Consider the following 71,607-nt stretch of genomic DNA (forward strand, 5'->3'; position numbering starts at 1 on the left):
GTTGACATCATGTCAACACCATTCTAACACCAAGAGTGTGTCTCAAACCGCGCACTTACGTGAGTGCACTGGAAGGTAGTGCGTAGTGCGCACTAAGCACTACCTTCTGTAGTGCACACTATCGTGGGTAAGTCCTGATCCAAATTGAGCACTAACGTTTTGCACTTACCGGTAGTGACGTACTAGCTTAGCAGCGCCGCTCTGTTAATATACCTTTTTTTTTTCTTCCAAAATCCAAAATCACGTCAACATACGTGTTTGCATGTCATACTTTTATGCTAAAACAGCTTTTAAATAAGCAAAGATATCTTAACTGAATTAAAGTAGCCTACTTTACATTATACATTTGTTTTCATTAGTGTTTACACTGATACCGTTCACGTCTGCAACAGGAAACCGATTATACTAGAAATCATCATTTAAAATATGAAATGCAGTAATGAAGACGCTAAAACAGGGATGCAGAAAACATTTTATTTAAACTTTTAATTAAATCATTTCTCTCTTGCCGCCTCCTCTTCTCCACAGCAGCGTCCTAGCCCGCAGGTGGTAAATGCCTCAGTGCCACTGATGGCTCGGTAGTTTGATGCCACAGTGACCTACGGTGAACACAGAATGGAAGTTTATATAAAAGCAAACATGATTATGTACTTTATGGGTACTTTGTACATCACTTTAGATAAGCGTCTGCAATCAGCTACTGCTTCGTCAGCGGTACCATCGAAACGGGCGGGTTCTCTAAACCAGCGGTGTTTCCTAATCAGTTTTCAGATCAAGGACCATTTCGTTTACGCCAGAGACCCCGCAGTGCTTAATTTGGAGGTTCAGCAATCATGAATAAACATACGGAACCTATAGCATTAATCATTTTTAACACTTATAGCCCATCTAGATCAGCGAAATCGGGTATAAAACTGCTAACATTTACGTTGCTAACTCTACTGCAGCCTCCAACAAATGATCAGATCCATAACTGTCATCAGGGATAGAAGAGATACGAAGCATGCTGCAGTATATTTTAGAATTATAATCAAATATCTTCATACTTACAACAGTAGAAAACAGCCTCCGCCTGCTTCGGTACCGCTGAGTCGGTGGCTGCAAGCTCTGAAAAACTGGTTGAAAGTCCCTCCCCTTCCGCTTCGTCAGCAAGATGGCGTCCGTTTAGTGCGTGTAGTGTCCATCGTTTCGCACTAGATTTTTGGCCGAGTTTAGGGCAGCATCCGGGTACTTTCAGTGCACTTAGTTTTTACTGAAATTTCTGTGTCAGCGCACTAAGCACTTAAATGTAGTGTCCGAAGTATAGAAGTGCGCGGTTTGGGACACACCCCAAGTTAACACTATGCTAACATCATGCCAACACCATGCTAACACCATGCTAACACCATTCTAACAACATGTTAAAAACATGCTAAGACGATGTTAACACTATGCTAACACCATGTTAACGCCATGCTAACACCATTTTAACACCATGTTAACATCATGCTAACACCATGTTAACATCATGCTAAGAACATGTTAACACCTTGCTAACACCATGTTAACACCATGCTAACACAATGCTAACACCATGTTAACATTATGTTAACATCATGCTAACACCATTCTATCAACATGTTAACAACATGCTAACACCATGTTAACAATATACTAACCCCATGTTAACACCATGTTAACATCATGCTAATACCACGTTAACATCATGCTAACACCATGTTAACACCATGCTAACACCATGTTAACACTATGTTAACATCATGCTAACACCATTCTATCAACATGTTAACAACATGCTAACAACCATTTAACAATATGCTAACCCCATGTTAACACCATGTTAACATCATTCTAATATCACGTTAACATCATGCTAACAACATGTTAACACCATGCTAACACAATGCTAACACCATGTTAACACTATGTTAACATCATGCTAACACCATTCTATCAACATGTTAACAACATGCTAACACCATGTTAACAATATGCTAACCCCATGTTAACACCATGTTAACATCATTCTAATACCACGTTAACATCATGCTAACACCATGTTAACACCATGCTAACACAATGCTAACACCATGTTAACACTATGTTAACATCATGCTAACACCATTCTATCAACATGTTAACAACATGCTAACACCATATTAACAATATGCTAACCCCATGTTAACACTATGATAACACAATCCTCACACCATTCTTACGTTAACACCATGCTAACACCATGTTAACACCATGCAAAGACCATGTTAACACCATGCTAACACCATCCTAACAACATGTTAACACCATGCTAACACCATGTTAACATCATGCTAATATGTTAACACCATGTTAACACAATGCTAACACCATGTTAACATTGTTAACATCATGCTAACACCATTCTAACAACAAGTTAACAACATGCTAACACCATGCTAACACAATGCTAACACCATGTTAAGACTATGTTAACATCATGCTAACACCATTCTATCAACATGTTAACAACATGCTAACACCATATTACCAATATGCTAACACCTTTATGACACCAAGTTAACACCATGCTAAAAACATGCTCACACCATGCTAACAACATGCTAACAGCATGCTAACACAATGCTAACACCATGTTAACACTATGTTAACATAATGCTAACACCATGCTAACACCATGTTAACACCATGCTAAGACCATGTTAACACCATGTTAACATCATGCTAACACCATGTTAACACCATGCTAAGAACATGTTAACATCATGCTAACACCATTCTAACAACATGTTAACACCATGTTAACATCATGCTAGCATCATGTTAACATCATGCTAACATGTTAACACCATGTTAACCCCATGCTAGCACCATTCTAACACCATGCTAACATCATGCTAACACCATGTTAACATCATGCTAACAATGACTTATGAACATAGATGCCATTAAGGTTTAAAGGGTAAAAATGGGATAGGAATGTTTCTGTTGGATATTTTATAATAAAGCCACAGCATATGAGCATGAGCATATCAAATGTAGCAGCATAATGTCACAGACTGGCTCATCCTCTTAATGAAGGAAATGCTTCCTATCTGGATCAGTAACAGAGAACCTCCATCCTCTTTTGTCTCGGTGTTCCTCGCCTGTTAGAAATATTTTTAGAATGTTCCTTTAAACCAGAGAAACATGTGACCAAAAGAGTCCAGACCAGTTTTATCAGTTACAACAAACAACCAGTCACCTCCGTTGCCGGGTCACATTGGTCCATTTTTAGCAGGTTTAAATATTTGCTTTTCAGAATGATTTTATTTTACTAACATTAGAAGTTTCCACCACCCAGCTATTAAAACAGCTGTTAGACCAGCTGTTTAGAACCCCAGAAGATCTCTTTCCAGATGTTCTCAGTCCAGCTGAGACTTGGTTTAAAGTATGGATTGGATCAGGATTCCTCTGAAATAATCTGAAACTTCCCACTTCAAAAGCTTTCCAGCCTGAATACGAGTTTCTTTCGAGTCCATCAGGTTTTTATGTTCTGGTTTTTTATTGGTTGAACTAGCCCTGCTCCTCGGATGGATGCTTCTTATTGGTTGACCGTGTATGTGCTATAGAATCGTGGAGATCATGACAGCGAACACACCTGTGATCCAGTCGAAAAGCTGGCTGCAGGAACTGGCTGATCCCTGAGAGCAAACATCTGCAGCAGAGATCAGGAGATGGATCAGGAGCCCAGCGATCGGATGTTTCACCATCTAACAGGCGCTCCGGACTCGGATCTGACTGAAGGACTCTGATCAACCTCAGCATTTGTGGAACTGAAGAATTCTCACTGTTGATGCTCTTTTTCACACTTTTACCTCCTCATCTTTACTCTTTAGCAGCAGGATGTTCAGAGCTGGGTTCCAAGGGTTACTGGTTTACTGCCACCCGAACCTCTCATGCTGGGACAAGTCAAAGCGTGCTCTGTGGAAAAGACCAATTTAGACCTGAGGAGATAATGATGGAGAGAGACCACGAACAAAACTCAGAGAAACACTGTAGCTTCCTTATTAATCTGAGACAAGTTGGGGGTTTGTAGGTGTGGGTGGAGCTTGATGACAGGTATATGTATAACAACGTGAAATTAAGCATGACTCAGCATGTCTCAAGTTCCAGTTTAACTCTATTTGCCATGTGTCATGATAGTGACCCGAGCCTTGTTGCACCAGTCGTGCTTTTCATTTACGTTCCATTGCTAAAGTTGTGCCTAAGTTAATCCTGTTTATATTAGCAATAACATTGCTGTGGTTATACTAGCATAGCATTAGCTAACAGCTTAAAGCCAGTGATACCTGCAGAAATAATGTAAGTGTAGAAAATATCTGAGTCCAGAACGAGGTTCATCCCTTCATCAGCTGCGTGTTGACGGAGGATGGATGTGAAGCTACGTCAGGACGTCAGGACGGGTGTCAGAGGGCTGCATGAATAATGTTCTACCAGTAACTTCACTAACTTTTTCTGCCAAATATTGGCCTCCAAAAATCCATATCGGTCGGGGTCGAACTTTTAACTTACATGTTACACAGAGGCCTTATTTTGATGGAATTTGAGTTGTAAATAATTAGAAATATTTCTATTAATATCCGTGGAATTCGTTTCTAGTCAATGTAGGTCAGTTTTATGATTTAAATGAGAGTCTTGAAGAAGAAGAAAAATAGATTTTTATTGAAAATGCTTTACTTTGAATCCAAACACCTAGGATGCATTAATGGATCAGAACCTCTGTAGATTTTCTCCTCACTCCTTCCAGCTGAGTTGCAGCGTCTCAGCGATGAAGGAGAAGATGTCCGTCTCCTCCAGGATGATCTTGGCAGTGGGTTTGCCGGCTCCGTGGCCACTGCGGGTGTCCACTCGGACCATCAGAGGCTGGCGCTGCTGCGGGCTGCTGCCGACCCCGTACTGCAGGGCGGCGCAGTACTTCAGGGTGTGCAGAGGCACCACGCGGTCGTCATGATCTGCCGTCAGGAGCAAGACGGCCGGGTACGGAGGGCCCGAGTATGGAGGATCGGGCAGGTTATGGAGAGGAGAATACCTGCAGACCAGGATGGAAACTTAGAGGTGTCTTCAAAAAACCTGACATACATTGGTTGTGCTGTGTGTGTGTGTGTGTTTCTGGTACTCTGGTTTTTGCTGTGATACATGTGTTATTTTGGGTTTTTTTCAACAACATTTCGTCTATTATACAAACTCCTGATGATTGTCTGCTTAGTTTACCTGTAAAAGCTGTAGGAAATTCTCTGTTGTGTTTCTGTACAGGTGTAGCAGCTGGTTGTTTGCTGTTAGGTTGGATTGAAGCTTGTTGCTTTTATCTATTGGATCTTTCTCTCCTCTTCATTTTTTCTACTTTCCTTTTTTTTCTCTTCATTATTTTCCTTTTTTCTGTCCCCTACAGTCAGGTCCAGGAAGATTATGTAAATTATGTAATTCAAAATAAATAAATAAATAAGTATTTAAATAAATAAATCAGATTACAGGCCCCTATGATGAGTAAAAACAGTGGATCCAGGTTTCCCTTGCCAGGACGTGGGTCACCGGGGCCCCCCTCTGAAGCCAGGCTTGGAGGTGGGGCAGGGAGGTGAGCGCCTGGTGGCTGGGCCTTTGCCCATGGGTCTCGGTTGGGCTCAGCTCAAAAGGGTGACACAGTCTGATCCTCGGCTGCAGAAGCTAGCTCTAGGGATGTGGAATGTCACCTCTCTGGCGGGGAAGGAGCCTGAGATGGTGCGCAAGGTTGAGCAGTTCCGGCTAGATAAAGCTGGATTCACCTCGACACATGGATTGGGCTCTGGAACCACTGTCCTTGAGAGGGGCTGGACCCTCTTCCATTCTGGAGTTGCTCTCTGTGTGAGGCGCCAAGCAGGTGTGGCTCATTGCCACCCGACTCGGTGCCTGCGCGTTGGGGTTTACCCCGGTGGATGAAAGGGTAGCCTCCCTCCGCCTTCAGGTGGGGGGACCAGTCCTGACTGTTGATTGTGCTTATGTACCCACACTTCTTGGATGGGGTGTTGGAAAGCACTCCTACCAGGGACTCCCTTGTTCTGCTGGGGGACTTCAATGCCCACGTGGGCAATGACAGCGAGACCTGGAGGAGCGTGATTGGGAGGAATGGCCCCCCGATCTAAATCCGAGTTGTGTTTTGTTGTTGGACTTGGCTTGTCACAGATTGTCCATAATGAACACCTTGTTGTTGTTGGCACCAGGACACTCTAGGCCACAGTTCGATGATCGACTTTGTAGTTGTATTGTTGGACTTGTGGCCGCATATCTTGGACACTCAGGTGAAGAGAGGGGCGGAGCTGTCAACTGAGTTGGCTCAGATGGTGAGTTAGGATGCCGGTCAGGCCTGGCAGACCCAAGCGTGTTGTGAGGGTCTGCTGGGAACGTCTGGCGGAGTCCCCTGTCAGAAAGAGTTTAAACTCCCATCTCCGACAGAGCTTCAACCATGTCCCGGGTGAGGCGGGGGACACTGAGTCCGAGTGTGCTGTGTTCCGTGGCTCCATTGTTGAGGAGGCCAACTGGAGCTGTGGCTGTGAGGTTGTTGGTGCCTGTCGTGGCGGTAACCCCCGAACTCGTTGGTGGACACCAGCAGTGAGGGATGCCGTCAAGCTGAAGGAGTCCTATCAGACTTTTTTTTGGTCTGTGGGACTCCGGAGGCAACTGATGGATAACGGCAGGCTAAGAGCAATACAGCTTCGGCGGTCTCTAAGGCAAAAACTCGGGCATGGGAGGAGTTTGGAGAAGCCATGGAGAATGACTTCCGGATGGCTTCAAGAAGATTCTGGTCCACCATCCGGCAGCTCAGGAGGGGGAAGCAGTGCTCCATCAACCCTGTGTACAGTGGAGATGGAAGGCTGCTGACCTCAACTCGGGACGTTGTTGGTCAGTGGAAGGAATACTTTGAAGATCTCACGACACGTCTTTGGCAGAGGAAGCAGAGTCAGGGGACCCTAAGGCTCTGGATGCTGTAGGGCTGTCTTGGCTGACACGCCTCTGCAGCATCGCGTGGACATCAGGGACAGTTCCCCTGGACTGGCAGACTGGGGTGGTGGTCCCCCTTATCCAAAAGGGGGACCGGAGGGTGTCCTCCAACTACAGGGCGATCACACTCCTCAGCCTCCCCAGTAAGGTCTATTCAGGGGTGCTGGAGAGGAGGTTCCGTCGGATAGTCGAACCTTGGATTGAGGAGGAGCAGTGTGGTTTTCGTCCCGGTGGTGGAACAGTGGACCAGCTCTATACCGTCTTCAGGGTCTTTGAGGGGGCATGGGAGTTTGCCCAACCAATCTACATGTGCTTTGTGGACTTGGAGAAGGCGTTCGACTGTGTCCTCCGAGGACTCCTGTGGGCGGAGTATGAAGAGCCGGACCCCTTGTATGAGCTGTCCTGTCCCTGTGCTACTGGTGCTACAGCTTGGTCCACATTGCTGGCAATAAATCAGAATCGTTTCCAGTGAGGATTAGACTCCACCAAGGCTGCCCTTTATCACCGATTCTGTTCATAACTTTTATGGACAGAATTTCTAGGCACAGCCGAGGCGTTGAGGCAATAAGGTTCGGTGGCCTCAGGATTGAGTCTCTACTCTTTGCAGATGATGTGGTTCTATTGCCGTCATCGGGCCGTGATACTCAGCTCTTGCTGGAGTGATTCGCAGTCGAGTTTGAAGAGGTTGGGATGAGAACCAGCATCTCCAAATCTGAGACCATGGTCCTCAGCCAGAAAAGGCTGGAGAGTTTTCTCCAGGTCTGGAATGAGGTCCTGCCCCAAGTGGAGGAGTTCACGTATCTCGGGGTCTTGTTCAGCAGTGAGGGAAGGATGGAGCGGGAGATTGACAGGCAGATCGGTGCAGCGTCTGCAGTGATGTGGATGCTGCATTGGTCTGTTGTGGTGAAGAAGGAGCTGAGCCAAAAGGCAAAGCTCTCGATTTACTGGCCGATCTACGTTCCTACCCTCACCTATGGTCACGAGCTGTGTGTAGTGACCGAAAGAACAAGATCACAAATACAAGCGGCCGAATTGAGTTTTCTCGACAGGGTGGCCGGGCTCTCCCTTAGAGATAAAATGAGAAGCTCTGTGATCCGGGAGGGGCTCAAAGTAGAGTCGCTGCCCTTCCACATTGAGAGGAGCCAGAAGAGGTGGCTCGGGCCTCCTGGACGCCTCCCCGGTGAGGTGTTTCGTAACAAAAAAATACCTCACCAGCACATAACAACGTGTTACGATGGTGTTGAATCTGTTATTATGCCTGAGTAATTTCCAACCAAACACATTATTTTCTATCTGTAACTCACATAGAAATTATGCCATTGTTACTATCAGTTATATGTTATCAACATATCTGCATTCCCGGTCATCCATGAAGGCACCATTTGGTCACGACACCTAACACATGCATCATGTCACACCTTCAAGCCTGTTTGTCGTTCCTTGTAGTGCTCCATATAAGCTGTCAGTGTTCCTCCACCAACAGGCATGTGGGAGAGAGGCTACGGGAAGGCTGCAACGGGTGAGTCTCGTCCAAATGTTTTCCGTAACTGTGTCTAAAACTCCGTCATATGTTGCACAACCACTAAACCACTGCAGATGCTTTGGTTCTCATGAGTGATGGATCTGGTGGATTGGTGAGTCTTGTTCCGTTTGATTGTTACATGCTGTTAGCATTAGCATACTTGTAAACACACCCGCTAATTGTAATGCTAATGCAGCTTTCTTTAGGTTGTGTTTGCTCTTGGCTAGAGCCTTTAAAAGCCATGTTGGTCTAGCATGTGTTTTTAATTTCAAATGTACTTTTGGTTTCTGAGTATTTGTGTCAATGCACTTTAATTCCAGAGCTGCACCATTTGAACTGTCTTTGCATTGTTGTATGAATGAAAACGTATTTGATGTTTGATATTTTAATGTGTGTACTGTGTGTTCTGATGACTGATTGATGGTTTCCCTGCTTGTCTAATGCAGGCCAGGTGTGCCCTGTTGGGTACACACCCCCCTTGATAGCAAGCTAGACCCAAGAGCCCGAACTCTCCACCACACAGCAACCCTCTGCAGTTTGGTAGGAGGCTGTTGCAAGCTGGCCCACTTCCACCCTTGGCTGTGGTTGTTTACATAGTTTTTGATCTGCAATGGTCAGGTTTTTCTCTGTGGCCTCAGAGAAAGGTGCCAGTGTATTCTTTATGTTCCAAAATGAGCTGTGGTGTGACGTTGGTTCCCATGCCTTATATAACAAGTTAACGTCATGCTAAAACCATAACACTTAGCTAATGATAACAACATGGTAAAATTATGCTAACACCATGCTATTATCATACTAAAACCATGCTAACATCAAGCTAATAACATGCTACTGATTAACACCATGCTAACAACCACATTAACATCATGTTAATAACATGCTAACATGCTGTTGTGTCCATTACGATGCCTGAGTAAATTACTATAAAACAGAAGAATTATTTTCCTATCTGATAGATTAACATCGTGTTAACACCATGCTTACATCATACCAATACCATGTTGACACCATGCTAACACATTTTAACATCATGCTAATGATAACATGCCAACACCAAGCTAAAATCAAACTGACACTATGCTAATGATAACATCATGGTAACACAGTGCTAACAGGTACTAGCAGCATGATATCACCATGCTAATTATACCTTTATGCTAACACCACATAACACCATGCTAACATCATGCTAAAACCATGATAACACCACAACACCAGGTTTACACCATGAGAACACCATGCTACCAATGTTAACACCAATGCTAATGCTGACAGATGGTGTGGTTTTCCTACTTGATGAGCCAATGGAACTGCTCGGGGTCATCGGAGCAGCCGTAATCAGTGGTCCAGGCATGGCCAATGGTGAACTTCTGGAACTTCAGCATGTCCATCACACCAACCTCGGCCACGGCGCAGCCGAACAGGTCCGGACGCTGGTTCACACACGTCGCTGTGGGTGTGAACAGGTAACATTTGTCATCTACACACTGAGTCCAATCAGTTCTGATGATCACCCACATCAGTGATAATAAAGCAGCATAACAAACATACAAATCTATAAACCAGATAAAATATACAAATCTATGAACAACATGTACAAATCAACAGAGCAAGAGAGAATAAGAATAGAATATTCTACCGAATTAATTAAAATTGCAGTCCCATACTAAAAATTACATATTAAAAAACAATTATGTATTCAGACCATTGATGTCACGCTTGGATTACTGCAACTCCCTTCTGTTTGGTCTTCCCCAGAAATCAATTCATAAACTTCAGCTGGTACAGAATGCAGCAGCCAGAATCATCACTAGAACCCCATCCATCTATCATATCACCCCCATCTTACAGCAGCTCCACTGGCTCCCCATCACCCATCGCATTCACTATAAAATTTTGCTGTTAACCTTTAAGGCCATACACAACCTCGCCCCTCCATATTTTTCTGATCTCCTCTGTGTTGCCAAACCGGTTCGTTCCCTCAGATCCTCCTCTGCAATTCACCTCATCTTCACCCCCAGGGGAGTAGAGCTTTCAGCTGCTCTGCTCCTCATCTGTGGAACTCACTCCCCCCTGACCTCCGCAACTCTGATTCTATTCATTTGTTCAAATCCAAACTGAAAACACATCTGTTTAAACTGGCTTACTCACTATAATATGTACATTGTTGCAATCACTGTTTTATGTTTTTCTTGTATTTTATTTGGATTTATTCATTGTTGTGTTTTTATTGTACGGTGACCTTGAGTGTGAGAAAGGCGCCTTTATAAATAAAATGTATTATTATTATTATTATTATGTTTAATAATGTCATATTATGATTTATTTAATTCAAAAGCATGAATTCAGATAGCATTCCATTAAATATATAAAATATCCTTCTCTTTATGTAGCTTTGTATTGGGAAGTGGCTGTCCCAACCTCTAACACCTAAATTTCCAACTATGAAAATTTAATTTAAATTATTTTTTTGTTTTTGTCAAAAATGCATTTTTTATGCCTCTTCTTGTTTTATTTTAAAGGGAACTTGATATATTCAAATTGATTTCTTTGGTTTTTCAGTGCATTCAAGAATTATTTATAAAAAATATTGTCCCATGTTTTCACGTCACTACAGAAGCATTATGAGTTATGGCCCATAGGGGGCGCTGTTGTTCTTCTACACACGCCAAATTTCCACCAACAATAGAGAAATAACTTCCTCTCTTTGATGACCACATGGTGAGCACGCCAGTAATACCATTTTTAAGTAGTTGTGTTTCAAAGTCTGAAAACTGAAGCATTTTTTTTTAAGACCGTCACTATCGAACATTTCTGCTACTAAGAACTTTTTTTGTATTTATTAATAAATGTTACATTTTTGTTTAGGAGCATCTTTTCAAATCTGTGACTGCTAGCCGATTTTAGCCTGGCATTGCTGTTTAGTTAAGAATAAGCTGAAATTGTCGCTGCCAAAGCAGTCACTACCATAACAATATAGTGAAATTACGGCTGTGACCCGATTGTTTCGGTAATGACAAAATTAATTAGTTTTATCTAGTATTTTCCTAGGGAGAAATGAAAGATGAAAATCCCTACCAAAAAAGGAAAAGGGGAGCAGAGAGATTAAGAGCGTACAAGGAACAAATAATAAATGCCCCAATGAAATGCCAAGAATATTTAAAAAAGGAAAGAGAAAGAAAGCAGAAATGAAAAGAAGGAAAGCTGAAACCCATCAATGAATTATCAGATAGAGAGAAAAGAAGAGAAAAGAAGGGTCAGGGCACAAGGGAGGGAAAGACAACAGGATCACCGCAGATTTGTGGATATACGGGCGAGATTGAGAAAATTTGCCAGTCTTCTAGAGATGCGACGTTCATGAACGAATTGATTCTTTTGAACGGCTCTTTTAAATGACCGATGGGAACCGAGTCACAGCTGTGAGCCGTTATTTTAAAAATTTGTCACACTGCCTTCATCACATTTGTGACATCATAGAAGTCTGATGTCCAACATGCTCCATTCATGTGAAACATCTATGGGCACCAGGACCGACACCAGGGCAGACACCAGGACCTACACCAGGACCTACACCAGGACCGACACCAGGGCAGACACCAGGACCTACACCAGGACCGACACCAGAGCAAACACCAGGACCTACACCAGAGCAGACACCAGGACCTACACCAGGACCAACACCAGGACCTACACCAGAGCAAACACCAGGACCTACACCAGGACCGACACCAGGGTAGACACCAGGACCTACACCAGGCCCGACACCAGAGCAAACACCAGGACCTACACCAGAGCAGACACCAGGACCTACACCAGGACCAACACCAGGACCTACACCATGCCTACACCAGCACTAACACCAGGACCTACACCAGGACCAACACCAGGATCCTACACCAGGACCTACACCAGGGCAGACACCAGGTCCTACACCAGGACCTACACCAGGACCTACAACAGGACCTACACCACGGATCTACACCAGGACTTACAACAGGACCTATACCACGACCTACACCAGGACCTACACCATGACCTACACCAGCACTGACACCAGGACCTACACCAGGATCTACACCAGGACCTATACCAGGATCTACACCAGGACCTATACCAGGACCTACACCAGGACCTATACCAGGACCTACACCAGGATCTACACCAGGACCGACACCAGGACCTACACCAGGATCTACACCAGGACCGACACCAGGGCCAACACCAGGACCAACACCAGGACCTACACCATGACCTACACCAGGCAGACACCAGGACCTACACCAGCACTGACACAGGACCTACACAAGGACCAACACCAGGACCTACACCAGGCCCGACACCAGAGCAAACACCAGGACCTACACCAGGACCCACACCACAGCAAACACCAGGACCTACACCAGGGCAGACACCAGGACCAACACCAGGATCTACACCATGACCTACACCAGGACCGACACCAGGACCTACACCAGCACTGACACCAGGACCTACACCAGGACCTATACCAGGACCTATACCAGGACCTACACCAGGACCTACACCAGGACCGACACCAGGACCTACACCAAGATCTACACCAGGACCGACACCAGGACCAACACCAGGACCTACACCATGACCTACACCAGGCAGACACCAGGACCTACACCAGCACTGACACAGGACCTACACCAGGCCCGACACCAGAGCAAACACCAGGATCTACACCAGGACCTACACCAGGACCCACACCACAGCAAACACCAGGACCTACACCAGGGCAGACACCAGGACCAACACCAGGATCTACACCATGACCTACACCAGGGCAGACACCAGGACCGACACCAGGACCTACACCAGCACTGACACCAGGACCTACACCAGGACCAACACCAGGACCTACACCACGGACCTACACCAGGACCTACACCAGGACTTATACCACGACCTACACAGGACCTACACCATGACCTACACCAGCACTGACACCAGGACCTATACCAGGACCTATACCAGGACCTACACCAGGATCTACACCAGGACCGACACCAGGATCTACACCAGGACCTATACCAGGACCTACACCAGGATCTACACCAAGGTGAAGGCTCTGAAAGAGCAAGCTGAAGATCAAAAGATTAAAGAAGAGGGAGGAAAAGTATAGAAAAAGGTGTCAGAGGATGAAGTTAAATAAATGAATCAGATTATCAAGAGGAGCCTTTTACCCATAAACCTCCCCTTGGCAGAGCAAATTTGTTCAGCACGATACAGAAACCAGACCATCATTCTGCTGCTACGATGCTGGACAGGACAAGTTAAAAAAAAAAAGAGGATGAAGTTAAGGTTGACAACATTCATTCATTCATGCTCTACCACTTAGTCCATTAACAACAACAACAGGGAGACTTGTGTCTGCTTACTATTACTTTTAATGGTGAAAACAAGCATGGGATATTTTTAAATTAAATCTCTAACATGAATCATGTTATTGGCTAAAATATATGGCACAACAAAAAAGTTACAATAATAATAATAAATAATAACCTTTCAATCAAATATTTTGGTCACTACTGAAACACGGGTAATTTTATAAAAAATAAAATATATTTTAATACCAACCAACATTTCATGATTATGATTGTTTAGGTGTATGTCTAATTTCATCTATAAAAACTATATTGAACACAATATAATCAAATTTAGAAATTTTACAAAGAAAGATAATATGCAGATTTAATTAAATCCTGAAATAAAAATATTTTTTTTAAAATATTGACAGATTTATTTGGCTGTAAAAACCTTATAAATAAATTTTAGAAAACTTGTTTGTAAATGCAAAAGTAAAAATAAGACTTTTATTCTGAATAAAAATTTGAATTTTGGTAGCAAGAAAATTTGGGACAGTTGAGTTATTAAGACATAGTTTGAAAATACTAAATTAAACTTGAGTGTTCTTTTACTTAATATGTATCCCTTAGATATAGTGGATCAGATATATGGTAGAAGTTTTCATAAAATAGAATATAAATTTTAATGAAATTCCGACTGAATTCGACCCACTTCGTCCATATAAATCTAAATAAATAAAGATGTGCAAAATCAAATGTAAGAAAAACGACATGCAAATCAAACTAGAATTTAAAAAGCCTTCCCATAGCAAGCTGCAGAGAAGTTCCTTCACGTGCACGCGATCCCCCACCTCTCTTCTTTCTACAACCACAGCTGCCTGGTCTCTCCACTTCACAACCTGACCCCCACACACCCGCCTCCCCCTCCCCCTCCCATACCGTCCCCCGCCTGAACAGGGCTGAAGCCGGGTACCGCTACGCTATGGTGCGGGATGAGTGAATGACGCCAGCAAACCACACTCACGGTATTCCTGTTGAAATTTAATAAGCGCAGCGAGCTCATCCATGTTATTCCCCATAGATGTCACAGGCCTCAATAGTCCCGTCAGCTGGTCGCGGGTGTAAACAACGCTTCCTCCATAGCTTCTTGCTCACCAGGAGCAACGGCTGAAAGAACTTTCAGAAGCTCTGCACTGCCTCCGGTGGATGTTCTGGCTAACAACCACGCTAACGTAGAGGGAGCAGAGCCTGGAGAAGGAAGTCAGGCCAACTCTTACTGTGATTGGTTGAATCATCAGACTTTACCTCATCCTCTCTAAGGTCCAGCCTCTTTCCTTCCATGCTGTTATTTAATCTAGACTTGATTACAGTAATAGTCTGTCCTCTGGTGTCCATCAGTCCCTTCTGTCCCGGCTGCAGCTGGACCAAAATGGTGCCTGTGAGGGGTTTCCTCCCTCCTTCCTCTGGGGTCTCTTATAGTGCATTCCAGTTGTCCTCAGAACTCAGAAGTGATCTTATTTTTCCGAACGTCGAACTTGAGTGTTTCAGAGGACCCCGAGATTCCAGACTTAAAGATGGTTGAGCCAGTACCGCCTGTAGTCCATCGTTGTCTTTATTAAAGTTCTTTATATCTGGTGTCCCTTAAGTTTCTAGTGTAAACAGCAACGAGTGATCGATAATCATGATGTTACGGCAGGTTTGTTCGTGGACAATTGCATCAGCGTGGTTTATTAATCGTTCACCAGAACTGGCTGCTGTTCTCACAGTGACATTTTTACTCTGGGTTTGGGGCTTCCTACTTTCATACAGCCTTGTAGAAGCTCACTGGCTGCTCAGAGTTTTTCCAGCCTCCCTCTCCTCAGACAGACCTCACCGTCAGCTGAAACGTTTACACCGGCCTACAGAGACGTTTTTATTCTGCTGCTTCCAAGCCAGGCATTCTTTTCTGGTTATGCTGGATTTTATTGTTGGTTTGTTTTAACTCTGCAGCTCGCTGGTTGATGCGTGTTGTTTTTAAATGAGCTTATAAATAAAGTTGGGCCTACTTCCTCCAGATCAGATCAACACAGAGACTGTGGACGTCACCATGGAGATGGGTGGTCCTTCATCTGACTGATGTCTAGTCTGATTTATAACTTTAGTTTCTGGGAAATGCTCTGACAGCAGGGGTGTTTATTCAGAATTTATCAGGAAGAAAAAATCAATAATCAGGAAATATTGGAAGAAAGAAGCTGAGAGGAATGAAATCCTTAAGGAATTCTCCTGGAGATGCAGCTGATGGGGAATGTTGGTTCAGGAGTCTCAGGAGGAGCAGACTCCCACATCCCTGCCTTGTTTCCAGTTCTCCCAGTGGAAACCAGCAGGAAGCTGCAGGTGGAGGAAACAGGAAGTATCGCTTACCGACCAGCAGACCCCCGTTAGAGGCCCCGTTGATGGCAATCCGGCTGGCCGTGGTGTACTGCTCCTGGATCAGGAATTCTGCTGCTCTCTGGAAGTCCTGGAAGCAGTTCTGCTTCTTTCCCAGCGTTCCCGCTGCCAACACACAGTCAGAGATGAAACACACACACATGCTTCAGGAAACAGGTGTGTCTTCCCAGCCAAGGTACCTTTGTGCCAGGTGAGGCCGTATTCTCCGCCCCCCCTGATGTTGGCCACCGCCAGGATTCCTCCCAGGTGTCTCACAAACAGCAGGTAGGCCACGCTGAGGACATGAAGACAGAGAAACAGTCCACTTCCTGTCTGACAGGAAGTCAGCTGTTATCAGGGGGAGGAGCTCCGCTCATCATCAGGAGGTTTTTTTACATTTTCAGTTTTTATGTGGTGTAAGTGTTACAAGAACAAAACAAAGAGAAGATGCAGAGCAGTAGCTGTGCCGTTCGGTCTACAACCGACCTAAATCAGGCTGAACAAAGTATGGATTATACGTTGATGCTCGAAAAGAAGCGGGGAGAAGTAAAACTTCTGTAAAAGCAGCTTTCTTTTGTAAAAGAAAATATTACAATCTCAAAAAACCAAGAGCTGCTTCCTCATTCAGTCATCTCAGAAAACCGCCGTATATGTGTAAAACCACACACACTAACTCGTATTTATACCCTGATATTACCACATGGTTTCAAATACCGATGATGGTAAACAGAAACCACCAGAGTTAGTAACACCCGATCCCACTACCCATACAACATAAATACAATTACACTCCACCGTCTCTGTACTGTGACCAGACTTTCTGTTTATAAAGGGATCTCAGATGCTAAATGCTTGAGTTTGAGACTGGTCCACAACTTAACACCACATCCAGACATAGAAGAACTTCTCCTGGTGGTTCTTACTGTTGGAACTATGAAGTTCCCCAATCCTCTCAAGCTGTGCAGCTGGTCTCTGGGAGAAAAAAGGTGTTTAATATTAACAGGTAACAGGTGATGAAAAGGCTCAACATGAAGAAAATAAAAGGACACGACCAGATATGACACACCCCCCCGACTTCAACAGCTGATGCTCGAGTCAGCCCCCCATCACCACATTTAACACACATACATTATACAAACACAAACATTAAACTTCTGCTGTTATAAAACACAAGTAAATATAAAGACAGAAAAGCAGAAGATCCTGGTTTTATTCGGACCCGCAGACGTGGTTCAGCTTCCTGCCAGTCTTACTTGTAGTAGGGCTGAATAGAGGCCTCAAAGCCACCGTATCCATACAGGAAGACCGGATGGCTCCCGTCTCTCTGCAGATCTTTAGCATGGACCAGGAACATGGGGATCCTGGTTCCATCGTTACTGGGATAGAAAACCTGGAAACACAAGAAACACGTCCATCATGTGATGAACATCATTCAGGATTTTCACACGTCAGCCAGTGGACCAGAGGAAAGACGTGATGCACACACATGTCAGAGCTCAGGCGCCATGTTCAGCGAGGTTTTCAGAACCTCTAGCGATTCTATTTTTAAAAAGCAATGAGCAAAACATCTAGAGACTCATTCTGGTGATATTGGAGAGCGGTGCTGACTCAGGCCCGGCCCCCCGTCCATAAACACTCATCAGCCCTGGTCCTTCACAGCATCAGTCCCAGCTTCCAACACAGGTTCCAGCTCCCAGCTTTCAATACCAGTCCCAGCATCAGTCCCAACTTCCAAAATCAGTCCCAGCACCACTCCTAGCATCAGTCCCAGCTTCCAGCATCAGTCCTAGCACCAGTCCCAGCTCCCAAAACCAGTCCCAGCTACCAGCATCAGTCCCAGCTTTCAACACCAGTCCTAGTCCCAGCATCAGCGCCAGTTCCCAGCATCAGTCCCAGAACAAGATAGACGAGCTGTCCGCACTGAACAACCAGCGGATCTACCGAGAGAGCAGCTTGTTCATCTTTATGGAGACATGGCTGAACTACCTAGTACCGGACACTAACATGGACCTGCTGGGATTCACTGCTGTGAGAGCTGGCAGAGACACTAAGGTGAGCGGGAAAAGCAACGGTGGGGGACTCATGATTTATGTCAACAACCGCTGGTGTAACCCAGGACACATCGCCATAAAGTTGGTCTTATGTTGCCGGGACTTAGAGCTGCTAGCTGTTAGCCTTCGGCCATATTATCTAACGAGGGAGTTCAGTCATGTGATCACCATCTCTGTTTACATCCCTCCGAGAGCGGACGCAGCCACTGCCTGTGAGAAAATCCACTCTGTCACAGCAAGGCTGCAGACACAGCACCATGAGTCTTTTACCATCATCTTCACCATGCAGCCTTGGACTCTACCTTGGCTGTTTTAATCAGGTTGTAGACTGTCCAACTAGAAATAAGAGGACAATTGATCTGCTGTATGTTAATGTACGGGATGCATACAGACCAACTCCCCTCCCCCCCATTAGGGACCATCTACAGCCACTGTATACCCCCCTGGTCCAAAAGCAACCAGTGACAACCTGATCAGTCAGGAGATGGTCCCCGAAGAAGGAAAGTTTCCTGAGAGACTGCTTTAACACCACAATCTGGGATGTGCTGCTGAACCTGCATGGAGAGGACAGAGGGGATGACACACTGTCTGACGGACTACGTGAACTTCTGTGCAGATGTGATCTCCCCCATCAAGCCTGTCTGCTGCTACCCTAATAACAAGCCACGGGTAACACGGGAAGTCCAGACTGTACTCAACAAGAAGAAGGCTGCCTTCAGGAGCAGAGACAGGGAGGCCATGAAAGCAGCACAGCAGGAGGTGAAACACTGTGTGAGGGAAGCCAAGGACAGCTACAGGAAGAAGGTGGAGCAGAAGCTGAGGGACAACAACATGAGGGAGGTCTGGGAAGGGGTGAGGACCATCACTGGTCTTAACACAAAGACCAGTGTAGTGGGGGGGACAAGACTTCTTCAACAGGTTCAACCAGCCCACCCCCGCTCTCACCACCTCCCTCTCTCCAATCCACACACCTCCCACCAGACACCACAACACCCCCTCCTCCACCCCCACATCAACACAATCTTCACCACTTATCACCACAGACCAGGTCAGAGGACAGCTGAGGAAGCTCTGACCCAGGAAAGCTGCAGGCCCAGACAAAGTGTGTCCAAGATCACTGAAGACCTGCGCGGCAGAACTGGAGGAACCACTACGACGGATCTTCAACCTTAGTCTGCAGACTGGGAGAGTGCCCGCCCTCTGGAAGACATCCTGCTTCGTTCCAGTGCCGAAGAAGAACCGACCCGGCGAGCTGAATGACTTCCGACCTGTGGCACTCACTTCTCAGCAAACCTCTGCAGATGTTTTACCGGTTTGTAGTGGCCAGTGTCCTCTTCTACACTGTGGTGTGCTGAAGGGTCAGCTTATCCAAGAAGGACACATCCAGACTGGATAAACTGATCAGGCAGGCTGGCTCTGTGGTCGGCATGAAGCTGGACTCTCTGTTGACAGTGGCAGAGTTGAGGATTATGGACAAATTGCTGGATATTATGGACAACGCCAGCCACCCCCTGCACACGGTCATCAGTAACCAGAGGAGCCTGTTCAGTGAAAGACTGCTCCTTCCCAAGTGTAGGACCACCAGGCTTAAGAACACCTTAACCATCATGCCATCACACTGTACAACTCCTCGTGTGGGGGGAAGAGGACAGAGAGGACAGAGAACAGTAGAGAAGGGGGGTAGCCATTTACATTTACTTGATTTTATATAAGAGGGGTGTGCAGACAGACATTCTTGAGGACTATACTGGAAAAGTTTTGTGGCAAACTTTTTGATATTTTTTAACACTGGACCCTTCTGTGGAAAAGTAATACAACTGATCATGGAATAGATGACAATGTGACATCATTATCATGAAACAGGTAGGAAGTCCCGTTAGCTTTGTTGCTAGCCATAGTGTTTCTTTTACTAACTGTGTTTTTGTGTTTAGGAGTACTATAAAATAAATTATGAGGCTTGATTGCAGAGAATCTAAGCTTTACAATGTAGCATGCCTATAGTGACAAAAGTTTTATCAGAGAAGTTTTAGAGTTTATCGAACAAACTGTTGACCAGGTTGCCAGCGACCAGGTGGGAATGATGAGGGTAAAACATGTAAAATTTTTTCACCCTGACTCTTAAAAGAATCGGAATCGAGAATCATTAGGGAACTGGAATCGAAACACTGAACCGGAATCGTTCAAATGAAGGCTGGGAACGCTGCCCAACCCTACTCCCAGCATCAGTCCCAGCTCCCAACTCCAGATCCGGAGATGTTCCCTCTGCTCCAGGACCAGACTGGAAGCTGCTGCTGGCCGTCCTGCTTACCATCACATATTAATGAAGTTAATGTTATTGAAGTGTGAGGAGGAAAGTCTAGAAAGTCTCACAAACCAAAGGAAGGTGAGAAATTTATCAGAAATCCAACCCAATCAAACTGAGTCCCCTGGACTATTCTGGTGTGACCGCCTTTTTAGTTCAGTCCTGCAGGACCTAAAAGTTCCTGCAGAAACCAACAGGTGGCAGCGTAAGACAGGGACCAGATCCAACCATCATTATCACGATGAAGGATGAGGCCGCCTGCTAATAGAATAGCTCACCTGGTGGATCTGGAAGTCCTCCTGCTTGATGCCTTTCACCTCCACCTCCCTGAAGACCCTGGGCTCCGGGTTCGGCTCACTCAGGTCACAGTGGTAGATGATACCTGGGGAGGAGTAGGAGGAGCAACATGGATCATTGCAGGACGAAGAGGAGCAGGATGAAGAGGAGGAGGAAGTTACCAGGTGTGGTGAAGGAGGTGAACTTGTAGAAGAAGTCTGGGTGCTTCTTCTTGCAGCTGACTCCAGCCACCGTTCCCACACCCAGTGGCAGATCTCGCACCAGATGGCCAGTCTTCAGCTCGTAGACCTGCAGGATGTCCTTCACGTCGTGAACGTAATTGACCAGCAGGTGGTGCTTGTTCACACAGGAGACAAAGCCTGCAGAGGACAGGAAGCAGACGTTCAGCATGAGGATCTTCATCACGAACGGAACTTAGGGAAATATATGTATAATATTAACTACAGGAGGAGAGGAATACCTCCAGAATAAAGCACTGCATGAAAAGGGCCAGAATCCATAAATATCGGTGGGGTGACATTTCCTTAAGTATGTGAAGAATCCAGACCATTTGTGGGAGGTGCATCAGGTGATATACAGACAGAAGTTACTGCAAGAGGACATTTATTGTGTCCAGATACCTGATGTGTCTTATTTCTGTCATAAAATGTTCTGAATTTGACCTGAGGTCATGTCTGGAAATATCTGAGGTCAATAAGCTGAATAGGGCCAGAATCCTCTGAGTCTTTCAAGAATCTGGACTGAGTGTATTTCACGATACATAGATAGAGGAGCTGAGGGTGATGAGGACAGGGCCAATGAGCTGAACATGTTTTTTAACTGGACTCTGCAGTGACGCTCAGCCCCCCTTCTAACTGGTCAGAATCAGGCCTGAAACTCCGCCACACCACCCTCTCTCCCTCCCTCTCCTGCTGCACCTCTGCCTCCGGTGATAGACCTGACGATCCTCCTTCACCTGTCAGCCTCACATGTAATCAGGTGGAGAAACAGCTGACAAGACTCCACTCAGGCAGGCAGCAGGACCGGATGGGGTGAGTCCCCGTGTCCTTAAAGCCGGTGCCTCCAGCTCTGTGGAGTCTTACACCACATCTTCATGATAGTCTGAGTCTATAGGGTCCCAGTGCGGTGGAAGACGTCATGCCTCCTTCCTGTACCAAAGACCCCACGTCCCAGTGGCCCCAAGACTACAGACCCGTGGCACTGACTTCACATGTCATGAAGACCCTTGAGAGACTCATACTGGATCAGCTCCGACCCATGGTTAGACCACATATGGACCCCCTTCAGTTCACGTACCAGCCTCGTCTCGGAGTTGAGGACGCCGTCGTCTACCTGCTCAACCGTGTCTACGCCCACCTGGACCAGCCGGCGAGCACTGTGAGGATCGTGTTTTTGACTTGTCCAGTACATTCAGCACCATCAGGCCGACCCTCCTGGTGAGAAGCTGACAGCGATGCAGGTGGAGGATTCTCTGGTGTCCTGGATTGTGGACTACCTGACCGGACCACAGTATGTGCGCCTGCAGAGCTGTGTGTTGGACATGGTGGTCAGCAACACTGGAGCACCACAAGGGACCGTCCTCTCCCCCTTTCTGTTCCCCCTCCACACATCTGGCTGCAGCTCCTGCAGAGACCTGCTGCCTTCAGAAGGTTCTGATGACTCTGCTGTAGCTGGATGATTCAGGGAGGAGATGAGGTGGAAGATCCAGCTGCTGTGGACTCCTTTGTCACATGGTGATAGCAGAACCATCTGCAGCTTGATGTGACAAAGACTCAGGAACTGATGGTGGATTTCAGGAGATCCAGAACACCAGCGACACCTGTTTCAGTCCAGGTGTGAATGAGGAAGTGGTGAAGGGTTACAGGTACCTTGGAGTGCATGTTGACAGTAAACTGGACTGGGTTAAGAACACCGCTGCACTTTACAAGAAGGGCCAGAGCGTCTCTCTTTGTTGAGGCGGCTAAGGTGGTTTAACATCTGCCAAACGCTGCTCAGGATGTTTTATGAGTGTGTGGTGGCCAGTGCTATCCTCTATGCTGCTGCATGCTGCAGCAGGCTGAGGGTTGCAGACACAAACAAGCCAGTAACGTGGTGGGATGGAACTGGACTCTCTGACGTGGTGGAGAGGAGAACGTTGTCCATAATAAAGACAATACTGAACGATACCTCCCACCCGCTTCACAACCTGCTGATCAGCCACAGGAGGACGTTCAGAGAGACGGATACCACCTCAATGCTCCACCCAACCACAGGAAGTCATTCCTACCTGCAGCCATCCACTGTTATACATTTACACTCTGCTCTACATTTACTTTTTACTATCGTACTGATGATACTGTACATAGTACTCACTGCAGGACTGATCCTGGACCTGTTTATAGAGATATCCTAACTAATCTGTCATTTTTTTAAATGTGATTTTTATCTTTATCTCATCCTTTCTTTATCTGGTATGGAGCAACTGTGCACACAGTTTCCTCTGGGATTAATAAAGTTTTCTGATTCTGATGATTTCTGATGCATGCCCTCAGTAATTGATTTGTACCTGACTTGGTGATATACTTGCTCAAGATACTTTATGAGCACATATATTAATGTCCTCTGTAGTCTACACACTCTGAAGTCCATTTAACGTTCGTGAAAAGGGACAGCCTACCTAGCCAGCGAGAATTTCCCATAGCAGCAACGTAGGACTTGAGTCACTTAAACCTCTGAAATGACTGTTTGCATATCGCAGGATATGTTAGTGAACGTTAACACTTACTGAGTAATAACATAAAAAAAAAAATTAAAAAAAAATCTGTCTGAGACTCTGCCGTTTTCCAGCCGGTACACTCTTCATTAACCTCTTAAAAATCCACAAATATCACATTACAGAATTTTAATACCACCATTTAACAAACATGTTTTTAATGTACTTGGTTTTGTCATGTTTCTACCAAAGTGTAGCTGGAAAAAACAAACAAAAGAGCATACTCTTCTGAGCTTGGTTGCTCATTTGCCACTGTCTTGTGTGCAATGAATTCTGGGAGAAAAGAGGCCGTGAAGGATGCTTCACCAGTAGTAGCCTTTGTTTGAGGCCAACAGAAGTGCGGACTGTAGGCTGGATTCAGAGGCTCCTTAAAATTAGGAGAGTGCTTGGCACCACAATGATGCATGTAGCCGAGAAATGTGACCTTCGAAAGAAACGCTCTGCTCCAAGAACAGTAAAGCGGATCTCCCCCGAAAATTGAGCAAACTTGACGGCAAGTCCTAACTTAGTCAATGTGGAGTTTGATGATATTTTGAGAAGTTGTGGCGCATGTTTTTTCCTTTTAAAGAAGTCACCTGAATAGGAGGCTTGGAACTACAGCATGCAACTTGAGCTTTAAACTCCGCAAAGTGAAAGATGGCTGATGAAGAGGAGCAGACAAGTAAGAAAGATGCTTCAGAACAGGGAAGATCACGTAAGCCAACTGAAAAGGCTTCAGAGGAAAAACTGCAGAGGTGTATTGCATTGAGGAGACGCAAATTAGGAACATTGACAAGCAGAATAAAGGAGCTGGAAAAATTAATGGGAGATGCTAAAAATGTCCAGAATGTGTAAGATTCGATGGAAAATGATTTTGCATTATTGGTAAATGACTTTCATTGTTGCAATAAAGAAGTTATAAATCTTTTGGAAGAAGAGGAAAAGGCATTTGACCAGCACACCTGGTTTGAACCTAAAATGGCAACAATCAGAGACTTTATGAAAACAGCCAAAACGTGGATAGCAAATGAACAGGAATACATGCTACCACAACATGAAAATGTGCATGAAGGAGGGTCTGATGTTATGGATAAGTTGCAAGAATCTGTTAGACCAAGTGACAGCATTTCACAGGCAGGGATCAGAAACGCTGAAAAGGCTAGTTTATGTAGTGCAAAAGAAAGTCGAGCATCAGCTGTGTCACGTGTTTCTTCTACCCGAGCAAGACAGGAGGCAGAGCGTGCAGCCCTGCTGGAGCGTGCAGCAGCATTAACCAGAAAGCAGGAGCTTGAATTCGAAGCGCCTAGAATCCAAGCAGAAAAAGAAAAGTTAGAGCTGAAAACTGTGTTGGCTGAAAGTCAAGCGAGATTAAAGGTGCTTAAGGAGTATGGTAGTTCTAAGGACGTTTACAGTAGTCATGTATCAATGCGAAAACTACCTTTTGGATCTGTAAAGAAGGAAAAGGTTAGCGTGATGACGCCGCTACAAGCTACTGATAACATGCACGTTAAACCTCCAATGCAGCACCACCAAACATCACCGCCTTCTCATCCAGTTCCACGTTATCAGCCTAACACTCAAATGGACAAAGGTGATGACATAGTTGCAGTCTTGCAAAAACAGAATGAAATCACAGACCTACTAGTAAAACAACAGCAGCTGTCTCAGCTGCCGATGAAGGACATTCCTGTGTTCAGAGGTGATGCTCTACAGTACAAAGGCTTTATACGAACTTTCGAGCATGCAATAGATCAGAGGACTGACAATGATCAGTGTGACGGTTTTGCTCAGGTGTATCACAAACCAAATTTTATTCATTTATTTTTCCGGGGTGCCAGCCAGGTCTTTCTCCTGACATTTATAATTTACCTGAGACCTAATAACCACTCCACAAAGGATGTTCATAAATAGTTCATACAAACACCCCGTTGGCAAAGATAAAGAAACATACCCAACACCAGTTCATAATGACACCATACATTTATACATATAGCAACCAAGCAAACAACAAAAAAAATAATACCATGGCAACCGTTCAGCTCAAAATAGTTTCATCAAAAAATGAAACGCCCCCAAAAAAACAAAACAAAAAAACAAAAAAAAAAAGAATAAATAATAGTTCAGTTCAGTTCAAGCCATCAAAAATCAGAAAAACAAAAAAGAGGGGGAAAACTATCACTTCAATCCGGCCTCTGAATAAATCTGTTCCACCTTGTAAGTCCTAGTTCAATCCAGTTCCAAACCAATTCAACGAAAAGCACCGTAAACTCCACTCCGGGTTTTCCAATTAATCCCGCGGCGGGGCACCAAAACAAGGAAATGACGGATGTCCGAGGGTAATTTCTCCTCGGCAACACCTAAGCAAGCAGAAAGGGAAAGGATAATACCAGACTGGGACTCACGACACCGGTCTTCCACTCCAGTATCCAGGAAGAATAAAGATTAACTCCATCCGGCGAGTCTGTTGTCCGTCGTGCTGCCCAAGAGTAAGTCTCTAACCGCTTCCTCGTGCTGAACTCGTCTGCCCTCGATCACACCTGTTACCGCTCTCTCTCTCTCTCTTCTCTCTCACTCTCCGACTGTCCGACTCCTCCCCTTCAGGTAAATGCTGTCCCATTTTTATAACTTTCTGGTCCAGCTTCTCAAGGCTAAAAGAAAATTCTACTGGCTGATTTCAGGCAGGGTGGAGCAGTGAAGCAGGTGAGTTTAATCAGAGACACACATATGACATGGCAGACAATCAGGCTGTCACACTCCTCCCCCCTTGAAAGAATTTGCTATATACTGCAAAACCTGAATCAATTAGACGCACAGCGAAGGGTCAGAAAAACCTCGGAAATCTTCTTCATCACTGTCCTCAAATATTTTTAAGAGTTGACTACGTTGTGCCCTATCCACTTCAGCTGCAGTAGGATAACAGGGCTTCAGTTGTGTCACATGAACTATCTGCAGGTCTTCACCAGTATTTTCCAAAACAACCTGGTAGTTGATTGGACCTACTTTCTGAGTGACCCTGAATGGACCCTTCCAACGGGGGGCAAGCTTGGCTGAATAGGACATGTCTGCTTTTGAAGTAGGGTGAGAACGGAGCCAAACATGATCATTCACTTCAAAATCTGTATCCCTCCGTCTTTTGTCGTAATACTGTTTTTGTCTTTTACGTGCTCTTTCCAAGTTCTTGTTAACAATCTGTTTGAGTTCTGTTAACTGTACGGTCGTAGGATAGGCAGGTGAATCTGGGTCGCATAAGAGTGGGGAGAACTCATTGTCCATGGGTCCACTTAGTGGTTGCCCCAGATTTAGTTCTGCAGGGGTAACGCCTGTGGTTTCGTGCACAGCAGAATTCACGTATGATGCAATCATAGCCTTGAGGTTGCGGTTTACTCATTCAGTGAGGTTGGTTTGCGGGTGATATGGGGAGGTCCTTTTCCGTCTGAGATTCCATCGACTACAGACTTCCTCAAACACAGATGACACAAACTGGGGACCCTGGTCTGAAAGGATGTATGCCGATGTACCCCATCGGGTGAAGATTTCACGAGTGAACGTATGGGATACAGTTTCAGCGGTGGCCTTTCGTAGAGGAAATAACTCTGTCCAACGAGTATAATAATCGACAAAGACTAGCAGATACAAGTTTCCGTTGCTGCTACGTGGAAATGGTCCCATGAGGTCAACTCCCAGCATCTCCCAAGGCCTGCTGACAAAAGTTTGTTGAAGCTTCCCTGGTGGTTTCCGGGTTTCTGGTTTATACTGCCTGCAAACCGGGCAACATCGCACATAATCCCTCATGCTTAGACTCATTCTGGGCCAATACATAAGAGCCTGTAATCGTTTATATGTTTTGTAACGCCCTAGGTGTCCAGATAAGGGGTTGTCATGGTAATGGTGAAGTACCTGCTGCCGGAGGGAAGATGGGATGAAGACTTGATACAGAGTTTTGTGAGGTAACTGGAGAATTCTGTACACCTTGTCCTCCACCACCGTAAATCCGATTGTGGGACTTTCAGCAACTTCCCCTGTTTCCATGATTTTTTCATACAGGCTTTGGACCTCAGGATCCTCCTGTTGAGCTTTCCAAATGTCCTCGTCTGTGATCTGCAGGTTTCTAGAAGTATCGGTTGCAGAGCGCAACACAACGGCACAAGTTAGAAGTTGGTGATCTGGTACTGGTGCTCTTGATAGGGCATCTGGAACAGTGTTGTAATGTCCTTGGCGATACTCCACGGTAAATGTAAATTCTTGGAGACGAAGGGCCCACCGGATTAATCTTGTGCTTGGTTTCTGGGTTTTGAACACCCAAATAAGGAAAGAATGATCAGTAACAACAGTGAAGTGCCTCCCCTCCAGGTAATACCGCCATTTCTCTAGGGCCCAAACAACGGCAAGACACTCTTACTTTGTAGTGGAGTAATTCCTTTCAGCTTGATTTAGTGTACGGCTGGCAAAGGCCAGAACCTGTTCTGTCCCCAGACCGGTGGACTGTGCCAGTACAGCTCCCAGACCGACATCACTCGCATCCGTGTACACAATGAATGGGAGACTGAATTCAGGATGGCCAAGTACGGGTGGAGAAACCAAATGTTGTTTGAGGGCCTCAAAGGCTGCCTGACACTGTGGGGTCCAGATGAATCTCGCTCCCTTGCGCTTCAGGACATTGAGTGGTTCAGTGAGCTGAGAAAATCGGGGCACAAAACGATGGTACCATCCAGCCATTCCCAAAAATCGTTGTAGTTCTTTTATATTTTGAGGAACAGGGCATTCCTGAACAGCCTTAGTTTTTTCTGCATTGACTTCCACCCCAGCTGAAGAGACGATGTGACCCAAGAAGTTCAGTGATGTACGAAAGAATTGGCTCTTTTTCATGTTCACGGTGAGGTTTGCGGCTCGCAACTTGTCAAATACGGCTTGTATGTCCTGCATGTGCTGTTCCTGGGTGTTTGAATAAATGATGATGTCATCCAGGTAGACTAGACATACTGTTCCTCTCAGGTCACCCAAAACCAGCTCCATCAGCAGCTGGAAAGTGGCCAGGGCGTTTTTAAATCCAAAAGGCATCACTTTAAATTGGTATAAGCCAAGTGGGCAGACAAAAGCAGTTTTTTCATGGCTTTCCTCATCCATTTGGCCCTGCCAATAACCACTGTTAAGGTCCAAGGTTGTGAATATGGCAGCTCCAGCCAGAGATTCCAGGATTTCCTGGATGTTGGGTAAGGAATAAGCATCTGTATGGGTGACTGCATTTAGTTTCCTGTAATCCACACAGAATCGTGGTTTAGGATCCTGTTTTTTCGGCACTAGGACCACCGGGGCGGCATATGGAGAAGTAGACGGCTCTATAAGATCCTTTTCCAACATTTCCTGTACATGTTCCTTAATTACCCCAAGTTTGGCTGGAGATGTCCGGTAAGGTTTTTGATTTATAGGCACATTGTGTGAGAGGAAGATTTTATGTGTGAGAACACCTGTACAGCCCAAAGTGTTGGTGCAAACGTCTGTGTTGTTTCTCAATTGACAAAGTAATTGTTTTTTTCCAAAGTCATCCAGATGAGCACTATGAGTGGCAGCTACCAGGGGATCATGGCATGGGGTGAGAGGAAGTAAATCTGCTGGAGCGACAGAAGAAAAAAAAAGCAAGATGTGGAAGTGATCCAACATTGGGCATTAAAGCAGATGCTCCCAAGAACTGATACTGGTGTTCCTTTTTCGTTTTAAACCAATAACTGTTCTCAGAGACATCAAACTGTAATCTGGAAAAGAAAATGAAGTCAAGTCCTGCCACTGCAGGAAAAGCTAGGCTCAGTGCTGGCAGGATCACACAGGGTATTGTCACAGTCACAGACTGTAAGGTAAGAGTCAGTTCAGTCCATCCTAAAGGCTGTCGTCCTTCACCATCTGCTAAATACAGAGGTCCTCTGGTCCAGGGCTTCAGCACATCCAGGTGGCCTTTTACTCCTGACCAAATATTTTCATTTAACAGAGTATATGATGAGCCTGTATCCAGGATTGCAGTACCTTTCCATGGCCCAATGTTCAGTGGAATCACCAACTGGCAGGGCAGGTGACAGTCAACAAGGGACGGTAAAGAGTTTGTTGAAGGAAGTCCTCCTAGGTGACCTGAGGGTGTGAGAGAGCTAAATGTAGCTGGACCTTCAGGGAGCTGGGACTTTCTAGCAGCTTGCTGGGAGGATGAATTTGAAGAGGGAGTACGGTTTTTATCGGCCTTCCACTGTGGACATGAAGCAGGCGCATGGCTACCTTTACAGCGCCAGCAGTACACTGCAGAAGGTCGAGTGAAGGTAGATTGGCTTGGCTGGTTTGGGGTGTCTCCGTTTGATTGGTCAGCAGATTCAGAGGTAACCACCTTCTGAGATTTTTTCCACACATTTTTCCTCTGCTCATATCGCAGCTGGTTCTGTCTGTCTTTCTCCATTTGTTGACCCAGGCGAACAAGTTCATCTACAGTGGTAACCCTGCTCCTCAGCTGACTGGCCAGTTGAGGGTTAATGTTCTTTAAAATCAGTTTTATAGTCTCTTCTTCAGTGATGTCTGGCTTCCAACGTTTACAAAGAGATTGATACATGTAGGTAAAGTCTCTGATGCTTTCATTCTCTTCCTGGACTCTGTTGCGCACCCGCTCAGCCAATTCATCCTCGTAGTCTTCAGAGAGAAAAGCAGCCCGAAAATGCTGGTGGAATTCACTCCAGGATTGGATTTTATGACGTGCTACGTCCCACCAGTCTCTGGACGTACCATGGAGCACATTACGAAGAGTGGCGATGAGCTCCTCATCAGTGAGGGGGTCGAGAGCCAGGAAGTCCTCACACCGCTCAAGGTACTGTATTGGATCGGGCTTCTCGGCACCTGTTATCCTGCCTGCTAAACTCTTGCTGAAAGAACTCTGCAAAGAACAATATGGATGGGATGAAAAGATTGGTGAGAAACATGCAGCAGATTGAAGAAAATGGATCGAGGATGTTACTCACCTCTCCAAGTTCAAGATAAACAGATGTTTGAAAACTTTGGATTTTGGATCTACTGTTGCAGCACAGCTGCACCATTTCTCTGATGCATCAGAGTATGCATATGGCGTTGTGTCTTATCTGCTATTGGAGAACAAAGATGGAAAGAAGCAGTGTGTGTTCCTTATGGGGAAGGCAAGAATGGCTCCGCTTAAGTTGGTCACCATCCCTCGTTTGGAACTGACCTCGGCAGTCATAGCAGCCAAAGTAGACAAGATGCTGCAGCAAGAGCTTCAAATCCCATTGCAACAGTCTATCTTCTGGACAGATAGCACTACAGTGCTCAAATACATTAACAGTAAAACCACTCGTTTCAAAACCTTTGTTGCTAACCGAGTTGAAATGATAAGAGAAGCAACCAAGCCGTCGCAATGGAAAAAAAGAGAACCCTGCAGATCAAGCCACCAGAGGCTTAAAAGCTAAGAACTTGGAACAAGCTGGAACGTGGTTCAAAGGGCCGAACTTCATAATCAGAAGTGAAACGGACTGGCCAGAACAACTTGAACAAAGAAATGAAAGTCTCTTAAATGATCCAGAAATCAAGAACAAAACAGCAGTACACACAACTAAAGTCAAAGAAGAAAACGAACCAATGAATGAACTGATAAACTACTACTCAGATTGGCAAAGACTGAAAAGAGCAGTGGCCTGGATCTTAAAGGTAAAGGAGACTCTTTGGAAACTGAAAGAGGAAAGAAAAAGGATAGTAGGCGCAACCAGTCAAACTGAAAAAGGACCAGAGTGGCAAAAGACAAATTTGAGACAACAAATACAGGAATACAGAAAAACTATTGGGAACAAAAAAACTTACCTTGGAAGATCTAGTAGCTGCAGTGCTGGAGATAGTACAGTTCAGCCAAAGACAACACTTTGGAGAAGAGATTGAGATCTTGCAGAAGGACAAGCAGCTCAGTCCCCGCAATCGGCTGTCTAGACTAGATCCAATTCTTCAGGATGGCACCCTGAGAGTTCGTGGAAGACTACACAAGTCTGCAATGCCCGAAGATGCTAAGCATCCAGCGATTCTGTCAAAGAACAGCAAGGTATCCACACTGATTCTGAGAGACATACATCAAAAAGCAGGCCACTGTGGGCGCAGTTATGTTTTGGCGCTGGATACCACAGGCCAACGCAGCAATCCGAAGGATAATCAACAAATGTACTACATGCCGCAGGATAAGTGGAAAGATTGGGGAGCAAAGGATGGCAGATCTACCAGAGGATCGTCTCCTGCCAGATAAACGTACTTTCTCGAACACTGGTGTTGATTTCTTCGGGCCATTTGAGGTTAAAAGGGGCCGGGCTACGGTTAAAAGATATGCTGTGATCTTCACTTGCCTCACCCTGAGAGCCGTACACATTCACTTCAGTACCTCCAAGGATCCTTCTGACCACACACGAACCTCGCTGAGAACTGGTCTGGTGACTTTCACCGGTGGTCTGCTGGCGTTAGCATGACAGTGATGTGGTCAGAGGCGCCGAGCTGTGGAAGGGGAAGGGCCTCGTAAGCTCCTCTCTGGGTGGTGTAAACCTGGTCCAGTGTGTCGTTTCTACATGTTGCAAAATCTGTGTTTGTGTACTTTTGGAAACACACTCTTTGGGTGTGCGTGGTTGAAATCCCCAGCCAAGATGAGAAAGGCATCAGGGTGGGCTGTCTGCTGCTCCCTGATGTGTTGATGCAGTTCCTTCAATGCTTCACTGCTGTTGTTTCCACTGGAGCTCGGAGGAACGTAAACAGCAGCGAGCCGTATGGCGGTAAAAGTCGGAATTTAATGACCATAAACTCCACTGAACGTGAGCCGTGTTTGCAGACCACAGCAAGCATCACGACACCAGGCATTGCTGATGTAAACACAGAGTCCCCCACCATCCATCTTCCCTTCCACCCCAAGAGCTCTGTGTGCCCAATAGCACATGTTGGTAGCGAGCCAAGTTTCCATGACCACATGAACACAGCACTCGCTCACCGCTATCGGAGTTGCTAACCGCTAGCCTAGCTTATTTCTGCTTCCTCTCACGTCTCTTGTGTCGCCTCCACTGTGGGCGAAGTGCAGGACTGGGGGTCAGTGATGGAGCGGGCCTCCAGACCAGCTCGTGGTCTGGGCTGGGGGTTGGTGATTGAGCGGGCCTCTGGACGAGACTGCGGTCTGGACTGGGGGTCGGTGATTGAGCGAGCCTCCAGACCAGCTCGTGGTCTGGGCTGGGGGTTGGTGATTGAGCGGGCCTCCGGATGAGACCGCGGCCTGGGCTGGGGGTCAGTGATGGAGCAGGCCTCTGGACCAGATCGTGGTCTGGGCTGTGGGTTGGTGATTGAGCAGGCCTCCAGACCAGACCGCGGTGTGGGCTGGGGGTTGGTGATTGAGCGGGCCTCCGGACCAGACCACGGTCTGGGCTGGGGGTCGGTGATTGAGTGGGCCTTTGAACCAGACCACGGTCTCGTAGCTCTTCTACTTGAGTGGAGTTTAACTTGTAAGAAGTGGTCCTGTCCACATTGAGTAGAAACTCACGACTGTGTGCGCTTGAAGAAGAGCAGATGTGATGAAGACTTACATGATGAAAAACAGAAAACAGTCTGGCTCAGAGAGAGAGAAGCTGCAGTGTGTGAACGGTGGTTTAGCAGGAGAACTCATTCAGACTGTGGGCCAGGTCGGGCCAGAGGGGGGGCCTGGTGGTTTCTTCCAGTCCTTTAGGACCGAGGTGGCGTTGTTGGTGGAGAATTCTTGTTTAATTCTCTCACCATGGAGTGATTTTACATCTGTTTATGTCGGTTAGCAGTGACTCTCGTCTGTTTAATCTCCATCTCAATTAGACCTTCTGAGGAGTATTTCATCCTATTATCTTTCGACAATTTGTGACCTCGGCTGCAGCAGCAGCTTCATGATCAGCAAACACAACGGAGATAAAGCAGGAGCTCTACCGTTTCCGCCGTGGTGCAGTGAACACGCTGGATCAGAGAACAGTGGACTTCTGCAGCAACTGTTCCAGCCCATGTGCTTCTGGAGGAGCATGGGTTGTTTGGGCTTCATGTGAGCAGAAGATGGCTGCGCTTGCATCGTGTCAGCTAGATCAACACTTTGTCCTGCAGAGGTTCCCTCAAAATGGCGAATCAATCCCACAGTTCTGTGCGTGGTGACGTTGGGGCACAGCCTCTATTAAAGATGTGGAACTACACACGTGGACAGAATTATTGGCTCCCTTCGGTTAATGAAAGAAAAACTCACAAAGGCCACAGAAATAACTTGAATCTGACAAAAGTAATAATAAATAAAAAATCCATTTAATTTAACCAATGAAAGTCAGACATTGCTTTTCAACCATGTTTCAACAGAATTATTTAAAAAAAATAAACTCATGAAACAGGCCTGGACTAAAATGATGGTTCCCCTAGAAAAGACTGAAAATAATGTGACCAAAAGGACGTGTTAATCCAAGGTGTGTCCACTAATTAGCATCACAGGCGTCTACAAGCTTGTAACCAGTCAGTGGGTCTATATATAGGCTACAGGTAGTCATTGTGCTGTTTGGTGACATGGTGTGTACCACACAACATGGACCAGAGGAAGCAAAGGAAAGAGTTGTCTCAGGAGATTAGAAAGAAAATTATAGACCAGCATGTTAAAGGTAAAGGCTATAAGACCATCTCCAAGCAGCTTGATGTTCCTGTGGCTACAGCTGCTCATATTATTCAGAAATGTAAGATCCATGGGACTGTAGCCAACCTCCCTGGACGTGGCCGCAGGAGGAAAACTGATGACAAACCAAAGAGACGGATAATACGAACGGTAACAAAAGAGCCCAGAAAAACTTCTAAAGAGATTAAAGGTGAACTTCAAGCTGAAGGAACATCAGTGTCAGATCACAGCATCCGTCCTTGTTTGAGCCAAAGTGGACTTAATGGGAGACGACCAAGGAGGAACCATTGTTAAAAACAAACCATAAAAAAGACAAACTACATGCTGACAAGCCACAAAGCTTCTGGGAGAATGTCCTATGGACAGATGAGACACAAATGGAACTTTTTACCAAGACACATCATCTCTATGTTTCCAGACGGAGAAATGAAGCATATGAAGAAAAGAACACCGTCCCTACTGTGGAACATGGAGGAGGTTCTGTTATGTTCTGCAGGTACAATGAAATCTCAAGACTATCAAGGATTCTAGAGAGAAATGTGCTGCCAGTGTCAGAAAGCTTGGTCTCAGTCGCAGGTCATGGGTCTTACAACAGGACAAAGACCCAAAACACAGCTAAAAACACCAAGAATGGCTAAGAGGAAAACATGGACTATTCTAAAGTGGCTTCTATGAGCCCTGACCTAAATCCTACTGAGCATCTTTGGAAGGAGCTGAAACATGGCGTCTGGAAAAGGCTCCCTTCAAACCTGAGACAACTGGAGCAGTTTGCTTATGAGGAGTGGATCAAAATACCTGCTGAGAGGTGCAGACGTCTCACCGACAGTTACAGGAATCATTGGATTGTGGTTTCCTCAAAAGGTTTTACAACTAAATATTAACTTAAGGGAACCATCATTTTAGTCCAGGCCTGTTTCATGAGTTTATTTTTTTAAATAATTCTGTTGAAACATGTTTGAAAAGCAACATCTGACTTTCATTGGTTAAATTTCATAGAATTTTTATTTATTATTACTTTTGTCAGATTCAAGTTATTTCTGTGACCGTTGTGAGTTTTTCTTTCATTAACCAAAGGGGACCAACAAGTTTGTCCAAGTGTTTAAATTGGCGTTTCCACCATGTCTGAAGTGTTTATTTATAAATGGTGAAAAGTCTGGTTTGATACTGTGACGTTTTTTTTCTTTAAAAAGGAGAAATAAACGGAAATTCATCATTTCTAGACTGGAGGAATAAAAAATGTCCATGTGAATAACTAGACACATAATTCCATCTGGAGCATGATGTCACACACCGTCTCCGTGGTGATCTCCAGCCTGTCCGGCCACGCATTCATGTACGTTCATGTGAAGGAAGGAAGGTGGAGGAAGGGGAAGAGGTGGAGGGAGGTGGAGGAAGGGAAAAAGGTGGAGGAAGGGGACGAGGTGGAGGGAGGTGGAGGAAGGGAAAGAGGTGGAGGAACGTGGAAGAAGGGGAAGAGGTGGAGGAAGGAAAAGAGGTGGAGGAGGTGGAGGAAGGGACAGAGGTGGAGGAAGGGAAAGAGGTGGAGGGAGGTGGAGGAAGGGACAGAGGTGGAGGAAGGGAAAAAGGCGGAGGAAGGGAAAGAGGTGGAGGGAGGTGGAGGAAGGGAAAGATGTGGCGGAAGGTGGAGGAAGGGACAGAGGTGGAGGAAGGGGAAGAGGTGGAGGAAGGTGGAGGAAGGGACCGAGGTGGAGGGAGGTGGAGGAAGGGGCCGAGGTGGAGGAAGGGAAAGAGGTGGAGGGAGGTGGAGGAAGGGAAAGAGGTGGAGGAAGGTGGAAGAAGGGGAAGAGGTGGAGGAAGGTGGACGAAGGGAAAGATGTGGAGGGAGGTGGACGAAGGGAAAGATGTGGAGGAAGGGGAAGAGGTGGAGGAAGGTGGAGGAAGGGACCGAGGTGGAGGGAGGTGGAGGAAGGGACCGAGGTGGAGGAAGGGACAGAGGTGGAGGAAGGGGAAGAGGTGGAGGAAGGTGGAGGAAGGGACCGAGGTGGAGGGAGGTGGAGGAAGGGACCGAGGTGGAGGAAGGGAAAGAGGTGGAGGGAGGTGGAAGAAGGGGAAGAGGTGGAGGAAGGTGGAGGAAGGAAAAGAGGTGGAGGGAGGTGGAGTAAGGGGAATAGGTGGAGGGAGGTGGAAGAAGGGGAAGAGGTGGAGGAAGGTGGAGGAAGGAAAAGAGGTGGAGGGAGGTGGAGTAAGGGGAATAGGGGGAGGGAGGTGGAAGAAGGGGAAGAGGTGGAGGAAGGTGGAGGAAGGAAAAGAGGTGGAGGGAGGTGGAGGAAGGGGAATAGGTGGAGGAAGGTGGAGGAAGGGGAAGAGGTGGAGGAAGGTGGAGGAAGGAAAAGAGGTGGAGGGAGGTGGAGTAAGGGGAATAGGTGGAGGGAGGTGGAAGAAGGGGAAGAGGTGGAGGAAGGTGGAGGAAGGAAAAGAGGTGGAGGGAGGTGGAGTAAGGGGAATAGGTGGAGGAAGGTGGAGAGGTGGAGGCCTGACCGGGGGAGTTACGGTGCTGTTTCTGCTGTGTGTATAAAACCAGCTTAGCTTGACAGAAACTTCCCTCCACTTTATTTCCTCTAGTTCGTCATGAAAGACGACATTTTTCTAGACAAAAAGGAAAAATGAACTTTAGCATTTTTGTTGATTGCTTTGTTTCCTGGTGTTGCACAGCTCTTTAAAGGCTGAATAATTAGGATTTTTTCCTTAAATAATTTTAAAATTTCTCATTTGCTGTGAGGGATAAAAGGAAGCTTCCCTATAAACAATCTGTCTCCTACATCAACAACGTCTTTGTCAAGTTTTTCTCCTTCAAAATAAGAGTTCTGTGCTTGAATAACTTGGGTGCACCATGTTGCTCTTTCCAACTTCCTGATTGCTTAACCATGCGACTCCACACGGTTGCCTAATAACAACAAGGCAGCGTTTGGTATTTTATGTCGGTAAAAGAGCAGCAGCCTGCAGGTATGGAAGCTGGTAAAAGAAGCGACCAGAAATAGTTTCAGAAAAACCTAAAAAGCCTCGGCATCCTGCTAAAAAAGCAAACCACCAAAAACGGAATAAAACGAGGATCAATGTTGGAGAATCTCTTGAAAGGTGGAGAAGTCTGAGCTGGCAACGTTTCTCCTCAACAGGTAAACACCAGAATTTTGCTTAAATTAATCGAAAGGTTTATCTTGAAATAGTCTAATTTATTTCTCGGAGCTCATAAATGAATGTGTGTGACTGTATGGATGTATTAGTGGAGTCAACTGGTGGCCTGTTAGTTTACAACAACAAATGTAATGATGTTTGGGTCGAGTCTGTGTTTGTCCTTATAAACTTATGAAATTACTATCAAATTAATTTATTAAGTGAGAGTAGGGGGAAACATTTGTTGATTAACGTAGCGTTTGTTTACACTCTAATTTATGCTAACAAAAATTAGCGCATGAAATTTGCGTTAGCATTGCTAAGCATAGCAACTTACAGTGTGTGTGAATCATCTTCGCTCCTCATCATGATGTTTGCTGGCGCTATGTTCTCCGTCCTCCATAGACCGGATAAAAGAACCGTCCTCTCACAAACCGCCAACCTGGCTAAACTCTCCGAGGGAGGGAACGCTCTCCGTGTTTCTCTCTTTCGACTGCAGTTCTGATTTGAAACGCTAGGTGTCAATGCTACTTACTTTGCCTTTAAGGAGCAGGTGAAACTTGGTGAAGTGCTGAACAAAAAGACGTGGACTGCTTGAAGGGAGAGAACATTGTTAATGATGAAGGCTGTAATTGAGAGAAGACCACATCCAGACACGCCTTCCTGAAGTGGTTAGGGTTACCACATGGCTAACATAGCTCAGCAAGCCGACGACAACCAGAAGAGGGATGTGAAGCCCGGGTCCTTGGTTTTAATAAAGAGCTAGGTGGCTGTCAGTGAGGTCCTCGTCCTCCCATGAGGGATCTGGAACACAGCTTTGTCCTACTGTCTTTGAACTCATCTCCAGCTCTTCTTCTGTGGTGGTGTTATTTATTGAAGGTGTGTCCTAATTCAGAGTCTGCACACTTCGATGTGCGGATACGTCGGCCACATACGTCATTGCGGTGCGTGAAGTACTGTCCCAATTCGCAGAATTATAAGGAGCCTCTGAATCCACCTTCAAGTCCGCACTCGTTCAGCCTCAAACGAAGGCTGCTGGTGAGGCTTCCTTCGCAGCCTCTTTTCTCCCAGAATTCATTTCGCACAAGACGGCGGCGAATCAGCAACCAAGCTCAGAAAAAAGAAATTATGTTTTTTTTAACTACACTTTAGTAGAAATGTTACAAAACCAAGAACATTAAAAACATGTTTGTTAAATGGTGACATTAAAATTCAGTAATATTTCATATTTTTAATTTTTAATTTTAATTACATTTTTAAGGGTTAATGACGGGTATCAGACCATGTTTGTTTTACTCTCGGTGTTACTGGTCAGTTTTAACGTCCACTGAAGTGTCCCGTGAGGAATTTCAGAGGTTTAAGTGAGTCAACGTCCTGTGTTGTTGCTATGGGAAACTCTTTTTGACTGGGTAGGCTGTCCCATTTCACGAACGTTAAGCGGACATCGAAGTGTGTAGATTACGGAGGACACTCTGTAGCCTACGTAGTCTGTAGTTGAGACACACCTCTAGAAGTTCTGCAGAAACATGGAAATACGATAAATACTTTGTGTAAACCGGAACAAGGAGGGTCAGCAGCCTCCTAACTCTGCCTTCAATCAGCTGATTTCCATGATTGATCCTCATTTTAATCGTGAGGTCCAGTAGAATTACACTGATGTTACCATGGTTACATCCATCTCACCAATCAACGAAGGGAGGGGAAACATCTGGGACATAGAATGACTGACACCTGTCTCCGTCCAATCAGATCCATGTAACCAGGCAGGCGGAAGCTGCTCTCAAAGGACTCTGGGAAATGTGTTTTTATCCTGGTGGACAGAGGGTGTGGAGGCCAGACAGCAGCGTTCACGGTACAGAGAATCCTGGTGATCAAACGTCCAGTTTTCTGCTTTCGGTGGAGACACCGTAGGTGGGGGTGGGGTCATGATTTCTGTTTACCTGCTGTTTTTCCCACTTGTTGTGTGAACTGTGTTTTGTGGTGACAGAAATGGTTTTAATGAGCTTTCTGGGGAGATTCTGGACTTTCTGAGGACCACACACGTCTACATGAGGTGGAACGTGTGGATGTGATTCTCCTGACTGGCCAGCAGAGGGCAGCCTAGAGCCATGATGCTACTTCCCGTGTCCCCCTCTTCATCCTGACCTGCTTTCTGCAGAAGTGAGACTTATTTATCTTTTAGGAACCAGTGAGCAGAGTTCGTATGTTGGGGTGGAGGTGCAGATGGAGGTCTGACACCACCCAGCCTGCAGAATCACAGCAGAGGGGGGAGTCCAGAGGAGGAAGTAGAACCGGCTGGGTTTCACTCAGCTGTTCGATGGAAACCACCAAAAGGCAAGTGTTGACTCAATAAACCAGCAGGCAGGTCCAGTTCTGGGACGTAGACAACGTCAGAGTCCAGGTCTGGAGGTTTCCAGGAACATCGAACTGAAGATTAAATCCCGGTTCCAGTCCAGCAAGCCAGACCTCCAGCTTCACTCAGATCTCTAATGTTCTTTATTCACCAGTGTTCTGAGTCCTTTATTTATTATTATTATTATTATTCATTCATTCATTCATTATCTTGACCGCTTATTCCATTACGGGTCGTAAGTGAGCTGGAGCCTATCCCAGCATTTTAACAGGTGAGAGGCAGGAACACCTGGACAGGTCACCAGTCTGTCGCAGGGCCAACACAGATAGACAACCATTCACACACACACTCTCTCCTAGGGAGAATTTAGAATAACCTGTTAACCTAACATCATGTCTTTGGACAGTGGGAGGAAGCCGGAGAACCCGGAGAGAACCCACGCATACACCTGGAGAACATGCAAACTCCACACAGAAAGGCCACGCCCCCCAGCCGAGACTCGAACCAACGACCTTCTTGCTGTGAGGCTGCAGTGCTAACCACCACACCACCGTGCAGCCCCATTATTATTATTATTATTATCATTATTATTATTATCATCACCACTGATATTGTTGTAATCGCTATAATTGCTGCATCACCATATCTTAATTATTCTCAGTTACTAACAACATTTAAATCTTTATAATTATTTATCCTTTTGGTGTATTACTGGATTATTTATGTCGGTGTGTGTAGCATCGTCTGGTCTCTGCAGCATCTCTGCTCACCTGCTGCGTCTCTTCACCTTCTCTTGGAAATGCTCACCTCATCACAATAAAAAAAAAAGATGAACACATTGAAAAGAAACCATTAACACACTTCCTGAGTTTATCCCTCCGTCCTTCTACAACCCCACATTCACACCACCAGCGGCCTGGACCAGGAACCGGACTAACGTCCCCGGGTATCTCCCCATTACTGGGTTGACCTTCAGGATCCTGACCAGCGGTACTACGAAGCTGGTTTTCAGCTTGGTAACTCAACCCAACGTTTTCTATCTGGATCAGAGTGCTCATATAAACGGGGCGGAGTTTGCAGCATCTGACCAACCACAGAGAAGCCCTATAGAGCAGTTACTTCACCATGGAGAAGCAGTCCACTGTTCTTCATGAATTTAAAGAATTAAACACATCATCCAAGCCAGAAGCAACACTGTTGCCATAGCAACAGCCAGGAAGGTATGCTGGCTCTGTTATAGGATATTGATTGATGGGACAATATCAACAGACTTCCCTCTGAATATTGGGGCGGAGCTTCCTCAGTTCCTTCCTTTCTTCCTAGTCTCCATCCAGGTCTTTAGAGGCTCCGCCCCCGTGTGATTAATAACTCCTTATCTCAGACCAGCCCTGGTGGTGCTAAACGCCAACAAGTTCAGAACCAGGACAGAAAGAGGAACAGCGTCATGGGATGGGAACCCAGAGTTCACCCTCAAGGTACCTGGACCAGAGAAAGTCCAGCTTCCTGCTTCAGGTCTCTGGTGTTTCTGGAGTTCTACGTACTTCTACCGACATGTTGAATCGTTGACGTGTTTTCTGTGTCAACCATCATCATTAAAACAGCCGCTAGTTAAACATCTCTAATGTTCACATGATGATCAGTGATCTTCATGTCTCCATGGTTACCATCACCAAGCCACAACAGGAGGTCCAGACGGAGAACTGGACCCAGTTTCACTTTGTCATCAGAGTTCCCTCTGACCAAGCTTTTCAACCACACCCTCGCACACACACACTCATGGCCATGTATCCACCACTTCCCCCTGTGTGTGGTTGACCATCATCAAAATGTTTGGACAAAAACGTTTTGCAACATTTGATGGAGAAAATGTAGAAGTGGTTCTATAGAGGCCCCTGCGGGACCTCACAGACCCCTGCAGAACCCCACAGACCCCTGCAGGACCTCACAGACCCCTGCAGGACCTCACAGACCCCTGCAGGACCTCACAAATCCCTGCAAAACCCCACAGACCCCTGCAGGACCTCACAGACCCCTGCAGGACCCCACAGACCCCTGCAGGACCTCACAAATCCCTGCAGGACCTCACAGACCCCTGCAGGACCTCACAGACCCCTGCAGGACCTCACAAATCCCTGCAAAACCCCACAGACCCCTGCAGGACCTCACAAATCCCTGCAGGACCCCACAGACCCCTGCAGGTCTTCCAGGACCAGAACCACACAGGTAGGAAACCTGCAGAACCTGTACCAGACAGGTAGAACTTAGCAGAACCAGTAGCTGACTGCCGGAACTCTCACCCAGGACATCCTTGGGGTGCTCCGGGATGAGGGTGGTCCAGTTGTGCCGATCTGGTTTCTGGATGTCGACGTTGATGAGTTGGTACCGGGGAGCATCCAGGTTGGACTGGAACGTAAACACAGTCCCTTCGTTGGTGACGTAGGAGAACCGGGCCTCAAAGGAGTCCACCAGCCGGACCCACGGCAGCAGACCTGCAGGAGGAAGTTACACAGACTGGACTACGGTGGCCTGGAGAGACCAAAAACCAGTTCTGAAATCAAACTCGTTCTCTCAGGAAGTTTGTAAATCTGGTTTCAGGGGGAACTTTGAGCCTGATGAGGACTCAGATTCCCACCAAAACCTGAAAGCAAAACTTTCCTCTGAAAGACCAAGACTGTTTCTGTTCTGGACCAAGAGAGCAGATCCAGATCAGATCCTGATTGATGCCGAATGTGACTGGAATCATCAATACTCAGTAATCAATCATCTGTCCAGCTGGTGAATCAGAACTGGTTTGTGGTTCAGCAGACAGTGACGTTGGTTCCGATGAGGTTCTGATAAGGTCCTGGTTCTCACCTGTGATCCCCTCAGGGAGCTGCTGCAGGTCACAGAACCAGAGCAGGTTGACGGGTTCACATCCCTCCGTGATGGACAGAACGGCGTAACGGCCGTCATCAGAGACCTGAGGAAGGGGAGGGATGGTGAAGATGCCGAGATGCTCTGGAGGTCCACACCAAAGAACCGGGTCTCACCATAACAGAACTGTGCCACTTGGGATGATCAGGGAACTCTGCCACCAGGACGTCCTCGGACTGCGGGGTTCCGATCCGGTGGTAGAAGAGCTTCTGGTTGATGTTGCTGGTGGTCTCGGTTCCTTCAGGGGAACAAAGAAGCTACGTCAGAACCGTTCGGGTTCACAGAACCGGTTCTGTTACCAATTTTCAAGTAAGGAGGTTCCAGTTTTGGTTCTTAAACAGGCTCAGCAGGAAAACGGGTTCCAGATAAGTTTCAACTCTGATCTAGATTTAAGACCCCAATCTGGATCTGGATCTGTTTCTGGGGGAGTTACAAAGACCAACTGGGCCAATTAGAACTGCAGGTTTAAAATCCAGAACCAGTTCAGAATCCAGTCTGTCTGATCCCAGAAAGAAATATAAGAAATGAGCTTCACTGGATCAGAACGGGAGCTCAGACGTCCTGTCTGGTTCGGGCCACCAGAACCACCACTGGAACCGAGACCTGATGTCATGGTTGGTTTTCTACATTTGGACCTCACTCAGGACCTAAACTGGAAGCCAGTTCAGGTTCTGGGTGAGGTGTGGTTCTAACCATCGGTTCTGCCCTCCTGAGGGGGGTAACAGTTGTAGAAGGCCCCCTTGGCATCGTGGGTCCAGGCGAGGCAGCTAAACTTGACCCTCTCCAGAACATCGGGGAGCAGACTGAGGTCATCCGCTTTCATGAACCGGATCGTGACCCAGTCAGAACCGCTGCTGCTCAGCCCGTAAGCGAAGAACTCGCAGTCCTCCGACAGACGACACACTGCGTACAAACAGGAAGACGTTAGTATTCTCCAGAACTCAGCAGGGGTTCTGCTGCCCGACCCAGCCCGGCTTACTCTTCAGCGCCACGGTTCCGTCCTCAGACAGCTGGTTAGGATCAAAGAAGACGGAGGCTGGGTCCTCCAGAGAGTTCTGCACGTACATCACATCCTGGTTCTGGAGGCCTTTGTTATGGAAGTAGAAATACCTGGAAACAAAAACAGGAAGTGATGTCACTGTAAATACGCAGGTCAGACCACCTTTCTATGACATCATCATCAGTACCTGTCCCCCCGTTTGTAGGGGCAGCTGTATTTGGGGTAGTCGTACAGCTCCGTGAGGCGCTGCTGGAACCGGGTCCTGACCGAACATGCCTCCAGGAACGGCATCGTTAGCTTGTTCTGCTCCTCCACAAACGCCTGGAAACAGCAGACCAGTTCAAACCAGATCAAACCAGATCAAACCGGATCAAACCAGATCAAACCGGGTCAAACCAGATCAAACTGGTTCAAACCAGATCAAACCGGTTCAAACCAGATCAAACCGGATCAAACCGGGTCAAACCAGATCAAACCGGTTCAAACCAGATCAAACCGGATCAAACCGGATCAAACCAGATCAAACCAGATCAAACCAGATCAAACCGGGACAATCAGGATGAAATGTGGAGGTTTTCAGGAGCTGATGGTAGATCTCTGCAGGATGTTGTGACCTACCATGGTTTCTGGACTGTCTGCATCCTCCAGCCACACGTACGGGTCCTGGATCCTGGTTCCATGGTAGTCATCCACCTGTTGACCCACAGAGAGACTGATCAGGAAAACCGACCCGGAAAGGACTTAGGACCGAACTTGGCATCCAAACTGGTTTTTCTACACAGAACACGTCCTCTCCTTAATTCTTGTCAGAAAACTATTTTCTCTGGAACTTCACCTGAACTTGCAGAGTCCAGAACCGAGTCCAGGACTAACCTGCTAGAATAATAATACAGTTAAATAATAAAAATATTATTAAAATAATAATAATAATAAAAATAATAAAAAAGCTGAAGAAAGTCCCACTTCTCAGAAATACAGAACCTTCCAGAACCTCAAATCAGTTCCCGGCTGACAGAACCGCAGAACGGATCATCTGTGTTCTGTAGACCCATAAAACCGTCTATCAGAACCACAATCTCTCAGGTGATTCAGAGGACGGGTCCAGATCCTTGTCCTGCCCGGAAGGACACGCAGCAGAACCACTGCGACGCAGAAGTTTTATTTACCCCTCCATCAGCAAACCTCTGGACTCAGAGGTTCCTGTGGCTCCTCCTGGTTCGGATCTGCTCCGTCTAACACTCAGTGAAACAACCAGGAAGTTTCCTTCAGGGAAAAAGCCGAACCGGCTCTCTGCAGTTTCCTGACCAACTCCCACCAAAACCAGAACCACTGACCTGAGCCTCGTCTCTGCGGGCCGCCGGGTACCTAAACGCCATGAAGAAGTTCGGACCGAAACTCTGCAGAACTGGAGTCCACAAGCGAAAGCGAAAGCGTTTCAGCACGCGCGTACACACATAGACGCACAGGAAGTGATGTGGCACGCAGTGCGCGGGGGCTGCGTGGGCGTTGTTTGTGTTTCTGTTGTAAAGTAAACAAACACAGAAGGTGGAGACGGCCTGAGGGGTTTTGCACGAAACCAAGATAAGCGATTAAGCCGGGATATGTTGGTTATCCTGGCTGAATTTAGCCCTAAGTCGGTTGCATGAAAGCAGCTCAAACTAAACCGGCCAAGTTACTGTGGTGATTTATCCGCTGCAGCTAGCCTGCTCCAGACCAGGCTAACTGCCGGAAGATTAATCCTAGCGAGTCACCTGCATGTCCAACGTCAATTCTATGAGGAATTAATGTGTTTTACAGCATGTCCATGGTCTTCCTAAGTATGGCGCGTCATTTTAATCATCCAGTATTAAAATATACATATACAGTCACTGTACATTTAATCCAAATCTGTTCGTAATCACAACAGCCTTTTTATATGGATTCGAGTTGTAGTATTATTATTCTATTCTATTCTACAGTCATTTAGCAGACGCTTTTATCCAAAGCGACTTACATTTGAGAGTAAGAACAACACAAGCATGAATTCAAACAAGATGGACGTCATAATTAAGTGTTAGTCAGACCGCTTTGAGTCCAGTTGGACCCAGGTGCTGTCGTGTAGTGCTAGTGCAGTGCATATATATATATTTTTTAGTCATTTTATTTAAATACAGGATCACGATTTCATCACACAATATCAACTTGGTCATAAGTGCATGATTTCATCAGGCCAAGTGTTATATTGCTATGCTAATGAAGACTGCTCGTCAAATTGCTGTCAGAGGTTTTATAAATATGTGTTTTATTGCATTAATTGAGATTACAAAACACAGCTGATGAGGTTACAAAGGTGTTTTCAATTTAATCTGTGACGAAGACAATGTAGAATATTCAGGTCCACCTCCCCTTCACCTGTTCCCTCTTCATAATGGCTTTCCCTTTTTTGGAGGATGTGCTGGACGAGGAAGCCCGCATCCTCAGAAGAGCATTCAGACGTGAACGAGTCTTCAGGGACAGCTCACATCCCCTGGCCTTTGGAGATGACTGTGTCATAGAAAGATACAGATTTTCGGGTGATGGACTAAGATATTTATGTAGGCTGCTGAGTCCAAAAATACAGCACCAGACAGCGCGAAGCCATGCCCTCACTGTACCACAGATGATCTGTGTCACATTGAGATGGCTTGCGAGTGGGAGCTTCCTTTATTCTGCTGGGGATGCAGAGAACCTCAATAAAGGAACCATTTGCCGGACAGTCAGATGCGTTTGTCTGGCGCTGAAATCATTCAGCAATATATTCATCACCTTCCCTGGCCACAGAAGACCCCTCTACATCAAGGAGGAGTTTTACAAGATTGCAGGTAACCTCAATTTTAATGTGCACCCATTAGTTTCTAAGTATATCTGTCACAGTTGGATACTCACTATTTTTTGTTACAGCTTTCCCTAACATCATTGGGGCAGTAGATTGCACACACATAAGAATCAGACGCCCCTCAGGTGAACATGAGGGAGATTACATTAACAGGAAATCCTTCCACAGCATCAATGTTCAGGTAAGAGTGATTTGTGGTTATGACCTACATGAATCTGTTCTGTGCATTTAATGACCTTAATAGGCTACAACTAAATATTTCAGATGATCTGTGATGCTGACTGCCTTGTGAGCAATTTAGAGGCAAAGTGGCCTGGCTCAGTGCATGACTCTAGAGTCTTTCGGGCTAGTCCAATTTATGAGAGACTTTCACAAGGTAGCCCACACATTTGTACTGTAAGCACCTTGGACATTGTGTGTGTAACTCTGTTTTCTAAATTATATTTTGTATTATCAGGTGAATTCTCGGGTGTGCTGCTGGGAGATAAAGGATACGCCTGTGAGTCATTCCTCTTGACTCCCCTTGCAGATCCCCAAACCCCACCACAGCAGGCCTACAACCATGCACACACCAAGACAAGGGCTCGAATCGAGATGACCTTCGGCCTTCTGAAATCTCGGTTTCAGTGCCTGCACCACCTGAGGATTTCCCCGGACAGAGCCTGTGATGTTATTGCTGCATGCGTAGTACTGCATAACATTGCAGGCCTAAGAAAGGAATTCTTTTACATTCATGAAAAGAGACACCAATGTTCTAGTTCTTTTTTTTTTTATTAAGCAGTCATTTGTCTTGGTTGCTTGGATCCTACAACAGCAAAAGTAACAAGGATTAAAACACTGTATTGCAGATATGGTTACTGTGTGCATTGAAACACTCACTTCTCTTTCTAGTTTCTGGATTTCCAGGTCCAGTTTTCTGAGTGTCTGGTGTTTAATCTCTAGATCCAGCTCTAGTTCTTGGAGCTTTCTCTTTTTGAGTCTGATTTTAACATCTGCCAGCTCTCTCTCTCTCTCCAGGTGCCCTGAATAAAGCGTTCTGACAGTTTGTGAAGTCTGTAAAGGAAATGTCAGTTAGCACAGCAGGATTTGTGCATAACGTAGATTTACTTTAGCCAATACTCACAATGTTACCAGGCCGCTTAGGAGACTGTGCAGCATCCGGGTCCTGTTACACATTTTCTATTAGCACCACATCACTGACTTCATATCCTTCATGGAATAAATAAGCAGGCCAATCCCATAAAACTGACATGCCTCAAGCCTTCTGGACTCCACTGACACAGTCTCCTCATCTGCAGATGTGCATTCTGCAGCTGCAGATGTGCCTTCCCCCTGCCGTATACATGCAGCGAGAGGACTCGGATTAAGATTTCACAGAACATACCAAGCCTGTGATTTGGAGACACTGTACTAACCGGATCATCTTCTGGTGGCTCCAAAAGTGTAATTGTGTTCCCAGACACTGCAAGGTTATCCAAAGTCAGACACTATATTATATTTGATTGTGTTCCATGTGCAGTAGAATTGCAGTACGTGATGTACCTTGTATGAAGCAGACAGTTTCTGTGGCTGGGACGGAGTCAGTTATTGTCCCTCCCTGGATCCCCTCCATCACTGGCCTCCCTTTATTTAAATGGAGGCCAGTTCCTCTGCTGGAGTCACATCCTGGCTTGGTGGGCCGCCCCCTGTGCCAGTTCTATAGGCCTTTTTTTAACTGCTACAATCATACAGACACTGAACATGTCAGCAGACACCTCATCTATTCACCTCATTTGTTCACGGTTATCTACTTTGGAGTCACTTACCAGCCTGCAAAATGTTCTTATATTTAATTTTTCTTGCTGCCAGGTCCTTTTATGGCCAGACAGGTTTGTCCTTTATGAAGGACAGAAAGATAAAATAGATAAAAACGTTACATGAGGAAAATAGATTAAATGACACATTGTGGATAATTGTTTGCACCTAATCATACTCTACATTTCCTGAGTAACATGCACCTTCCAGTGGAACTAATAAACAGTGCTCCACTGGAACTGTCATAATTAGGCTACAATTAAAGGATTACTTTTCAAATCCACTAACTGTTGTATACTTTAAGAGTGACAAGCAGGTGCATGTTACTCAGGAAATGTAGAGTATGATTTCTTAGGCCTGCAATGTTATGCAGTACTACGCATGCAGCAATAACATCACAGGCTCTGTCCGGGGAAATCCTCAGGTGGTGCAGGCACTGAAACCGAGATTTCAGAAGGCCGAAGGTCATCTCGATTCGAGCCCTTGTCTTGGTGTGTGCATGGTTGTAGGCCTGCTGTGGTGGGGTTTGGGGATCTGCAAGGGGAGTCAAGAGGAATGACTCACAGGCGTATCCTTTATCTCCCAGCAGCACACCCGAGAATTCACCTGATAATACAAAATATCATTTAGAAAACAGAGTTACACACACAATGTCCAAGGTGCTTACAGTACAAATGTGTGGGCTACCTTGTGAAAGTCTCTCATAAATTGGACTAGCCCGAAAGACTCTAGAGTCATGCACTGAGCCAGGCCACTTTGCCTCTAAATTGCTCACAAGGCAGTCAGCATCACAGATCATCTGAAATATTTAGTTGTAGCCTATTAAGGTCATTAAATGCACAGAACAGATTCATGTAGGTCATAACCACAAATCACTCTTACCTGAACATTGATGCTGTGGAAGGATTTCCTGTTAATGTAATCTCCCTCATGTTCACCTGAGGGGCGTCTGATTCTTATGTGTGTGCAATCCACTGCCCCAATGATGTTAGGGAAAGCTGTAACAAAAAATAGTGAGTATCCAACTGTGACAGATATACTTAGAAACTAATGGGTGCACATTAAAATTGAGGTTACCTGCAATCTTGTAAAACTCCTCCTTGATGTAGAGGGGTCTTCTGTGGCCAGGGAAGGTGATGAATATATTGCTGAATGATTTCAGCGCCAGACAAACGCATCTGACTGTCCGGCAAATGGTTCCTTTATTGAGGTTCTCTGCATCCCCAGCAGAATAAAGGAAGCTCCCACTCGCAAGCCATCTCAATGTGACACAGATCATCTGTGGTACAGTGAGGGCATGGCTTCGCGCTGTCTGGTGCTGTATTTTTGGACTCAGCAGCCTACATAAATATCTTAGTCCATCACCCGAAAATCTGTATCTTTCAATGACACAGTCATCTCCAAAGGCCAGGGGATGTGAGCTGTCCCTGAAGACTCGTTCACGTCTGAATGCTCTTCTGAGGATGCGGGCTTCCTCGTCCAGCACATCCTCCAAAAAAGGGAAAGCCATTATGAAGAGGGAACAGGTGAAGGGGAGGTGGACCTGAATATTCTACATTGTCTTCGTCACAGATTAAATTGAAAACACCTTTGTAACCTCATCAGCTGTGTTTTGTAATCTCAATTAATGCAATAAAACACATATTTATAAAACCTCTGACAGCAATTTGACGAGCAGTCTTCATTAGCATAGCAATATAACACTTGGCCTGATGAAATCATGCACTTATGACCAAGTTGATATTGTGTGATGAAATCGTGATCCTGTATTTAAATAAAATGACTAAAAAATATATATATATGCACTGCACTAGCACTACACGACAGCACCTGGGTCCAACTGGACTCAAAGCGGTCTGACTATCACTTAATTATGACGTCCATCTTGTTTGAATTCATGCTTGTGTTGTTCTTACTCTCAAATGTAAGTCGCTTTGGATAAAAGCGTCTGCTAAATGACTGTAGAATAGAATAGAATAATAATACTACAACTCGAATCCATATAAAAAGGCTGTTGTGATTACGAACAGATTTGGATTAAATGTACAGTGACTGTATATGTATATTTTAATACTGGATGATTAAAATGACGCGCCATACTTAGGAAGACCATGGACATGCTGTAAAACACATTAATTCCTCATAGAATTGACGTTGGACATGCAGGTGACTCGCTAGGATTAATCTTCCGGCAGTTAGCCTGGTCTGGAGCAGGCTAGCTGCAGCGGATAAATCACCACAGTAACTTGGCCGGTTTAGTTTGAGCTGCTTTCATGCAACCGACTTAGGGCTAAATTCAGCCAGGATAACCAACATATCCCGGCTTAATCGCTTATCTTGGTTTCGTGCAAAACCCCTCTGGACTCTGGACCCGGTCCTCCCTCCGGAGAGCTGCAGCTTTCCAGGTGCGTTCAGGACTTTCGACCCAAAGTTTGGCTGAGTGCATAATATCAGACCTGAACAGGTTCAAGCCCAAACCCCCATCCCGGTTCCCTACAGTGGCCCGTCGCCATGGCAATTCGAAAACGTTTTTAGCAAAGCGGTCATGTAAAAACCACAGAGCCGTCCCTGAAGCATCATAAATTCAGCAGCCATCAAAATGACATTCCACCCCCCAACCCCACCCCTCCTCCCATCTTCTCTGAACTATGACCCGTTTTACTGCTCGCTGCAGATGTGATGGTGAAACGTTTCAGTTGCATCGTCGTTTCTTTCTGTTTGTTTGGTTTTTGATTCATGAATCCCATCATGTTATATTTGCACGCTGTATTAAACTTCTGTTTTATTCCTGTTTTCCTCTTTGAGAGTTTGTATTTTCATTTGCTCAAAAATAATACATAAAAAACAATCAACTTTTTAACCTAAATGGGGTTTAAACACAGGTCCTTCAGCCCAGCCCCACCTGACCGGTGCAGCCACACTGCTTCCAGCCAGTCAAACGTCAGCAGAGAGGAGCTTTGCTAGCTTCGTTTTCTCTTCCTAAAGCTTTTCTGCTTCTCTGTAAGTGGACAAACATGCAGGAAAAATGTAGAACTGGTCTGTGAAGCCTGTTTCCTCCATTTCACCGGCTGCTGTTTCGCTGTGAGTGTGCAGCGTTGCTTCCTTTATCCCTGCAGGTAATTCAGTTCTCACGTCAACAATAACCACCTTTTAAACCAAAAACAAAGACTCGGTGCAGCAGTGCTGTGTGCCAGCAGATTATTTATCCCCCTCAGAAGCATCTGGTTGCAGTATGAAGGAGCCTGAGTGTGGGTTAGCAGGATAGCGCCTTCCAGAGGGCGTAAGTAGAAACTGCAGTGGGTGACGAGCTTCCTAGCTCCATTGGCTGGACTCCCGGAATCTCCCAACACTTTTTAACAATGTTGTCGGGGCAGTTTGTGATTGAGCCGAAGGGTCTGCAGACCACACCGGACTTTCTCCTCACCTGAACTTCCTGTGGGCGGGGCTTTCTCCTCACCTAAATTTCCTGTGGGCGGGGCTTTCTCCTCACCTGAACTTCCTGTGGGCGGGGCTTTCTCCTCACCTAAACTTCCTGTGGGCGGGGCTTTCTCCTCACTTGAACTTCCTGTGGGCGGGGCTTTCTTCTCACCTGAACTTCCTGTGGTTGGTCTGATCTGTTGGAGCTGCTGAGTCCTGATCATGCAGGACTGGAAGTGAGACAGAGAAAGAGAAGAAAAACAAACGTTCAGACTAATAATCTGTCTAATCCACAAAGCTGTAACAGGAGTGGAGAGTGGGGGGGGGGGGGGGGGGTAAATTAGCCCTTTCCTCGCCCCCCCATCAGGGGAAGGGGGGTTAATTTGAAACTAATTTAGCTAAGGTGATTAAGGAGCTGAAATCCGGCCTTGTTTGGGTTTATTTACCTCTGAGTGAAACAGATGTCGTCATGTTACTGTGTTCTGACGAGGCGACCCGGGTCCGAATCACAGGGGCTCGAAACAGAACCCAGGTCACCTGAAAACACCTGAAACCCTCAGAGGATGCTGTGGAAATCCTCCACCTTCAACTTTTACTGTGTTTTCCATGAAGTTCTTCATCTTTCTTAAATTAAGACATCTGAGCTGCACACGCACCGTCATCTGTGGCGTGTTACTGAATGGATCTGCAACCAGTTTGTTACCATGGACACCTGGAATAAATGCAGCTTAACATCCCAGACATCTGTGGTCTCCATTGACTCAGGGAGGCTAATAAACAGGACTGGACTTTCTGCAGTCTGGTTTCTGGTATTACTTTGGTGTTCAGACCTGATCCAGTTTTCACCAGAATCTGTCCAGTCTGAGCCGCAGGAAAGGCAGCCAGACATCCACCATGTTGCTCTACATCACTTCCTGTCTCTGGTCCACTGGAAGAGAACCCAACCAGAACCGTAATATTCATGGAAGCAAACCAGGAGTCGTTTTAAGTGGACCAGACTGAGCCAGTGTGGATGCTCCAGGAGAGCCGTTCATAGAAGAATCCCAGTTTCTACCAAGGGGTCTAGTTCAGGCCGGATGTCAGCTGGACAGCGATAGGTGAGTCAGCTACATAACAGTGTGACATCATAGTGGTGCGACACATTTTAAAACTTAAAATTAGAAAGAAAAATGTGGTTCTTCAAAATGACAACAAACTTCCTGTAGTAGAAAACGTCTGGTAACATCTGCGCCTGTAAAGGAGTTTATTTAGCTGGCTGAGGGAAAAAGGCTCTTTGGACTGGAAAGCCTGCAGACCCCTGGTTTAGAGGTTTAGGGGTCTAGGTTTAGGTTTAGGAAGGTGAGGAAACGAGGCCTCAGGTGAAATGGTGTGAGGTGTGGGACGTGGAGCAGACAGCAGCAGCATCCTCCTTCCTCCAGCCCTCCCTCCTCTGAACGGAGCGTCTTTCATGCACCACTTTCCAGCCTGCCTGACGTTCCGTGCTGGATCCGAGTTACCTAACAGCTACCAGTGCTGTAATTAACCCATAATCTACAGCCGATGAAAGTGGACCAGGCCAAGCTGCAGGCAGATGGGCTCTTACTGAAGCCCCAGTCGCCCAGACCGGCCGGGCCCCGACCCAGGCCGGCTTTGGCCCGCATGGCGTGCTGTGCAGATGGGCTGTAATTGGCTGGGGACACTCAGGTAGGAGACCGGATTAGCCATGCCAGATTACAGCAGAGCAGAGTCAGATGGTGTCATCTGACTGGAGACTCACTAAGCCGCAGGGGCGGAGCCAATGTGTTGGGGCAACTGTCAATCATCTGAAAAACAAGTTTGTGTTTATGATCCAATCCTGGAAATCCCAGTTTGCGTTCCAGCATCTGTTACACCAGCGAAGAGGAAGAAGCGAGCAGCGGTGTTTCCTGGATCTTCCCAATATTTTCCCAATCAGACACAGATTAGCCTGATCCGAATTCACCCACCTTACCTGGCTAATGTTTGCCTCCGTCAGCTGAAAGAGCTGCTTCCAAACCAGTTCACTTCCATTTCATCCAGAGAAGCTGGAAGCAGATTCACTGCTGACCCCAGCTGTCCTCATAAGGACTGAAAACCTGACAGATAATCAGCTAAAATAAGAAATTCCCGGTTGGCCAGGTGTTTTCCTGCAGATCAGGATCAGAACACCTTCATTGTCCCTGGAGGGAAATTTGTCACGGACATCAGTGTTGCTGCTGGAAACCCTGAAACACCACCAACATCTGAGCTTCTGGATTCCCGAAGCTTCTGGATTCCCGAAGCTTCCGGATTCCCGAAGCTTCCGGATTCCCGAAGCTTCCAGATTCCCGAAGCTTCCAGATTCCCGAAGCTTCCGGATTCCCGAAGCTTCCGGATTCCCGAAGCTTCCAGATTCCGAAGCTTCCGGATTCCCGAAGCTTCTGGATTCCCGAAGCTTCCGGATTCCCGAAGCTTCTGGATTCCCGAAGCTTCTGGATTCCCGAAGCTTCCGGATTCCCGAAGCCAGGCTGACTATGAAAGTCGGGTGGAAGGGGGAAGCCGAACCAGAGGGGGAGGAGGAGGAGAAGGAGGAGCAGGAGGAGAAGGAGAAAGAGAAGGAGGAGGAGGAGCAGGAGGAGGAGAAGATGGAGAAGGTGGAGGAGGAGGAGCAGGAGGAGGAGGAAGAGGAGGAGGAGAAGAAGTAAGAGGAGGAGGAATAGGAGGAGGAGGAGTAGGAGAAGGAGGAGGAGGAGGAGGAGAAGGAGAAGTAGGAAGAGGAGGAGGAGAAGGAGTAGGAGGAGGAGGAGCAGGAAGAGGAGAAGATGGAGAAGGTGGAGGAGAGCAGGAGGAGGAGGAAGAGGAGGAGGAGAAGAAGTAGGAGGAGGAGGAATAGGAGGAGGAGGAGGAGCAGGAGGAGAAGAAGTAAGAGGAGAAGAAGGAGGAGGAGGAGAAAGAGAAGGAGGAGGAGCAGGAGGAGGAGAAGATGGAGAAGGTGGAGGAGGAGGAGCAGGAGGAGGAGGAAGAGGAGGAGGAGAAGAAGTAGGAGGAGGAGGAATAGGAGGAGGAGGAGTAGGAGAAGGAGGAGGAGGAATAGGAGGAGGAGGAGTAGGAGAAGGAGGAGGAGGAGAGCAGGAGGAGGAGGAAGAGGAGGAGGAGGAGTAGGAGAAGGAGGAATAGGAGGAGGAGGAGTAGGAGAAGGTGGAGGAGGAGGAGCAGGAGGAGGAGGAAGAGGAGGAGGAGAAGAAGTAGGAGGAGGAGGAATAGGAGGAGGAGGAGTTGGAGAAGGAGGAGGAGGAGGAGCAGGAGGAGAAGAAGGAGGAGGAGGAGAAAGAGAAGGAGGAGAAGGAGGAGGAGCAGGAGGAGGAGAAGATGGAGAAGGTGGAGGAGGAGGAGCAGGAGGAGGAGGAGGAGAAGATGGAGAAGGAGGAGGAGCAGGAGGAGGAGGAGGACGAGGAGGAGAAGGAGGACGAGGAGGAGGAGGAGGAGCAGGAGGAGGAGGAGAAGAAGGAGGAGGAGCAATTAAATGAGGAGATTTAGGTCAAATGCAGTCCAGAGGAAGGAGGGAGGAGGGAGGAGGCGGAAAAGGGAGGATTGAGGTCAGAGAAACTGATCTTTGTGGCAGGGGAGGAGAGTGATGGGAGGAGGAAGAGGAGGGAGGTCAGCTTCATCCTGGATTCCCCTTCGGCTGGAGGCGGGACATCACCTCCTTCACCTGATTCCCAGAGATTTTCCTGATCTGTCTAGACTCCTGTTTTTCTTTTCTTCGCTCTCTCACTCTCCTCCTCCTCCTCCTCCTCCTCCTCCTCCTAATTAGCAGACGTTTTATTGATCGGCTGGATCTGGTGTTTCAATCCCGTCTCTGTCTACCAGACAGATCTGGACTAAAGTCGTCTTCCGGAGAGCGGGGGAGGGGTCCTGGGATCTGGGCCCACCTGTTGACCAGCAGCCTGAACGGTGCTGCTGCTGCTGGAGCTGAATAATCAGGTCTTAGACCTGCAGGCTGATTAGTTCAGACTGAGACGACCTCGCTGGCTAATTAACAAACACAGATCAGACAAGCGGTCTGAATGAGCCACATCTGCTGGACCACACACACAACGCAGGACTACTTTTAGCTCATTACACAGAACAAACCGACATTCATCACTTTTTCTAAACCTTTATTTGGTTTCTTAAACACCAAGTTAACCCTTAAACCTCCATCAGGTCTCCCCAAGGTCCTCCTCCAACTCTTCATCATCCTCATCGTTAGGTCTGCTTTCTGCCACCTGGTAATCTGCTGGTCTAGAAGATCTTCATGAGCAGAACCAGTAAAATGACGAATACATGCAGTTTTCTGGGATGAGCAGTTCTGGTGGTCCATGATGGTGGAGAGGGGGTGCAGGTTCCAGTTACAGATCCTGGACTCTGCACATAGACAGCCAGGTGAAGAAGACAAGGCAGCGACACCTGAGGAAGTTCAGAGTCTCTCTGAGGATCATGAGGATCTTCTACACTGGAGTGGTGGAGAGAGTTCAGGGCCAGGACTGGCTGGGACCGGAGGGCCTGCAGAGGGTGCTGAGGTCAGCAGAGCGTACCATGCCAGTATCTTTATGAAACATCACGATCAATAGCAATGTTACATTTAATTTCAAATAAGTTGTCGCCTGTTTTTCTGTCTTGATTACCTTACTTACATACTTGATACAGAGTGAATGCTGGATAACATTATAAAAACCATTTAGGATAGACTTCCTAGGTTGATACACATTTAATGATCAGAGTGAATGGTGGATAATATTTCTTGCAATAAAAACGATGTATGAATGTGACTGAAACCAAATGTTGCATCATCCTCTGGACACACACCAGCTGTAAGAGCTGCACCTGCCGTCTGAAATGTGTGTGTCACGTAACATAACGTTAATCAATCATCTCCCTTCCCTCCACCGATCAGGTCTGATACAACAGCTGACCGACCGAGCTGCAGGTTCTGTGTCAGAGCCGGTTACCATGACAACACGTCACAACGAAAGATATTAAATAGTCCACTCAGTCACTTCTTGTAAAAAACTTACGATTTTAATGGTAAAAATCAGCATTAACGCATCAATAATTTATTGAATTTTTTTCTAAGTGGTATAAGCAGGATAATGCCCTTCGAGGTGTCCATAATCAGAAATGAATGGACGTGGAAGCAACCGTCCTCCGCATCGTCCATTAACTTGTGATAGTGGACATCTCGTCCGGCATTATCTCTTACATATGCTGCTCCATTTCCACTGGAAATATTCTGTACAGCAGCACATCACTGTGGCTCATTATGTTCATATTTATTGTCTTTTTAGTTTATCACTGTGTTGTTTTTGAGTTTTACTGAGGGGTAAATGTGTGTGCACAGCCTCAGAGTCATGCACGACTTCTCTGCCATCTGGCATGTCACAAACAAACAACCTGAAACTTGATTTTCAGGTGAATTTCTAAGGAGCCCGGCAAAGTCCAGTTTTCAGGAATCAGTTTCACTTCCATTCCAAGAGATTTCTCTCTGATCAGCAGGCTTCTGGTCCCACCGGTCCAACAGGTCTAGGATCGCAGGCAGGGGGGTCTTCTTCAGGAGGGGGGGTTTGTTGGGCAACAGAAAAGCTTCACATGTGATCAGCTGATCATAGTCAAACCCTCTCCAGACTCAGCAGAGAGGGTTTAACAAGCGTTGAGTAATAACAATCCCAGATCCTAAAAAGCCAGGACGCTGAGTAAAACACCAATAAACCAGAATCTCCTCCACCTGTTTTCCCCAGAAGCACATCAGAGATGAAACGGAGACGTTTCACCATGTGATGAAAATATGAGCTGATAAAAGGCTGGAAAAGTACCTGGTACAGACCAGAAACACCTGGAGGAGCATTGGACAACTAACCAGGTTACCTGGCAACAGGTCAGTAACATGACTGGGTATAAAAGGAGCATTTCAGAGAGGCAGAGTCTCTCAGGTGGAAAGATGGACAGAGCTTCACCAATCTGAGACAAACTGGGTCTAAAACTGGAACAATTTCAGAAACATGTTCCTCAGACTGAAGATCCTCCATCTACAGTGTAGAACATCATCAGAAGATTCAGAGAATCAGGAGGAATCTCTGTGTGCCGCAACATCTGCTCCCATCCAGACAACGTCTCTTTCAGGGAAGGCCTTGCAGATTTCAGCAAGACGATGCTGAACCACATCCTGCATCCATCACAGCAGCATGGCTTCACAGGAGAAGAGTCCGGCTGCTGAACTGGCCTGCCTGCAGTCCAGACCTTTCACCAATACACAACGTTACATGTTACACCGAGTCCTGATGTTTCTGAACTGGTTTGTACATTAAACTGACAGAGAGCAGTGATGTGACTGAGGTGTAAACCAGGTAAATTAACTAGAGCTGATGGTTTGACCAGGATCTCTTAAGAAACTCTGCCGCTTGGTTTTTAAGTTGTTCCAAAAGAAACACTGTGGGGCTGAATGCGAGAAGCTGCTTCACACTCTGAGCATGCTCGGTGAAACCTCTGATCACGATGGTGCAGATAAGGACCATCTGGGTCTTCCTTCCTCTTCTGTGATGGCATGAAAAGCCAGAGGAGGTGTGAAAAGAGCTGCGTTATTTTGGTCTGTTACTGTCAGACTCTGAGAAACTGCTGCAGATGCTGGTGGGAAAGTGTGAGCTCTCACTTTGTCTTGGCCTTGCGAGGAGAAACAGACATGCTAGAGGCTGCAAGGTGTCAGATGTGCCCAAAGGTCGAAGCGTTCTTCGTGTAAATCTGTCCAGATTTGCTCTGCAGGCAGCAGCTGGTTGCTGTGGGGGCGAAGCTCCTCACAGAGCCCACCCAGGCCTGGATTTCAGCTCATGTTCATGTCTGTCTGACTGGAGAACGCCACACATCCTGAGTCAATGAAGAGCCAGATGAGAAGATAAGATGGAGGATGAACGCCGCCTCCAGTCGAGTTCACTGAGCTCTGGCTCCCAATTTAACAAACTTTTGAAAAGAGGTAGAAGAAGAAAAAAATCACATCTTTTCTTTGAGGAAAAAAACGTAATTTTTATTGTTTTTATTAGCTCACTGGGATCAAATGTTCTGGTTCAGACCAGTTTAACTCACATCTGGTTCCAGCTGGTCCTGGTGTTCCTCTGGGTTCTGGTCTCAAAACAGAGCCTGAACTAAAACAGTGGACTGAGACCAGAACCAGTTTCTTCTTTATTTGAATGTTTTTCTTTCTTATTTATGGTTCAACCCTCAAAGAATATCTTTATTTTCAAAAGTTGTTTTTATTATTTGTTTGTGTTAAAATGTTCTGTTTAAATAAAGTTGATTCATTTGAAATGTGTGCTGCCAAATGTTTGCCCATCAGGATGTTTTCGAGACTCAGATTACCCAGAGAGATTAAATCTGACCTCCAGTCACACCTGGATTATGTGCTGCTGACCCTCCTGATTCCCTCCAGATGTAAACATGATTGTTTTTATAATCCTTCATCATCTTCATCATTGATTGACAGGCTCACCAACAAACGACACTTCCAGGAAAACAATCCAGACGCTCATTCTCCGTATTTATGGATCCTAAATCCTTCTGGTTAAATGATCTGATGGAAACAAGCTGCCCAAATCTCCAAGATCTGAATTTCAGCTAATTGCTGTTTACTATTTACCACCACAGAAGAAGGAGAAAAACACTTGGGGGGGGGGCTCAATAACAAGAAGGAGAAGAAGATGTAAACAGAACAAGAACAGAATCAGAGTCAGAAAAACTGAATACCTCCAAAACCACCTGAAGTTCTGCTGGGGGAGGTCCAGGTGAGGGAGGTCCTGTCAGGAGAACCAGGCTGGTTGGTCCATCACTGGAAGCAGAAAATCCTGATCCAGGCCTCCTTTCCTGAGATCTCCCACCTGCAACATTCCCAGGTTGCTCAAACCGAAAGGTTTAACTTCCCTGGTAGACCATGATGTTTCCATGGTAACATGAAACAGTGAAATTCCACACCACCCCCTCACTGTTTCTTTGACAACAGACACCTCTGGAATACTGTCCCAGCGTTGACAAAATATTTGTGTGGGTTTATATGATTTTACAACCAAACAAAACCACGTGCACAACGTGCACACTGAAGGGGGGTGGTCAACGTTCTTTCTGGATGAAGCTGGAAACTTCCACTGTTTTATGATTTAGCCACTCACGCTGTGTATTCCAACGCATCACTCAGTGCTGGAGCCCAGCTGGTTAGGTTGGTCGTCATGGCAACGCAGCTGATAAACCCAGCAGTTTCTCTTTCAGCTGAAGATAAAACTGAGGAGTTTATTCTCAGTGTCGGTCCGATAACTCGACATCGTTGCTGCTTCTGAGGATGTCATGTGACCTTGGTCATGCTACCAGTGCTAACTTCACCTCCGTGACATCACCCGCTACCAGGTGGCTGCTTTCTCTGCAGCGTTTCTGTTTCCTGACAGCAGACGGTTACCAAACAAGTCTCAGGTGTTTCCTTGCTTTCAGCTCCTCAGACAGAGCTGACCTCAGGCCTTTGCTCCACTCATCCTTTCTGTCTGGTCTGCTGCCCTCCCCCGCCCTCCTGGTGGGCCCACTTCCCCTGCCTGCCAGCAAGGCTTCCCTCCATGGAACAAGCTGGTCTGAACCGTGGGGTGGGTGGAGGGGCGTGATGAGTCGGCTAACCTGCCGTCCTGGACTCTTTAGCCTCTGAGCCAGAGCCCAGACTGTCTGCAAATTAGAGAAATTAGCCCAGCCAGGGCAGTGAAAGAGCCTAAATCCTCCCCACCTGCACAGTAACCCCCATGCCACACAGGCCAGCAAAGCTCCACTCTTGGAAAAGCAGCCATATGGCAGCCAATTTACCATTTCACCAGGAAGACGGGGAGGGTGGGGAGGGAGGGGGGCACGCGTACTTATATAACCATGAAAATCTAGAATAGCAGAAGCGAACCAGAACAAAACATCCTGACATTCTTCAAAGAGACAAACCACCCAGTCAGCTAGCAGAACCAGGACATGATGATGAAGCCACTTCCTGTCAGACTTTCCACCAATCAGAGAGCTTAGATTGACGGTAACGTCCAATCAGGAGCAGCCAAAGATCAACCAGTGAGCAGAAAGTTCTATGTGTGTGTGAAAAGAAGAAAAATAATGCTCCTCTATGGCTGGAATAAAGCCAAGAAGACGTTTCTGATGCACGGTGGCGCCACAAAGCAGCTGAGCTGGAGTTGGTTTAGTGAGGATAGCAGGTAAATAGTAGCAGGAAGAACTGGAAATGAGGAAAAAGTGGAAACATGGAAATAGTTTCTGTTGTGTGTTTGTTTCAAACTTCTGAATGAACTATGTTTCAGGATTTATTGATTAACCTGCTGTTCTGGTTCAGTGACAGCTTGTATCTGAACAGCCTTCTTCATCCTCCTCATCATCAGACGATATATATCTAGTGAAGGAATCACATGATTCCACTGGAACCTCCGACGTTCATCGGCGGCATCAACTCTCCCTTTTTTCCTGGAAATCCACCTGAAAGCTGAACATTCAGTTTAGTGAGTAGCTTCTCTTCATCTGCTGCCACCTTTCTGTGTGAAACCTTGTGAGAAGCCTAAAAATAAGCTCTGGAGGCCATTCAGAGTGGGGGGCTGCGACCAGAACGAACACGTCACACGGATCAGACCGACGTCCTCCAGTTCAGATGTTTGTACATTAAAACGTCTCTATCAATATTCTACTTCCTGTTGAAGGAGACTTCCTTTCTGACATCCAGCCGATGACAGAGGTTAGAAACCCTCGTTAACCAGATCAGCCGCTCTCTCTGCTTTCTGTAAACTGACCCAGATGACCCGAAGCTCCAGGTCAGACGCTGCCTGGCCGACAGGAAAGGGAACGCTTACCTGACAGGTGTCTGAGCTGCGACCTGCCCTACATCTGGATCCGCCAGAAAGCCCAAACAGAACCAGTTTGTTCTGACCACAACCCAGTATTTCTCTTCACGCATCAGATTTTTCAGACTGAAATATTGCAGTGTGCGTGTGCGTGTGCGCTTTACAGTCAGATGTAGGTCAAGGCGTTGCCGTGGCAGCAGATTGCTCATTAAGTGCCAAACCAAGCAAAAGTCTGCGAGTGTTTTCGTGGCATCAGGCCGACCATCTGCTCCTCCATTCATTCATTAAGACGTCTTTGTGTGTATGTGTGTGCGAGCGTGCGTGTACGTGTGTGCGCTTGTCACAACAGCCACTTGCTGGTCAGCGACACCACGTCACTAATGTTGTTGTCCAAAACCAGCAGTTGCATGTCAGGAGGCTCGGTCACATGACCTGGGTGTCTGCTGATTGGCCGGCCGGCTGAGCTAAAAGCGCTCTGTGCTGGACGGCTCAGGAGTTTCTGGTGAGGGAGCAGCGAGGACAGGTTCTAAGCCGGGACAGAGGACATGACCCGACCAGAGACATGAATGAATGTGTGAGGGTAAGAGCTGACCATCTGATTGGACGGTTAATCTACCGCATCACTGAGCTGCTCTTCATGAATGAAGTGGTTTAACTGGGTTTTCTGTGACCGCTGAGATCTTCTCCATCCTGTTCCAGGTCTGGAGCTTTAACCATCGGATCTAAGAGAGGGAGCCTGCCCGACCAGAACCAAAGCACTTCTACACCAAAGCAGCTGAAACCAAACAGGAGATCCCGTGGCTGGATTCATCCCGTCCAGGACTCTTTGTCATCCGAACATGAAGCTGGAGAACACATCAGAGGACATGAGCGGCTGGAGGGAGGTGGACTTTGCTCTCAGCTGCACCTACATCGTTCCGGACCAGGTCTCGGACCCGAGCTTCAGCCTCCCCCGAGCCATGACGTCCATCCCTCGGAACTTGACCTTCAACTACAGCTCGGACAACGAGGTTGGTTCAGGTTTCCTGAAACATAGCGGTCTGCCGGCCACGTGCACGCCCAAAACTGCTGAGTCACCAGAAACTGCTATGGCGTGCGCGTGGACATGAGGCCACCATCAGCCTCGGGACACATACGTCCTCAGGTCAGAGGACACATATGTCCTCAGGTCGCAGGTCGGAGGACATGTACGTCTTCAGGTCGGAGGACATGTACGTCTTCAAGTTGGAGGACATGTATGTCCTCAGGTAGGAGGACATTTACGTCCTCAGGTAGCAGGTCGGAGGACATGTACATCTTCAGGTCAGAGGACATGTACGTCCTCATGTAGCAGGTTGGAGGACACATACGTCCTCAGGTTGGAGGACACTTATGTGTCTCCATCTGTTGTTTGTTTTATAAAGGCTGTCAGGAATCAGCCAACTTTCCTCTCAACCATTCGATGGTGTTGATGCTCCACCTGCCTCCACCTGCCTTCCCTCCACCAGGTGAGCTACATTCATGTGGTCTCTCTGCCTCCACATGCCAGCTCCTCCATGGGGCCCCTGGGGGCCCAAGGCCTTCACACTTTCATCATCTCTGAAGGGAAGATGAAGACGTGTCACTTCTGTCATTCTCAGCCTGCGGTCGTCCTCTTCCTCTTTCTGCCTCGTTCCTCTTCTGCAGCTCTCGTCTGTTCTTCTTTCGTCTGCTCATCCCTCGCTCGTTCACCTGCACGCACACACGCACACTCACATGCATGCCCACATGCACATCTCTCGATCTGCTCACCAGCACGTGCACGCTCATGTCGGTCATCTCTGGAAAAACCAGCTGAAACACCGACAGGTGTTGATTTTCCTCCATCAGCTCCATCTTCCTCCACCACTTCCTGTGTGGGGCAAGTGATGTTAAGTGTTTCAGGTGTGTAGCCTGACACGTGCGTGGGCATGCCCTCACTGAACACCTGCCCGAGGCGGAACGTTGTCCTCATGGTGTTTGTGGAGCGTGCCACAGCAGGCGTGGAGGAGTGAAGGGGCACGTGGCAGATGGAGTGTTAGTGACGGGTGGAGATAGGCAGCAGAGAGGGGGGAGGGGGCATGCTCTGGATGGGGGTGTGAGGGGTGGGGGTGGATTTAGGTTAAAACCAGATGATTAACTTTCGTTGAGATTGGACAGCCGGCCAGGCTGGTGGGCACAAGAAAGAGGCGGTCTTCATGTGGACGAAGCATGGGTCAACTTAAGACCCCCCCCCCGCGAATGTAAACACACCTCCTCCATTCTTCGACCCCCCCCCCATCCCCCCCTCCCTACCGGGCTTGGCTTAAGCATCGGTTAACCAGCAGCTCATTAGTCATGCAACACCGGCAATTGACAATGTCCCTGTCAAACTGGTTCATCATATCTCAGATCCAGCCCCCAACCCACACACACACTTTTCAGGTGTCATTCAGTGTTGTTGGGATGGTGTTCCTCAGAAATCTGGCCCAGTGGTTTGGAATCTGACCTTAGAACAGCAGCAGGAGACAGAATCATTTGACCCTTAAACCTCCATCAGGTCTCCCCAAGGTCCTCCTCCTCCTCCACCAGGAGCGGTGGTGTGTTTCTCTGTGGGGTAAATGTGATGGATAGCTACCCTTTAGCTGATCTACGGAAGTTTTCCAGACATTTCTATCCCGTCCAGGAGGTTTACAATCCAGCCACTAAATGTAGTTTTATCCAGAGACTCTATCTGGTAAATCCACAATGATCCATGATAACAGCATTATTTATCACATTTCACCATAAAAACATCACCATCACTACTATGTTGCTAAGAGACCTCTATTTAGACCTGGACATGATGATGAAGCCACTTCCTGTCAGACTTTCCACCAATCAGAGAGCTTAGATTGACGGTAACGTCCAATCAGGAGCAGCCAAAGATCAACCAGTGAGCAGAAAGTTCTATGTGTGTGTGAAAAGAAGAAAAATAATGCTCCTCTATGCCTGGACCATCCAGTGAACCAAAGAGAAGGTATAAAAACAAAATCAAGGAAAAGTGGGACATTTTTCAGAATTTCCATCAGTCCCTGATTTCCCTGGACTGTCCTGCAGAACTAAACTAGAACAACACAAACATGGAATGAGGATCTGGTTGGGAAATAAAGTGTTTATAGAGAAGGAGGTATGACCTGAAAACCAACAGGAACCTAACATGATCAGGTCAGACATCAGTGGATCAGGACTCTCCTCAGAGTAGAAAGTGGGTCAGGATGAAGGTCTTAACATGGTGGCGACATTAGCTGATGACCTGCTACTCGTAAACATAAACATCCAAATGCTCTCGGTCTCTAAAAGCTCAAAGTTATGATAATTATGATAGTTTCCTCTGGTTTCTAGGTAACAGGCGTGTTCAGCAAAGAGTACATCCCTCAGGGGACTCGCTTCGGCCCCCTGCAAGGAGACATCTACACCAAAGACAACGTTCCCAAACACGCCAACAGAAAGTATTTCTGGAGGGTAAGACACACACACATTCCTGTCTAAGTAGTGAGGTGAGAACAATGTAAATAAACCTGTTAAATGAGACCCACCATTTCTCCCACACTTAGAGAAGCTCTGCTAGCGTTCAACAACAGGTCCTCACCTCAGGTTCTTACAGAAATACAGGCTGACATTCACTGCCTGCTCGTGCAATAAGGTGGAGGATTGAATCAAAGATTCAATGCAGTTTGTTTCCTTAGCTGTCATTAATTTAATGAGATTAGCTTGTATGAACACAGTTATAAATTGTACTTGTGGATTTCTTTTAATTGGATCCAAATGAATTGTCTTGAATTGTTTATGTCTGTAAAAGCATAAAATGGCTTCACTTTGCAGAAATGTCCTCAGTTCAGAGGTTATACACTTGCAGTGGTTCTCGCGATGCTGTCAGAACAAACACATGGACAAGGAAAGTCAGGGAAAGTCAAGAAAAGTCAGGGAAAGTCAAGAAAAGTCAGGTAACAGGTTTTGTTGTGCATCAGTGGTTCCTGAGGTTTCACATCTCATCTGCGTCAGTAAACAGTTTCCCACAGATTCCTCGGGTACTCAGTGCTTTTGGTGTAAATTTTAGAGGAAGTTGTGGCGGCCGGCGGTGTGTAACTCATGCTCCGAGTCATCCGAGTTTTACTGGAAAGGCTCATTGTTCACCTAGATGTCCTCGTCCCTCCACCCCTTTCATTCTCTAACATCCTACTTTTCTTTCTGCCATCCTGCTGCAACTTTTGTCACTCAGGAAATTTTCAGTTATGCTGAGTCAATTCCTAAAGCGAGTTTCTGCCGCCACCCCTACGTATTTCCCTTCCGGCTTCATTTCCTGTAAACCTGTCAGGGGTGTTTCTGCCTCATTACAATAGTGAAAGTCAGAGATAATAAGACGGGAGTCGGGTGGAGGCTGGTGGCCTGCCAGCTCCGTCACTTTTCACCTCCTCAGCTTTCACACCAGCTCCTCCTCCTCCTCCTTCTTCTTCTTCTTCTTCTTTATTTCCTTCTTCTTTTCCTTCTTCTTTTTCAACATATAAGGGCCGATTGCTGTGGGCCATAAATCAGATGGACAGAAATATGAGTTAGAGGTGAGAAAAGGAGAGCGAAACAGGCCGAGTGGTGACTCAGAGGCCACGCCTCCACCGCCGAGCATTTAAAAACGCAAACACTGACACACACACAGGACACACACTCAGGATACACAGGAAGCAGACGTCTCTTAGACATACCTGTTCATGGCAGAGGTATGCTTTTATTTTGTTGTGTTGTTTTTACTGCATAATGCTGCTGTTTGTTTTATTCTGGCTTCACATCCATTTGTTTTTTTCTGGATTGTCTCTGATGACAGTTTGTCTGTGTCTGGTTCCTTCTGCAGATTTACGGTGGTGAGCAGCTTCAACACTTCATTGATGGCTACGATGTCCACAAAAGCAATTGGATGCGTTATGTCAACCCGGCCCGCTCCCTAGCTGAGCAGAACCTGGTGGCCTGTCAGAACGGCCGGGACATCTATTTCTACACCATCCGGCCTGTGGAGCCCAAACAAGAGCTGCTGGTGTGGTACAGCCCGGAGTTCACCCAGAGGCTCTGCAGCCAGCAGGACGAGCTCAGACATAGTAAGTACACCAAGGCCTGGCTCTGGTCTGGCCCTAGTACTGCTCTCATCTGGATACAGAGCTTTCTGTCTCTTATAACTTTATTTTGGGCAAAAGTTGACATTTGTTGTGTGTGAAGAGCAGCAGAGAAGAGACAGGTGATCACCTGATCAGCTGATCTTCTGGAAGCATCATCATGACTAAAACCTTCTTTTTCTGCCATGATGTGATAAACAGGTAGATTTCCATCAGAGCTGAACATGAAGCCAGGACAGTACATTTCCCTTCATAGAGAAACTAGACATGTTCCTTGATGCTATCATTCTTCACTGCTGGTTTGATGCTGTTTCTGGTCTCATGAAGCGTAACCTCTGTAACACACAGGTTCAACAGGTGTGTGCGTTAGCTGCTGGTTAAGAGAAACAGGGTTAATCAGGTTAAAGTCCGAGGGTGAGTCACATCTTCAGCTGTTTGCAGAGCATCATTAAGCCGAGTCATGCTTCCTTCATCTGGTGCGATGAAGGTAAAACTCATGATTCATACCTGCAGGTATTCCTCCAGGTGACTAACGTGTCCTTATCAGGTTAGCTGCACGTAGCTCTCAGAGTCCAGATCAGTCAAACTGGATGCAACAAGCACACTTAGAAATCACATCCACAAGATTCATTCTGCAAATACCAGAAACCAGTTTTACAAACATTTCTGATCCATAATCAATCACAGAGAGGAGGGCTGCTTCATCTCTGACACACTGCGCTGAAATACAGGAACTACATGTAAAACATCCGGTTTTTATTTTACAGAAATGAGCAACAAAAATCAGTTGTTCACTAACTTAAAATGTGAAGATCTGGTTGGTTACAGCAGTCTGCTGGTCTTTTAAAAGCTCACAGGAAACGTTCACCATCAGTATGAAAACATGTCACACCTTTAGAATCTACACGGACGTGAGATTTCTCAACAAAGGAGTCGAGTCATGGAAGAATCTGCATATAAACAAACTAAAGAAGTAAAATCCCAGATTGTGTTTAATCTGCTGAGATCAGACTCTGATGGGTCAGACTCTGGTCTGCAGACCTGGGTCGGGGGTTTTCGGTCGGAACTCAGACCAAAAATGTTTTTTTCCATAAAAAGCAGGTTTTTTTCTCAGCTTGTTTCTGTGGTCATATGTAACACATGAACGCCCACACACACACACACACACACACACACACACACACACACACACACACACACACACACACACACACACACACACACACACACACCTCCTCTGACCGACAGCCAGAAACCAGGAATGAAAACTGAAACCATATTCCATCAGTCGGATCCATAAATATGACGACACGTGTCAAACCAGGTTTTACCAGAAACCTTCAATAAACCCCCAGAACTTCCTGTCTGCAATGGTCTGCTGTGGTCTGCTGTGGCAGTCTGCTGTGGTCTGTGGTGGTCTGCTGTGGTCTGTGGTGGTCTGCGGTGGTCTGCTGTGGTCTGCTGTGGTCTGCTGTGGTGGTCTGCTGTGGCCTGTGGTGGTCTGTGGTGGTCTGCTGTGGTCTGTGGTGGTCTGCAGTGGTCTGCTGTAGTCTGCTGTGGTGGTCTGCTGTGGTCTGTGGTGGTCTGCTGTTGTCTGTGGTGGTCTGCGGTGGTCTGCTGTGGTCTGCTGTGGTGGTCTGCTGTGGTCTATGGTGGTCTGTGGTGGTCTGCTGTGGTCTGTGGTGGTCCGTGGTTCTGTTTGAGTTCAGATTTCTTGTTTCTTGGTCAGTGATGCAGACTGTCTTGTTTTCTTCAGCTAGATGTCTCCATGTGGACTCATGGCTTCCTTTCTGTCCTCAGAACACAGCGATGAAGATGAGTTTTCCGAGCATCATCTACCTCAGCAGGTGTGGCTTAAAAATGAGATGAAGGAGGAGGTGAAGGAAGCGAGGGATGAAGACAGCGAGGAGAAGATTGACGTGGAAGTGTTGGAAAGAGACACTCCTCCGGACACGCCTGTTGACCAGATAATGGACTTCAGTAGGAAGATGGAGAAGGACGGGTCGGATCTGGAGGGCCAGGGGGTGGGTTCGTCCCCACAACCCGAGCAGATGGAGCCTGGTCTGGGTTTCAATCATTCCTACTTACCCGATCACCACCCCTCCTTCCCAGCGCCACACAGAAACCTTCCCCTCCACCTCCATGGCCTCTATGGTCACAGGGAGGGCCTGGTCTCCTCCTACCCACTTTACTCCCAGTCCAGACCTCTGCAGCCCCCCTACCAGTTTCTTTCCACCTACGGCCCCCAGTACCCCCGCCTCCTACTTCCATCCTATTCTCCTCCATTTCCTGGGATGTTGTCCTCAAGAGGATCCCTGCGATACAGCAGTTACATGGGCAGTGATGGACTGGCATACCCCCCCATAGCCCCCTCCAACTTGCTGCCGGTGTCCCTCCCTTATGCTCCTCCTCCACACGGGGGGCTGAAGGAACTCACCCCCAATGTTTCTCCTCCAAGAGGTGCCCCTGCCACCCCAGAGATGTCCCCCCCAGGCAAGCCCCCCACCCAACATCAGTCCCCAGAGCAGTCTCCTTCTGGCTGCGAGGAGGCCATGAACCTCAGCTTGACCACCATCAAGAGCAGCTTGGCGCCTCGTATCGGGCCGGGTCACAAGTCACTGCCATACCCACTGAAGAAGCAGAACGGGAAGATCAAGTACGAGTGCAACATCTGCTCCAAGACCTTCGGACAGCTGTCCAACCTCAAGGTAGCACCTTCAACTCCAGTTAAGCATGTTCATCCATTTATCACTTCCTGTTCACACCTGATCCATGTCCCTGTTTCTGCAGGTCCATCTCCGAGTCCACAGCGGGGAGCGGCCCTTCCAGTGCGACATCTGTAAGAAGAGCTTCACTCAGCTGGCCCACCTCCAGAAACATCACCTGGTCCATACAGGGGAGAAACCACACGAGTGTCAGGTACGATCATCCCCCAACACACATGTAGGGTACGCCCACCTTTAGACCAGCTGTGACTCATGTGACATCTTCACTTTTTGTTTGTTAATGTGAGTATGGGTGATGGACTTGAACCTGTTCTGCAGAAAGTAGTCCCTCCTTAGCTGGAACAGAACTGCATTAACATCATAACATCTTTTCCCTTTACCTCAGGTGTGCCACAAGCGCTTCAGCAGCACTAGTAACCTGAAGACCCACCTGCGGCTGCACTCCGGGGAGAAACCATATCAATGCAAACTTTGCAACACCAAGTTCACCCAGTACATTCACCTGAAGCTGCACCGCCGCCTCCACAGCGGCCGCGAACGCCCCTACCCCTGTGAGCGCTGCCCCCAGACCTTCTTCCACCGCTTCTCTCTCTGCATCCACCAGCGCAGCTGCTTCCTGCCCAGCGCCACCGCCCCCTTCAGCCGCCACATGAAGGAGATGGTGGAGCGCTTCGACGCCAGCCAGGAGGCCGACACACTTCCAGAGACGGCCTCCGCCTCGCAGCTGCAGGAAGCAGTGGAGCGCTGGCTGGCTCGTACTCTGGAAGGAGATGGGAAGGAGGACCAGAAGGAGACCACCATCCTGCTGAAGGCTCTTACGGCCACCATCAACCCACCGGCCACAAGCCAATCACATCACAGCCTTCCACTGGCCTATCAGGAGAGGGCCAGCGTGGTCCACCTCCACACACGGCCAACAGTGAAAACAGAAGGAGAATGAGGAGCCAGTTCCATGACAACCAGCAGGTGTGGCCAAATAAAACGTTTTCCCATTCAATGAGCACAGCACCAAAAGAAGGGCATTCCAAAGACGGAGCAAGAGTGGAGTCCAACTCTTCCTCCTCCTAGACCTGATAAAGCTGTGAAGTGTTTCCACATCTTTTTACTCAGGTAGAAACTTGTTTAACTTATTTTGGTATTTATTTAGTTTTGATGGTAGTTTTTTTTCTGTTAGAGCTTTCTCTGTGATGACTTTCCCGGGAGAAGGGATCTCTGGAAAACTGTAAACGGACTCAGGAAAAGTGGATAACTTTTGCTGCTGTGACAGTTCAGGGTGCATGTTAAATTCAACCATGTCATTTTATTTATTTATCTAAAAAAGGGAAATTGTGATGTGATAAAAGTATTTTGCCAAAACGAACCAGGATGAATGTGTAGCGGCGCCATTGGAGGGTTCCAGGATGCAAAGACACCAAGCATCCTTCATCTTCATCACCGCTGAATGAAGCAAACCAAACTCATCTGAAACTTTTTACCCACAAAGCTTTGCTGCAGCAGTATGCAGACCGTCCTCCAGAACATCGGACTCTGAAATCCAGTTCAGGAATATTCCTCCAGCCTTTCCAGCTCAGACAGAAACCTGCTTCCTTCAAGCTTTTTTACTTTTGTACAGTTTGTTTGTTGTAGTTCATTTTTGCTAACAGTTGAAAAGTTTATATGTGAGAGAATATTTTGATATTTACATGATGTAGCACATTAAAGACTTTGCTTCTATAACTAGTGAGTTTGTTTTCCCAGCAGGAAGAAAACACATGTTTTATTATTTTAAGTTTAAACTTAAAAAAGTTTGAAAAGACCAGCTTGGAGGTCACCGTGCTCCTTTAATCTATAATCCAGCTGGTTGCTTTATTCATGATAAACCTGCCAAATCACGCGTCAGAAAACAACATTTTCATTAATACACTGGAGATAAATCAGAGTTTGTTACATGAGGTTCATGAATTTTATGTCCACCGACTTGATGATTGTAGTCCGGATGGATGGATGGATGGATGGATGGATGGATGGATGGATGGATGGGTGGATGGAAGGATGGATGATGGATGGATGGATGATGGATGGATGATGTATGGATGGATGGATGGATAATGGATGGATGGATGGATGGATGGATGATGGATGGATGGATGGATGGATAATG

At 46.7% G+C, this 71,607-nt stretch overlaps 2 protein-coding genes and 1 long non-coding RNA gene across 5 annotated transcripts; 1 reads left to right on the forward strand and 2 right to left on the reverse strand.

The window, feature by feature from the left end:
• Positions 1-4,680: 4,680 nt before the first annotated feature.
• LOC121656516 (prolyl endopeptidase-like) lies at positions 4,681-45,150 on the reverse strand. 2 transcript variants are annotated; one of them, XM_042011549.1, is made up of 16 exons: positions 45,040-45,150; positions 44,324-44,398; positions 43,893-44,026; positions 43,685-43,815; positions 43,399-43,608; positions 42,822-42,943; positions 42,646-42,751; positions 42,090-42,281; positions 21,084-21,281; positions 20,904-21,007; positions 17,526-17,662; positions 17,196-17,244; positions 16,473-16,605; positions 16,267-16,398; positions 9,827-9,983; positions 4,681-5,068 (listed from the first exon to the last, which is right to left on the reverse strand). In XM_042011549.1, exons 1-16 carry the CDS (start codon positions 45,079-45,081, stop codon positions 4,774-4,776), a joined length of 2,217 nt encoding a protein of 738 aa, XP_041867483.1. In that variant the 5' UTR covers positions 45,082-45,150; the 3' UTR covers positions 4,681-4,773. The 2 variants fall into 2 exon arrangements, with proteins under 2 accessions (XP_041867483.1, XP_041867484.1); XM_042011550.1 differs by lacking the exon at positions 17,196-17,244 and having other exon boundaries at positions 16,473-16,567.
• LOC121656530 lies at positions 22,060-28,045 on the reverse strand. Its single transcript, XR_006013416.1, has 3 exons — positions 28,034-28,045; positions 23,485-23,487; positions 22,060-23,110 (listed from the first exon to the last, which is right to left on the reverse strand). It is a non-coding gene; the product is annotated as an uncharacterized LOC121656530 (long non-coding RNA).
• A 16,802-nt stretch (positions 45,151-61,952) lies between the features above and the next one.
• prdm1b (PR domain containing 1b, with ZNF domain) lies at positions 61,953-71,177 on the forward strand. Of its 2 annotated transcripts, XM_042011551.1 has the most exons (7): positions 61,953-62,204; positions 62,356-62,634; positions 64,985-65,104; positions 66,486-66,726; positions 68,542-69,449; positions 69,532-69,660; positions 69,853-71,177. In XM_042011551.1, the coding sequence occupies exons 2-7, from the start codon at positions 62,464-62,466 to the stop codon at positions 70,405-70,407; spliced, it is 2,124 nt and encodes a 707-aa protein (XP_041867485.1). In that variant the 5' UTR covers positions 61,953-62,204; positions 62,356-62,463; the 3' UTR covers positions 70,408-71,177. The 2 variants fall into 2 exon arrangements, with proteins under 2 accessions (XP_041867485.1, XP_041867486.1); XM_042011552.1 differs by lacking the exons at positions 61,953-62,204; positions 62,356-62,634; positions 64,985-65,104 and adding an exon at positions 66,222-66,354.
• The last annotated feature ends 430 nt before the right edge of the window (positions 71,178-71,607 follow it).

Source organism: Melanotaenia boesemani, chromosome 17 (genome assembly GCF_017639745.1).
Source record: "Melanotaenia boesemani isolate fMelBoe1 chromosome 17, fMelBoe1.pri, whole genome shotgun sequence".
Taxonomy (NCBI): Eukaryota; Metazoa; Chordata; class Actinopteri; order Atheriniformes; family Melanotaeniidae; genus Melanotaenia; species Melanotaenia boesemani.

Bases quoted from the DNA above. Each gene is read 5' to 3' on its own strand.
- prdm1b (XM_042011551.1), top strand. From the start codon at position 62,464: ATGAAGCTGGAGAACACATCAGAGGACATGAGCGGCTGGAGGGAGGTG. The intron at 62,635-64,984 runs GTTGGTTCAGGT...TCTGGTTTCTAG, and splicing joins ACTACAGCTCGGACAACGAG to GTAACAGGCGTGTTCAGCAA. The intron at 69,450-69,531 runs GTAGCACCTTCA...CTGTTTCTGCAG, and splicing joins GACAGCTGTCCAACCTCAAG to GTCCATCTCCGAGTCCACAG.
- LOC121656516 (XM_042011549.1), bottom strand. From the start codon at position 45,081: ATGGCGTTTAGGTACCCGGCGGCCCGCAGAGACGAGGCTCAG. The intron at 21,282-42,089 runs GTGAGAGTTCCG...TGTCCTCTGCAG, and splicing joins GCACCCCAAGGATGTCCTGG to GCTTTGTCTCCTGTGTGAAC. The intron at 5,069-9,826 runs GTAGGAAAACCA...CCTGGTCTGCAG, and splicing joins CAGTTCCATTGGCTCATCAA to GTATTCTCCTCTCCATAACC.